The sequence below is a fragment of the Syngnathus typhle genome, linkage group LG1 (genome assembly GCF_033458585.1).
Source record: "Syngnathus typhle isolate RoL2023-S1 ecotype Sweden linkage group LG1, RoL_Styp_1.0, whole genome shotgun sequence".
Taxonomy (NCBI): domain Eukaryota; kingdom Metazoa; phylum Chordata; class Actinopteri; order Syngnathiformes; family Syngnathidae; genus Syngnathus; species Syngnathus typhle.
This window is the reverse complement of record NC_083738.1, coordinates 1,524,796-1,596,884: the sequence shown is the minus strand read 5'-3', so window position 1 is coordinate 1,596,884 and position 72,089 is coordinate 1,524,796.

Here is a 72,089-nt window from a genome sequence, read left to right as displayed (position 1 = left end):
GGCCTAGTGGTAGAACTGCTCCGTCCTGAAATGTCGCCGAACTCGCCTGCTATTCCTCCCCTGGTTAGGGAGCGTCGGAAGCGGTGTGCGAGGAGGCTGAAGGGGGGCAAGCGTGGATGCGTCCGGGCCAGGCTGGCGGCCAACCCAGCTCGCCCGGCCGTGCCTTCCATTCTTCTGGCGAATGTTCGATCGCTGGACAACAAAATGGATTACGTTCGCCTGCTGAGATCTACGAACCGGACAGTGCGTAACTGCTGTGTGCTCGTGTTCACTGAGACTTGGTTGAGTGTCAACATTCCGGACTCTGCTGTACATCTGGAGCGGCTAGCGTGCTATCGGGCGGACCGGGACATTGTAAAAGAGGGAAGATCGCGAGGAGGTGGAATATGCGTCTACATCCGTGACAAATAGTGCCGGGACTCTGTAGTGGTATGCAAGCACTGCTCGCCACTGGCGGAGTTTGTGATCATTATGTCAGGCTTCGGATGAGGAAATGCAGCAGGGCGACCAAGTGCAGCTTGGACCAGGGTTTATTGGAATTTACAGACAGACTCGGTAACCCGACATAACTTGCAACCAAACCAACAACAGAAACTGAACGAGATGTGAGACAAAGGAACCGGGTGACATTAGCAATGAACCGACAGGGGAGTGACACGGAGACAGGACTTAAATACCAGACAGGAAATGAGAGGCAGGTGAGACTGATCACACTGATCATTGGAACACAGGAGGGGAGGGGCGAGCACACAGACACACGGACAGACACTATCACAATATGGACATGATTGGGGCGAGTCGTGACAGAACCCCCCCCACAAGGGACGGCCCCTGACGCCCCAGAAAAGAGAAAAAAACCAAAACTGTCCAAGAAGGGGCGGGAGGGAACGGGGAGGCAGCCGCACTGCACACGCCTCCGAAGCCCGACTGGGTGACGGCCGCTGGATCCACGCCGCTTGGACTGGTGGCGGCCGCAGCATCCGCGCCGTCGGGACAGGGTCGGGGGTCGGCCGCTGGATCCACGCCGCCTGGATTGGTGGCGGCCGCAGCATCTGCGCCGTCGGAACTGGGTCGGGAGTCAACCGCTGGATCCACACCGCCTGGATTGGTGGCGGCCGCAGCATCCGCGCCATCGGGACTGGGTCGGGGGTCGGCCGCTGGATCCACGCCGCCTGGATTGGTGGCGGCCGCAGCATCTGCGCCGTCGGAACTGGGTCGGGAGTCAACCGCTGGATCCACGCCGCCTGGATTGGTGGCGGCCGCAGCATCCGCGCCGTCGGAACTGGGTCGGCCGCTGGATCCACGCCGCCTGGATTGGTGGCGGCCGCAGCATCCGCGCCGTCGGGACTGGGTCGGGGGTCGGCCGCTGGATCCACGCCGCCTGGATTGGTGGCGGCCGTAGCATCCGCGCCATCGGGACAGGGTCGGGGGTCTGCCACTGGATCCACGCCGCCTGGATTGGTGGCGGCCGCAGCATCCGCGCCGTCGGGACTGGGTCGGGGGTCGGCCGCTGGATCCACGCCGCCTGGACTGGTGGCGGCCGTAGCATCCGCGCCGTCGAGACAGGGTTGGGGGTCTGCCGCTGGATCCACGCCGCCTGGATTGGTGGCGGCCGCAGCATCTGCGCCGTCATAACTGGGTCGGGAGTCGGCCGCTGGTCATGCGTAGCTGAAGGCGGCTTGGCTTGGTTTCTTGGCTTGGTTTCTTGGCTAGGTTTCTTGGCTTGGCTTGGTTTCTTGGCGTGGCTTGGTTTCTTGGCGTGGCTTGGTTCCTTGGCTTGGTTTCTTGGCTTGGTTTCTTGGCTTGGTTTCTTAGCTTGGTTTCTTGGCGTGGCTTGGTTTCTTGGCGTGGCTTGGTTTTTTGGCGTGGCTTGGCTCCTTGGCGTGGCTTGGTTCCTTGGCGTGGCTTGGTTCCTTGGCGTGGCTTGGTTCCTTGGCGTGGCTTGGTTGCTTGCCGTGGCTTGGTTGCTTGCCGTGGCTTGGTTGCTTGGTTTCTTGGCTTGGTTTCTTGGCTTGGTTTCTTGGCTTGGTTTCTTGGCGTGGCTTGGTTTCTTGGCGTGGCTTGGTTTCTTGGCGTGGCTTGGTTTCTTGGCGTGGCTTGGTTTCTTGGCGTGGCTTGGTTCCTTGGCGTGGCTTGGTTCCTTGGCGTGGCTTGGTTCCTTGCCGTGGCTTGGTTGCTTGCCGTGGCTTGGTTGCTTGCCGTGGCTTGGTTGCTTGCCGTGGCTTGGTTGCTTGCCGTGGCTTGGTTGCTTGGCTTGGCTTTGGTTTCGCTTGGCTTGGCTTTGGTTTCGCTTGGCTTGGCTTTGGTTTCGCTTGGCTTGGCTTTCGCTTGGCTTGGGCTTGGGCTTTGCTTGGCTTTGGCTTTACTTGGCTTTGGCTTCGCTTGGCTTTGGCTTCTTGGCTTTGGCTTCGCTTGGCTTTGGCTTCGCTTGGCTTTGGCTTCTTGGCTTTGGCTTCTTGGATTTGACTTCTTGGATTTGACTTCTTGGCTTTGGCTTCTTGGTTTTGACTTCTTGGCTTTGGCTTCTTGGCTTCTTGGCTTTGCTTGGACAACGGAAGCTGGTGGTGGAGGGGGGTCCAAGCGCTGGTCGCTGTGTTGGTCGGTTCATTTTGTCAAGCTTCGGATGAGGAAATGGACCAGGGTTTATTGGAACTTACAGACAGACTCGGTAACCCGACATAACTTGCAACCAAACCAACAACAGAAACTGAACGAGATGTGAGACAAAGGGACCGGGTGACATTAGCAATGAACCGACAGGGGAGTGACACGGAGACAGGACTTAAATACCAGACAGGAAATTAGAGACTGATCACACTGATCATTGGAACACAGGAGGGGAGGGGCGAGCACACAGACACACAGACAGACACTATCACAATATGGACATGATTGGGGCGAGTCGTGACACATTGAGTTCCGCCCTTTTTACCTGCCAAGGGAATTTACCGCGATTCTACTAGTCGCGGTATACATCCCCCCTTCCAACATCAAAGGCGACAGGATCGCGGCTCTTAGTGAACTGTACCAGGCTGTCAGTGAACAACAGATGGCGCACCCTGACGGTTTCACCATCTTCGCTGGGGAATATTAATTATGCTAACCTGAAGTCTTTTTTTCCGAGGCTTCACCCGCATGTTAATTTTCCAACACGTGGCGACAGCTTCCTGGACGTGGTCTACTCTTCACATAAAGGAGCTTCCAAAGCCGCCCCACTCCCTCATCTTGGACTTTCTGACCATATCACTGTTATGCTTTTGCCCGCATACAAACAAATAGTGAGAGCATCCAGGCCGGTTCGCAAGCGGGTAGGGTGTGGCCTGAGGGTGCCTCTGATGCGCTTCGTGACTGCTTTGGCACTACTGAGTGGGACATGTTTAGGAGGGCTACCACTTGCGACGATCGGACAGACATTGAGGAGTATACTGACTCTGTTTCCTCCTACATCAGGAAGTGCATTGATGATGTGACTCACTCGAAATCCATCGTCACTCGGGCTAACCGGAAGCCATGGCTGACAGGGGCTGTCCTCGGGCTGCTGAGAGACAGGGACAAAGCCTTTAGAGCGGGGGATGATGCTGGCTTGAAGACTGCGAGGGCCAACCTGTCCCGGGGCATCAAGGAAGCGAAGAGGGTGTTCTCTTGCAAAATGACCGCCCACTTCAAGGACAGCAGGGACCCACGTAGCCTTTGGCAGGGCAATCAGACCATCACGGACTACAAGCCCGCGCCGCAGAGCTGTGAAGGCGACGTCCGTCTGCTCAATGATCTTAACCGCTTCTTTGCTCGCTTCGAGGCTCAGAACAGCACTTGCCCGCTGAAGGCCACTCGCCCCTTCACGCGAGCAGCCCCTGTGCCTCTCTGCCGACAGCGTGAGGAGGGCGCTTGCCGCTATCAACACTCGTAAGGCGGTGGGCCCTGACAACATCCCGGGTCGAGCGCTGAAGGACTGCGCTGGGGAGCTGACGGGTGTCTTCACGGACATCTTCAACATTTCCCTGCAGCAAGCCGTCGTCCCTTCGTGTTTCAAGGCTGCCACCATCGTACCTGTGCCGAAGAAACCTGCCCCGTCCTGCTTCAATGACTACCGCCCCGTGGCACTGACATCCATCATCATGAAGTGCTTTGAGCGGCTTGTCATGGAGCACATCAGATCCGTTCTACCCCCCACCATAGATCCTTTCCAGTTTGCCTTCCCTTTCCGTGCCAAACGGTCCTCTGAGGATGCCATCTGATCTGCCCTCCACTCGGCCCTCACCCACCTGGAGAGTAAGGACTCGTATGTGAGATTGCTGTATGTGGACTTCAGTTCTGCCTTCAACACCATTGTGCCACAACGACTCATCTGCAAACTCGCCAAGCTGGGCCTCAGTACCTACCTCTGCAACTGGCTACTAGACTTCCTCAGTCAGAGACCTCAGGTGGTACGTGTTGGCGACAAGATCTCCGCCAGCATCACGCTGAGCACGGGGGCCCCCCAAGGCTGCGTGCTCAGTCCGCTGCTCTTGGCTCTGCTGACGCATGACTGCGCTGCGGCCCACAGCACCAACCGCATGGGGAAATTTGCTGACGACACGACTCTGCTGGGTGTCATCACCAAGGGCGACGAGACTCAATACAGGTTGGAGGTTGACCTTCTGACCACGTGGTGCAAGGACAACAACCTCCTGCTGAACGTCAACAAGACCAAGGAGATTGTTTTTGACTTTCGGAAGGGTCACACCCAACACTTGCCGCTGACCATCGACGGTGCTGTGGTGGAGAGAGTGAGCAGCACCAGGTTCCTGGGGGTGCACATTAGTGAGGATCTCTCCTGGTCCACCAACACCGCATCACTGGCAAAGAAGGCCCAGCGCCGCCTGTACTTCCTGCGGAAACTCAGGCAAGCGTGTGCTCCTCCGGCCGTCATGACTACATTTTACCGTGGCACCATTGAGAGCGTCCTCTCCAGTTGTATTGCTGTTTGGGGTGGTAGCTGCACTGACTACAACATGAAGGCCCTCCAGCGCATAGTGAACGAGGCTTGTAAGATTATTGGTGCTTCACTCCCCTCCTTGAAAGACATTTACACCTCCCATCTCACCCGCAAGGCGACCACGATTGTGAGTGATGTGAGTCACCCCGCTCACTCTTTATTCGATCTTCTGCCCTCTGGGAAGAGGTACAGGAGCCTGCGCTCCCGCACCACCAGACTCACCAACAGCTTCCTGAACTCTCTCCCCCCTTCTACGTAGCGTCCTGTACTTTTGCGCTATATTCTGACTGTCTGCTGTATGCACACTTGCTCCGTTTTGCTCCTCTTATTTATTGTGTTATTTGTTTATTTATTATTTATTCATCGCTCTTATTATTCATTGTTTGTGCCTTCTTGTTTTTATTTTGTGTTGTTTGCTTGTATGTATGTCGTGTACTATGTCTTGTCACCGTGGGATAGTGGAAACGTAATTTCGATTTCTTTGTGTGTCTTGGCATGTGAAGAGATTGACAATAAAGCAGACTTTGACTTTGACTTTAGGTGTCTGGCAGGTGACAAAAAGTTCATTTTGCTTTGCAGTAGCAACACATCTACAGCATGTGGAACTAGCAGCTCCATTTTGTGAAAGAGCACCACATCTGCAGATTGTCTCGCTGCAAGCGCTGCCGCGCATACTGCTTGGATAGTGGTCTGGCAAGGATTGAGCCACTGGATCCAATTTTTTTTAATAAAATGCAATTGGTCTTAGTTTGCTGCCATGACTCTTCAGCAACACTGAGGTCATAAAACCATTCCTGCAGTCTGCTGTTTGCACAAAGGTTTTATTGTAGTCTGGCAAGATAAGGGTTGTTGTTAGGGTGGTGCTCACTCTAACTTATTTTGCAAGAACCACACTGGAGACAAGTTAGTCGTTTTAGAGCAGGCGGAGAGTTCACTCGTCGCTGTGCTTACAGCGATGGTCGAATGAAGTCTGACTCAGGCCTCATCAGGTGCATATTTATTGAGAGAAACAGAGTGGGGTTGAAAGTGGGGGTGTGGGAACACAGGATGGGGTGAAGCCGCTCCCCTGCTGATCAAAGCATAGCAGGGGGCCTTTTACGACGTTCTGTAAACAAAGCAACTTTGATTGCTTCCTCTGCAGCTAGTCAATAAGGTGAAAAGATCTTAGCACTTTGGTCTACTACTTTTGTTAAGACAGGACAAGCTAGTTAAATTATTACAGGTTACATTCCAACATAATCATACGATAAAGATATTCTGTAAACCCTAACAGTTGTAGTTTCCATCAGAGCCTGTTTCAGCACTACAAAAGCATCATCTGCTACTGGTGTCCACATTATTTTTTCTGACATTCTCATGGGGACTCCATGCACAATATTCAGCAGCGGTTGCGTCTTTTCTGCATAATGCGGGATCCATGCTCTGCAGTAATTGCAGAGCCCCAAAAATGATATAATTTGTTTTTTTGTCTCCGGTTTCGGTGCATCTGCAATGATCTGCTTTCTGGTTTTCTGTATCTGTCTTCCAGAAGCTGTCACGTGTGACCTAAATAGTTCACTTCCTGTCTGACCCATTGTAGTTCTTGCTCACTTTATTCCCTGTTTTACAGAGACAGTGTAACAAAGCTAAGGAGTCTTCCTTGCAAGCAGCTTCAATTTCAGAGGCTATCAGGAGACCATCTACATAAACTAGAAGTTGGCTTTTGTTTGACATTTGAAAATCAGCCAAACAGGCCATGATAGCTTGAATGAAAATAGTTGGAATATCAGCAAATCTCTATGGCAATCTGGTGTACGTATAACTTTGTCCTTTAAAGGTAAATGCAAACCAAAACTGTGAGTTTGGGTGGGCTGGCACTGAGAAAAATGCATTGCTAAGATCAATTACTGTGAAAAACTTCTGGTTAGGTTTCAAAGTGTTTAGAAGTGTGTGTGGGTCAGGCACATTAGGTATTCTTGTCTGTACTGCTTCATTTACTTCTCGTAAATCTTGTATCAATCGCCAATCAATTTTATTGGCCTTTTGAACTGGAAAAATAGGAGTGTTGCAAGGAGAATCCGAGCACTTCCTAATGATTCCTCCTGACAAAAGATCATTTATAACAAGGGCAATTCTATTTATCGCCTCCTGTTTTAAAGGATATTGCTTAACTCTTGGACGCCACTCTGATCTTGGTTAGATCTGCACTGGGGGAATGGACGTTAAAAGTCCTACAACAGATGGGCCCTTTGTCCAGAGTTTTTCAGGAAGCTCAGCCAATTCCCTCTCCTCCATTTCAGTCAAACAAACATTAACTAGTCAGGGTCTAGTCAGCAAGTTTAAAACCTTGTTGGCTTGTTAGGGTCATTACTGCACGTTTTGAGTTTTAGCATGCATAAAGTACTTCATTCATTTGCTTTTTGTGTTGAAACTTTTTGACTTTGTCAGGAACTTCCATTTAAACAAAATATATATACGTATATATATATTTTTTTTACTAAATTATAAAGTGCTCTGGTGAAAAAAGTTACTTTTGTGGTATTCGGGTCATTTTTGTTCCTCCTGATGTGCATAGAAGGACAGCTGCTGCAAACATCATCAAAATGACCCCAGGGGTCACGAGGTTTGCTGTGACAAGCGTAAGTGACATCAAGACGTGCTTTGATCTTTTTTTGCCATTGTCACAAAAAAGTCATAATTGCTATGAGTCATTAATTTCAAATAAAATGAGATGGAGATGGATGAGGGTGCGGAAAAGCAATCACATCACACCCATCCTCCGTTCTCTGCACTGGCTCCCCATCAAATTCCGAATTGATTATAAGATCGCCCTCCTCACTCACCATTGTATCATCGGACATGCTCCCCCATACCTCAAAGAACTCCTTGCCCCAAAACCTGCCACCCGAAGCCTCCGCTCATCCAATTCACACCTTCTCCACGTTCCTAAAACCAAGCTGCGCACCATGGGAGACCGGGCCATACAGCCCCTACACTGTGGAACTCCCTCCCCGACCACCTAAGAGCACCCCAATCCACTGACTCTTTCAAAACTGGACTTAAAACTCTTTACCTTAGCATTTCCGTAATTTCTCTCATATCTTGGTTGTCGTCCAGTTGTTTTAAACTTGTCCTTGTTTTTTTGTTTTTTATCTGCCATGTGGCACTTTGGGATTCCGCGAATGTAAAGTGCGTTATAAATATAATTTATTATTATTATTATTATTAGATGTTCTGAAATCTTAATAAATGTTTCTTTGAGGTATTCTCTATCTGTAAATGGCTTCCCATGCTTGACTATTTCCTGAGCAGCCACGAAACTTGCACATGTAGTTGAATTTCCAGTCTTAATCCACTTCTTGAAATGACTTCTGCTCACATCAGCCTTCCGCATCAGCTCCGAAACGGCCTTTTTTCGCTCCTCTCCCTTGGAATATTTTTTAGCAAAGGCCGACTGTTTGTTCTCGAAATGTCTCGCAACATTTGACTTTTTGTTGTTTGCCAATTTTTCACCACATATTAAGCAGACTGGTAAACCAGTTTCATCAGCAGTGAAAGCAAAATAATCTGCCCACGTAGCATTAAACGTTCTGTTATTTTCAGAAATTTTCCTTTTCTTGGATTTATCCATCATTTGCCTTCCAGGCAGGGGTCAAAAAATCATGCTGGTAGTGTGCTGGAAAGATGCCGGCTCCCAGACGTGAGGGACGCCAGGAATTCGAATGTCGCACATCGGCGGTAAAAATATTAAAAAGGTTTCATTTTAATGTTACAAGTTTACCAGAATCTTCAAATTCAGAATTACATTTTAAAATGAACAAACTAAAATAAAGTTTAATTGTTATAAAATACTCATTATTTTCCAAAGTCACAAGGAGCCACGACAGAAGGATGAAAGAGCCACATGTGGCTCCGGAGCCATGGGTTGCCGACCTATGGTCTAGATCAGGCATGTCCAAAGTCCGGCCCGCGGGCCAAATCCGGCCCCCGATCAGATTTCATATGGCCCGCAGCTTCCGTCTTATAATGTATTATTTATGGACCGCCTGCACTGTAAAAACTGAATATAAAAACAAAAATGAAACTTGAACCTGTAATTCCTCCTATTACCAAAGGGTGGCAGCACCACCCCTCGCCGCTCATTTCTGCCATGGCGACTGCAATGAAAACGAGGACAGTTGACATTGAGGGCATTTAATGTTGACATTTAAATTTATTTTATTTTTATTTTTTTTTAGAAAACAAAACCAACAACAGGACTGACCGACAAAGTCGTGGAACAAAAAGACAGGGTGACATTACCAAAGACAGGAACAGAAAGCAAACAGACATCATGACAGTAACACATGCAATGATCCGACGGTGAGCGAGGGGCAGACAGGACTTAAATACAAAACACGTTACATCGATTGCGGTGACACAGGAAGAGAGGGGCGACACGAACAGAAACTATGGCAACCTAGACACATAGCAAAACTGGGGACGAGACATGACAAATCTCCCCTGAAATAAAACTTGTAATCACCTTTCTTCTTGTTTGTTGTCAATCGCGCATCGCATTCAGCCATCCTGTCCCAACACACTTAGTCAAAAAAATCCATAATTGACGACACATCGTTTGATGCGATGGTGCAATCCTTGATGGTGTGTTATTGTCAAATATTGTTTGTTTTTTAATCTCCATCGCGGACCGGACGTCATGCGGAAGCAGTATGACTGTGCATGCGCGAAAGCAGTATGACTGCGCATGCGCACTATGGGTCAGCTGCGCAGAACGGATGCGCAAGACACGTCAGCTATTTACTAATTAGCGAGAGTTCGGTTTAATTAGCAGTTTCATCAGAATGGATAAGAGAGCAAGTTATACTGTAGCATTTCGAAAGAAAGTCATTGAAGTGGCAGAAGAATTAGGCAATAGGGCAGCTGCGCGCCAATTTGACGAATGAGTCAAACATAAGACTCTGGAGGAAGAAAAAAAATCAATTTGATACAGCGAAGGCTTCAGCAATATAGTCCTCTTCTCTTCTTGACTGACAATGAATGTGATAGTTTAATACAATCAGCAAATAACAAAATGCGTATTACAGGTCGGTCATATTTTATTTCACAACACTTTGCCTTGTTCCTTTCGTCTCTGCTGTTCACTTCAAACACGCTCCATACGAGCGCAATGCTCTCGTATCAGACAAGGCTTGCTCGATCACCTGCTCGTTTGCTGTCTGTCACAATGTACCCTACACAAATCCGAGACATTTGTTGCGGCTCCGAGTCACGACGAGGGGCAAGTTTTGGTTTCCAAGGGTGTTTTTATTCCTCTTCAACGTCTCTCCCGTACAGAGCCGCCTTTTTCACGTCCGCACGCCTCTTTCCCGTGCGCGCACGGAGCGCGGTGGTGCGTTTACGGGCAGTCGGAGAAATCAACGCCAACAAAAGAAATTACATCCAGCCTAGTTAAGACCATACCAAAGACTATAAAAATGGGACCCATTGCCTCCCTGCGTGTGTGACGATCATTGGGACTTAAAAAAAAAAATAAATAAATAAAAAAAATTCATAAAAATCGGGTGCGTATTATACATGGGTACAGGCTTTTTTCCAGCATCAGCATGCCATTTTTAGGGTGCGTATTATACATGGGGGCGCACTATACACGGAAAAAAACGGTAATTACCGCATATAAAACCATGCTCAACATAGATAATATGAAATAATCAATACCGAATTAAGGTTTAAGAGATTTAATGAATAAGCAAGAAAAAGAATTACAAGTCGAAAAAACAAAAAACAAGACTCACTCACACAGAACAAAAGAGGAGACTAAAGGTCTAAAATCCTATTTGGTTGAACAAGTCGAGAATCGGCTCTCCTTTGTTCCAAAATCCGAATTCTGTTTAAAAAAGAGGAAAGGTCTGGCCATGAGGAACCTAGCCAAAAAAGTAAAATTTGCGACTTCCCCTTTCTGCCCAGGGCGGCTGTCTCCTCTGCCTTCCTCGAAGCTTAAAATTTGACAAAGTCCAATTCGAAGACTCTGGAAATTCATTTTAGTAGATTTCGGTTCAATCTCAAAAAGAATGAAAAATCCATCTTCGTTCGTTTACTCCGGGCAGCGTCACGGCCATCGCCCTGACTAGGAAGCTCTGTGTCCGGACAACATATTTATAGGCTTCTGGGGTTACCTCATCGTAATATGTAGGCGCACCACTGGTTGTCTTGGCAACCCTGCTTCAAGTAGCAACCACCGGATGCAGATGTTTCCTGTTTTGCTCGTTCTTTCTTTTACTATTAGACCTTAATGTCTCCTCTCAACTTAATACATTCAGGTATGGATGGAACACCAATGTTAAATACAGGTTGGACAAAACATTGCAACATGAATCACATATATCTTGTCTAATAAAGATCAATCTCAACACATAATAGTACTTAACACAATAATGGGTTCCTCCAACTTAAACACATATATTGATATTGCTCAAGCTTACATCTTAAAATTATGGCATGGCAAACTCATATTCCAAAATTGTGCGTTGCTACGTGTTTGAACAGGTCGTGTCCTCCCAATTGCTAACTATTTAATTTATTAGATTTGTTAATTTCCATCAGGTCACCCCTATGTCAAGCTTTAACACCATCTCCTAGTGAAATTTTGAACTACTACATGTTTTGGGATAGCCAATGTGCCTGGGCCAAATTCAATACCTAATTTTACACCATCTCGTACGACCATGCCACTTGCCAGCCCCCATGTATAATACACACCCTAAAAATGGCATGTCGATGCTGGAAAAAAGCCTGTACCCATGTATAATACACACCCAAATTTTGACTCCTACTTAAGTCCGTAAACGTAAAATTATTTCAGAAACAATATCATCTTTGGGAACAACCGGATGTTATTCTGCCGGTCAGTATCACTGCGCATACGCTAGCAAACTCGATAGCGAAGAAATATGTGAGACTCTCAACGGGATCACCAATATTTGAGTGATGTTCCAGTTATTTATTATCTTTCTGTGTGTTCACAATTGTCATGGTGAGCTTTCTGGTGATTTCTTAAGTAGGCTGGATGTATTTTTTTTTGTTGGCGTTGATTTCTCCGACTGCCCAGAAAGGCACCACCGCGATCAGTTAGGTTAAAATGAAAAGAGAGGAAAGTGACGTGCGGACATGTGAAAAAGGCGGCTCTGTATGGGAGAGAAGTTGAAGAGGAATAAAAAACCCCTTGGAAACCAAAACTTGCCCCTTGTCGTGACTCGGAGCCGCAACAAATGTTTCGGATTTGTGTAGGGTACATTGTGACAGCAAACGAGCAGGTGATCGAGCAAGTAATACCTACCTGTAATACGCATTTAGGTAGAGAACTGAACTCTCGCTCTTTATATAGCTGACGTGTCTTGCGCATCCGTTCTGCGCATCTGTAATGGCGGCCTCCGTACGATATCCGGTTTGCGATGGAACAAACAATATTTGACAATAACACACCATCAAGGATTACACCATCGCATCAAACGGTGTGTCGTCAATTATGAATTTTACTGACTAAGTGTGTTGGGCAGGATGGCTGAATGCGATGCGCGATTGACAACAAACAAGAAGAAAGGTGATTTCAAGTTTTATTTCGAGGGAGATTTTCTTCAAAAATTGTTGTACCCGTGAATAATAATAATAATAATAATGCGGACCCCAGATTTTAGGACAATAAATTAATTAAATTTTGCGCATTAAACATGGAAAAAGACGGTAATTTCTAAAGAGACGGTTGAAAAAGAGAAGGATTTCAACCTAAAGAGACACTAGTAGACTAAACATGCTGACACATATGACAAGCTAACAGGGAGTAATAATTTTAAACTCATGTAAATGTAAGGTATTTCAAACAGTTTGTTCAATGTTATCTGACTCTTCAGATATGAATGAAAGGGAGAATTTGTGTTTTTAGAGTTGTTCACATCTGCCTGAATGGGTTATATTTGGTTATTTTGCCATTTGAAAAATAAAGACAATTGGGACAATGGAATTTGTTTTATAACAGTGTGTATTTGCATGAAATTTTTGTAGTTAAAAAATATCTGAAAAAACTATTGGCCCTTCACTTTATAAAATTTGTCCCTCCTTGCAAAATGTTTGGACACCCCTGGTCTAGATGAAATACATCAGAACTTTTGCCTTTTTTGATCAGTTTTTCAGTATGTCTGGCCCACTGCATGGTTGTCGTAACACTAGCAGTGTCCACTTCCACCAAGTGTTTCCTGACCCAGTTGCCTATTTCAAGGCGGAAACCAGTGAGGAGTTCATTTTTAAGCTGTTGCTGATAAGCACTCTCAGCTGCATCATTGAATGGGATGCCACTATGCACCCTGAATTATTTTTCAAATCTTAAGCAAAAATCATCAGTATCTTCCCGAGGCTTCTGTTTTATTCCTGCCAAATGAACATAATTTGCCTGTGTTTGAAATATAGTTCTCACTCTTTGCACAAGATCATTCCATTGTGCTGCATACTCCCGTCCCAATTGATTTCCCTCAACGAGATAGGGGAAAGGCCCTTGGTTATTTCTACCTGTATAATTCCCTCTAACCTTTGCCCATTTTTTTCCCAAAGAAGACATTGCAGCTTCTCCTGCCTCATGCCCATCTAATCTGTAGGAATCAGGGCTGTGGACTTGGTTCGGACTCAGGGACTCGGACTCGGTCGGACTCGGTCATTTTTGCCGGACTCGGACTCGGACTCAGTGCTGATTTTGACCGAGTCCACCGAGTCCGACAATAAAAAAAAAAAAGAGGCAAGACGCAGCCAGAGAGTGTCACGTTACAGTCAGCGCGGTAGGAGTTGTAAGAAGCAGTAAAAACTCCACCAAACTCGCCGTAATGACCCGTGATATATGTTATATCCTTACTATTTTCCAGGTTCTTAGATAGCAAGAATAGGTCGGACAACGACGTGAATGATAACTGCTTTATTCCTTACTCACAGTGCGTTCACAGGGCGTACCACAACACAGAATGCGCCCATCCCACTTCCGGGGTTTTTCAACTACGGAATTTGAGTTAGCCCAAAATACACAACATCTCTTCCCCTCTTACAATGAACGTGCTATATGCACCTATAACTTGACATCTTCAAGATCTATCAATAACTACCATTAAACAAATATCATATATGGTCCAGACAATTATGACAATAATATTCCCATGAAACCTTAACTTTGGGTGCGTTTGGACTACGTCGAATTATACCGAATTATAGCGAAAAACCGATGTCGTACGGCGTCGTACGGCGTCAGCACTATGTTGTTTTCAATAAAAACATGAAGAACTCACGTTTGCGTCAGTCAATTTTAATTTTTATAAAGGATTATTCTCATTTGATGTCTTTAAATTCGTCTGCGTTCTGCCATTGAAGCGGGGTGCATTCAAAAACCAGTCGTACAGACGGAAACGTTTTGTGATCAAATCTTTCATAACGAGAATGGTTTGAGTGAATTGATTTGAATGAATAATTGAGACAAAATTTCAGTTCTGAAGGCTCCTTTTGTCCCAAGCAAAGTGACAGATGGTGGGGAAGGGGGATAAAAATTGTAAAATCAATTCACTCAAATCATTCTCGTTATGAAAGATTTGATCACAAAACGTGTGTGGCTTTTTATTAAATGAACACGTTTGACATTGCTATCGTGTTAGCTTTTAATTATATTGCACTGTCATGTTAAAGCAAATTAATAAATGCAACAATATTAATTTGCTTTGAAAATACCTGAGTAATAAAATAAAATGGATGGATGGATGAATGATGATCACAATTAAGTAGAAAGTCTCCTTTGTAATATATACTCCTTGTAGCCTGTACTCAAAAAGATGAGTTTCTTTGCATTGATGTTTATGCAAAGAGCTCACGTAATTATATTGTTGCGTTTTGGTGAAGTGAATGAGTGTTCCGTCTGTATGACTGGTCTTTGAATGCACCCCGCTTCAATGGCAGAACGCGGATGGCATCAAATGAGAATAATCCTTTATAAAAATTAAAATTCACTGACGCAAACGTGAGTTCATGTTTTTATTGAAAACAACATAGTGCTGACGCCGTACGACATGGGTTTTTCGCTTTCCAAATAAGGGGTCGTCACTAATCATTTGTGTTTAGATAAATGTCTGAGCTATAATGGTGTAATTAATGATTAAAACTTGAAAGTATCTGTTTATTGTATTCGTTTATATGTTTAATAAAGACAAAGCCATCACAAAACTGTTGTAATTATTTAGATTTTGATCTAAATTAGCCTTGAATAAAAAGACTAAGCAGTCACATGAATTAACAGAAAAAAAGGACAGCCAGACTCGGACTCGTGGCCAAGAGGCCGGACTCGGACTCGGTGCAAAAATCCGACCGAGTCCACAGCCCTGGTAGGAATGTATGATTCCAGCCATGTCTTCTGCCCATTTCAAAGTCAAAGTCTGCTTTATTGTCAATCTCTTCACATGCCAAGACACAAAGAAATCGAAATTATGTTTCCACTATCCCACGGTGACAAGACATAGTACACGACATACATACAACACAAAATAAAAACAAGAAGGCACAAACGATGAATAATAAGAGTGATGAATAAATAATAAATAAACAAATAACACAATAAATAAGAGGAGCAAAACGGAGCAAGTGTGCATACAGCAGACAGTCAGAATATAGCGCAAAAGTACAGGACGCTACGCAGAAGGGGGGAGAGAGTTCAGGAAGCTGTTGGTGAGTCTGGTGGTGCGGGAGCGCAGGCTCCTGTACCTCTTCCCAGAGGGCAGAAGATCGAACAAAGAGTGAGCGGGGTGACTCACATCACTCACAATCGTGGTCGCCTTGCGGGTGAGATGGGAGGTGTAAATGTCTTTCAAGGAGGGGAGTGAAGCACCAATAATCTTACTAGCCATGTTCACTATGCGCTGGAGGGCCTTCCTGTTGTAGTCAGTGCAGCTACCACCCCAAACAGCAATACAACTGGAGAGGACGCTCTCAATGGTGCCACAGTAAAATGTAGTCATGACGGCCGGAGGAGCACACGCTCGCCTGAGTTTCCGCAGGAAGTATAGGCGGCGCTGGGCTTTCTTCGCCAGTGATGCGGTGTTGGTGGACCAGGAGAGATCCTCACTGATGTGCACCCCCATGAACCTGGCGCTGCTCACTCTCTCCACCACAGCACCGCCGATGGTAGAGATGCACCGATCCGATATCTGGATCGGATATCGGCCCCGATATCAACAAAATAGATGGATCGGGTATCGGAAAATGCAGCCGATCTGCGAGCCGATATTTTCCTTAATCTATTAGGACGCGGGCTACGTCATACGTCAGCAGCACGTGTGCCGCACGCCACGAGAGTTTTCTAAACAAACGCAAACATGGAGCGAACGTTCGCTTCTCTTCCCCGGGTTGCTAAGCGGACGTCAAACCCTGCGCGTTCGCTTCTCTTCGGGTTGCTAATGGGACGTCAAAGGCTGCGCGTTCGCTTCTCTCCCGAATGGGGGGGGCTAATCGGATGTCAAACGCTGCGTGTTCGCTTCTCTTCCGGGGGGGTGTTAATGGGACGTTAAACGCTTTGTGTGCCGGGCTCCATCTAGTGTGGAAACTGAGAAGCTGAGCTCAAGCTTCTTGTGCGGGCCATATTCAATTATGTTTTCAGAATTTGCTGCGGGCCAATAAAAACTGGACCGTTAGTTTGGAAACCCCTAATTTAGAGCAAAGAACTGTGTAGTCTGCCTGATGCCATTGCCTTTGGTTTTTTCTGTTCCACATGTAGAGTTATGTAGCTTGTTAAGTCAACCATAATATCGGATCGGTATCGGGTATCGACCCGACGTAGCAGTCCGAGCTCCTTTAATGTCCCCGCATCAAAGTCCAGAACTCGACAAAACTCGCTTTCGCCGATGTCGAGCAGAACCTGCCTGCCGTACTTGTAGCACGACTCAGTACGACGAGACGAACACATAAAACTGCCGGACAAACACTCATTTGACGAACAAAACACCGTACGGGCGGGACAAAGAGAGGTCGCTGCGTATGCAGAGGTATAGGTGCCTGCGCTCCCGCACCACCAGACTCAACAACAGCTTCATACTCCAGGCTGTTAGGATCCTGAACTCGCTTCCCCTTTCTGCGTAGCGTCCTGTACTTTTGCGCTACGCTTACTGTCTGCTGTATGCACACTGGCTCCGTTTTTCTCCTCTTATTTATTGTGTTATCTGTTTATTTATTATTTATTCATCACTCTTATTATTTATTGTTTGTGCCTTCTTGTTTTTATATTGTGTCGTTTACTTGTATGTCTATCGGGTAATATGTCTCGTCATCGTGGGATAGAGAAAACGTAATTTCGGTTTCTTTGTGTGTCTTGACATGTGAAGAGATTGACAATAAAGCTGACTTTGACTTTTGAAATAAGATTTTTTAACCTTCATTCTTAGACTAATAGCTATACTGTAAATAAGATCTTTCACTTTTATTCTCAGACTTCCTTTTATACTTTTTTAAATTTTGTAACGTTTGCACCAGGAAGGGAGCAGCTATCCAAATTTCATTGTACAACTAAGTTGTAAAATGACAATAAAGGGCATTCTATTCTATTCTATTCTATTCTATTCTATTCTATTCTATTCTATTCTATTCTATTCTATTCTATTCTATTCTATTCTATTCTATACATTTTCATCTAACCAAATCTGGGCCGCTTTACACCCCTGGTGTAGGAGTTATACACTGACATCAACGGAATTATGTCTTTCTTGATACTGGGAGTGCCTACTTCTCCCTGCTTTTGATTGATTGATTGATTGAACTTTATTCATCCCACAGCGGGGAAATTCACTTGTCACAGCAGCGCATATGAGTGCAAGAATAATACAAGTGCAAGAATAAAACAAGTGCCAACATTTCAAAAAAGAGTCAGAATCATAGTCAGCTTTATTGTTAATTCCTTCATGCCAAGACACACAAAGAAATCAAAATTACGGTTCCCCTATCCCACGGTGACGAGACACAGTACACGATAAACATACAAGTAAACAACGCAAAATAAAAACAAGAAGGCACAAACAGTGAACAATAAGAGTGATGAATAAATAATAAATAAACAAATAACACGGTAAATAAGAGGAGCAAAACGGAGCAAGAGCGCACAGCAGACAGTCAGAAAGGGTAAATAACAGACAAGGACAAGTGTCGCCAGTAGAGATGAAACACATTAATTTCAACAGGTGCCACGTATGTTGAAAAGTCTGACAGCAGAGGGAATGAAGGAACTGCGGAATCGTTCCTTCCTACACCGAGGGTAAAAAAGTCTGCTGCTAAAGGAGCTGCTCAGGGACCACACAATTTCATGGAGGGGGTGAGAGGTGTTGTCCATGATGGATTTAAGCTTAATCAATGTCCTCTTCTCAGCCACAACCTCAATGGAGTCCAGGGGACAGACCAGGACAGAGCTCGCTCTTCTGACCATCTTATTCAGTCTTCCCCTGTCCCGGTCAGTACTGCCCCCATCCCAGCAGACTACAGCGTAGAGGATGGCTGAGGCCACCACAGAGTCATAGAAGGTCCGGAGGAGAGCCCTGCACACACTGAAGGATCTCATTCTCCTCAGCAGGTGGAGGCGACTTTGGCCCTTTTTGTACAGGGCGTGGGTGTGATTAGTCCAGTCCAGTTTGTTGTTAAGGCGAACGCCCGGGAATATGTAGTTTTCCACTACCTCAATGTCCGAGCCCTGGATGTTCACCAGAGTGAAGATGGGTGTTGTACTCCCGAAGCTGACAATCAACTCCTTCGTCTTGCTGGTGTTCAGCTGAAGCTGGTTGAGCTCACACCAGCTGACAAAGTCCTTGATGACCGTCCTATATTCCAGATCATTCCCCTCCGAGACATATCCAACAATGGCCGTGTCGTCGGATGTGGCAGTGAGCGGTGTCGTGGGTAAAATCTGAAGTGAACAGGGTGAAAAGGAAAGGAGAGAGCACCGTACCCTGGGGGACACCTGTGCTGCAGCGCTCTACGTCGGACTCACAGCGATGTAACCGGTCGGTGAGGAAGTCCGTTGTACATGCAGCCAGGCACTGGTCCACACCCGCCTTCTCCATCTTCATCCTATGCAGTGATGGCTGGATGGTTTTAAAAGTGCTGGAGAAATCAAAGAACATGATCCTCCCAGTGCTCTTGTTGTCCTCCAGGTAAAGCTGTGTTCTGTGCAGTAAATAAATCACTGCATCATCCACCCCAACACCAGGCCGGTAAGCAAACTGCAGGGGGTCCAGCTGCGCTCCCACTAGTGAACGCAGGTGACCCAGGAAGATCCTCTCCATATTCTTTATCAGGTGGGAAGTCAAGGCAATCTGCCTGAAGTGGTTAAACTCTTTGGCGCACGGCACCTTCGGTACGTGGACCACGCAGGAGGTCTTCCACAGTCCTGGGACCTTGTTCAGGCACAGGCTCAGGTTGAACAGGTACATGACGTAATGTAATGCACGTAATCTAGCTGTGCGGAGAAACAATCGGGTGTAACCTCGTTGCCGTAGCGAATAAATGAGTACCCTGGTCGCCTCCTCCCTATCACTTGCACGAGTTTAGGGTGAAAATTCTTTGTGCAGCAGTGCATGAGTGTCTGTGTGTTTGAAGAACACAGGGACGTCTAGTTTCCCCATTATATCAAATTCCGGTCCCTTGAACGTGGTTGCGTCTAAAAAAATTCATCTCACTCCCGCTAACGTGTACCGTAACTTAATCCAGGAGTGCTGGTCATTTAGGGTTTCTAAGGAATGATCAAATTCTTTCTCAAATTGAGCTCCAACAAAGTCATAATGTGCTCATCCAGACGGCCCACCACCGGATTACAAGCCAGGATATATTGCACACCACCTCCAAGCCCTTAGCTGTTTCAATATTGGTCTACAAACTTTCCACATCCATGGAGAACAACAAGCAAGTTTGAGGCAATTTAATGTTTTTGCCTTAGAGATAAAATCATTAGTATCATGAAGATAACTAGGGTACAGCATTGATAATGTATTCAATTAGTGATTCAACAGCTGCGTCGAGCTGTAAGACATTCCGAAACTATGGGACGCCCCGGTGCCATTATGTAAGGCCACGGCCACGATCCTGGTGCTTATATATTTTGGGCAGCAAGTAAAGTACCTCGGATGTGGCGGAGACGGCCCCTTTATATAGAGCAATTGTTTTTTGGTAATGCAATGTCCCTCTCACATTTGATCCAACACTGCATGGACTGCGGTTTCTGTGGTTGGGTAAATTGGTGCTTGGAGAGGCAGGTAGTACTCCGTATTGCGGAGCTGTCGGTGTGCCTCCCGTACGTAATTCTTTCTGTCCATAATGACCACCGCTGAACCCCTTGTCCACTGGCTTGATTACCAAGTTCTCGAGGGAGACCAATTCGTCAAGGGCTTGCCTTTCGCCCTTTGTCAAAATTGGCACCTTTTTTGGCACCGCATATTGCGCCACAAGCGCCCTATCTGTCATCGATGTGATAGTTTTGAACCACATGCAGAAACCGACTCAAAAGTCCAAGATGAATGTGGCGTATTTATTGGAGGGGAATACTGCAGCGATGGAGCAGGAGGGTCCGAGCCAGGAGAACGGAGTTGGAGCTGGTGGAGCGTGTGGAGTACGGCCTGAACGGGGTGAATCTTGTCGAAGGTCCGTGGAGGGACTCCAAGAGCTAGAATGCAACAAGAGAAGGTCAGAGAGTATGACGGAACTGTGGCGGAGATTGAACGGCGGACCGGAGGATCAGGAGACGCGGCGTCGACAAGCAGGGTGATCTACATAGGCACTTAGGCAACGAGTTGCTGGCAGCTCGCTCCTTAAGAGCCTCCCCATAAAGAGCCTGATCAGCCACACCTATGGGTCTTCCACCACCCTGCTCACGGTTGCCAAAGAGAAAGCTCCCAGACCCTCACACCCCCCCCTCAACAGCCGCCACCCGGCGGCCCAGAAGACGTAGACAGGAGCGATGACCAGTAGTCCGAAATCAGTGAAGGGTCACAGATGTAGGAATGGGGCACCCAAGACCGGTCCTCGGGACCATAGCCCTCCCAATCGATGAGGTACTGCCAACCACCCCCCCGCTGACGAGAGTCGACGATCCGTCGGACCTGTTAAATTGGGTGCCCCTCAAAGTCCCGAGCGGGAGCGTGGCCGGAGGGAGGAATGTGCTGGACCGGACAGGTTTTATCTGGGAGACATGGAATGTGGGATGAATCTGGAGGTTCGGAGGTAGACGGAAACTGACTGCTGAGGGACAAATAGGATTTTGCACGAACCAATAAAGCGTGGAGCAAGTTTCTTTGATATGGACTTGAGGGGAATGCCACGGGAGGAGAGCCAGACTCTCTGACCAAGGGAATATTGCGGAGCGGGTGTACGTTTTCGGGCGGCGTATTTACGGTTCTGTTTGACAGTGCGTTGGAGGGCTTTGATGGCTTACAGCGGCGCATGTGGTGGTGAGCAGAAGTGACTGAAATCTCCTTCTCGTCAGCAGGGAATAGTGGAGGTTGATAACCAAGAGACACTTCAAACTGGGATAGGCCTGTGGCAGCGGAGACCTGCGAGTTGTGCACCTATTCCACCCATGGAAGGAACTTGTTCAACTCGGACGAGTTATCGGAGGTCAGACATCGTAGTTCGGCTTCAAGTTCTTGGTTCATGCGTTCTGTCTGCCCATTTGACTGGGGATGGTAGCTGGATGTTAGAGAGACCTTTGCACCAAGAGCTGAACTGAGCTGCTTCCAAACTTGGGAAATTAATTGAGGGCCTTGATCGGAAAGGATCTCCTGTGGGATGCCATGGATACGGAAAATGTGCTTGACTAGGAGTTTGGCAGTCTGGAACGAAGAGGGGAGTTTCTTGAGAGGGAGTAGATAACATGATTTTGAGAAACGCTCGATGATGGTGAGGATGGTGGTCATACCTTGTGACACAGGTAAGCCTGTTAGACATCCAGTGCGATATGGAACCAGGGACGTTTGGGTATGGTGAGAGGCTGTAGAAGTCCAGCGTCCAGAGTCTGTGGGTCGCCTTGTTGCGTGCGCAAATGAGACAGGCGAGAACATATTCCCTGACATCCTTGTGGACGGATGGCCACCAGAAGCATCTGGCGACTAGTGCAATGGTGTGACTGGTCCCGGAATGGACTGAGAACTTGGCAGAGTGAAATCAGTTAATGAGGCGTGAGCAGATTGGGGACGGGACATAGGTCTTACCTGGGGGACCCATACCCGGATCAGGTTCCTGAAGCTGAGCCTGAGCAACTGTTTTCTCAATATTCTAGGAAAGGGGATGACGCAATTGAAGGGAAGAATGGGAGCTGGTTGATCTTCTGACTCGTCGGGTGCGAACTGTTGTGACAAGGCATCGGGTTTTGTGTTCTGGCAAAGATGCAAACACTTTTTTTTTGTCACCTGGTGTGAGTAAAATCAGTATACAAAGTTTTCAAAAGGATTGTAATTTTTTTATAAACCTAGAAATGTGAAGTTGATCTACTTTTTGATGGACAAATTGAACAGGGAGAAAAAGAGGGACCAGCAAGATTGTCGGGCATTCAGACACTTAGCGGACTGTAGGTAAGATAGGTTCTTGTGATCGGCCCAAACCAACACGGGCTGTCTGGTGCCCTCCAGCCAATAGCGCCACTTCTCGAGCACAACCTAATGGCCAGCAGTTCCCGGTTCTTGACGTCGTAGTTCCTCTCTGCCGGAGATAGCCGTCGGGTAAAGAATGCACAGGGGTGAATGAAGCTTGCCATTGTCATGTAACATGGAGTGTGTGTGTGTGTGGGGGGGGGGAACAAATGGTGCATGGTGTGTATGGATTGCTCCCAGGAATAAATTGGCGGGGCTGACATTCCAAATTTTAACAGCAGATTGTGCAAAATCTGAGTTGGGAATTAGTGAATGAATTGGCAAAGCTGAAATTTCAACATTTTCCAATAGATGGAGCCATACCGTATCAGGACACCGAAATTGAGCGTGGTCAAGATCATGGGTCACACATGCGAGCACAAAGGTGGTTTTTATTATTCTTTTAGTTGTATTTTATTTTACTTGCTTGGCTGAAATATATTCTGTAGCAATATTATCACAGAATTAGACTAAGCTGCCCACCCTTATGAGAATAGGGGTGTGTTAAAAAGAGTAAAACAGATGAGTTCTTGTTTTCTTTTAATATTATTTTGTTTTATTTTAATTGTATTTTATTTTACTTGCTTGGCTGAAATATATTCTGTAACCACTTAAAGCGATATTATCACACAATTGGGAAAGGAGGCCCACCACGAAGTGGTGTGTTAAAAAAAGGAAAAAATCAATTCAAAGGCTTTGATTTATTTTTTTGATTTAATGTTTTAGTAAAGTCTGACTTTGAAGTATTGGTTTTATAAAAGGGGAAGTAAAGAAAAGAGGAAGTGGGGTGCTGGTCAGGGTTTCTGCAGAATTTTGGTGGAAAGAGAGTGGGACGGAAATAGCTGCTCGGAAAAACCCCAGGGTGATGAGCGTGGGAAATTGGACAGTATAGAAGCCGTAGGGGTGGGAAGCTGGACAGTATAGAAGCCGTAGGCGTGGGAAACTGGACAGTATAGAAGCAGGACAGTATAGAGGCCAGCGGGAAAGGGGAAGGGCCAGAGAAGTCTACAAAAAGGTTACCTTGGACATCTACGGGGCTCTCTCCCGGACCACGGTCATATCAAACAGAAGCCGGTAGGAGTTTCAAGACTTTTTTCCAAAGCCTTTGAGATCTTTGTGTAAGACGCAAGATTGCTGGCACGGATTAACTTGGATTTACTCAAAAGAATTGGACTGAACAACTTTGCTTGAGAAACTAGGTGAGAGGACCAACTCTTTCTGTATTTCCGTGCGGGGAGGGAGACCGTTACCGGGTAGTTGGTTCTCCCGTGGCCGAACTAGTTTCTAAATTGGATTTTTAGAAACAAAATCGAATTGATCACTCGACTTTATTTCCACCAAAAAATAACCCCCAATTGGTACCTTCCTTTTCCTCTTTTCTGATTTAATTTTTGCAATCAAAATTACTCCAGGATTGACTGATTGTATTTGCCAGGGCATCAGTGACTGGAGTTGTTCACTTTTTGGAGGATTGAGATTTGTAATTTTATTTCATGTTTCTTCAATAAAAGAGTTGTATATACTCATTTAATTCGTTGTGCGCTAATTTGTATAATATATGCAATCGATTGTTTGTGGATGGGTTGATAAGACGATTTATTAACAGGAGATTTTAAGAATTAGTGAATAATGCATTAAATTTATGTCCAAAAACTATCTTTGCCATACTTCTGCTAATTTGACTCCCGAAAAAAGGGAAGTAGGCTCGCGGCTTCATCAAAAGCGGAACGGAGCCTGATCAAAAGTATTTAATTTAATCGGGCCGCGTCAAAAGCTACTTGGAATGATTTTGAGGGATTAATTTGCCTTCAGAATTAATTACAGGGTAATAATAATTTGATTAAATCATCTCTTATTTATTGTTTCTGCCTTCTTGTTTTTTATATTGCGTTGTTTACTTGTGTGTCTATCGTGTAATATGTCTTGTCACCGTGGGATAGGGAAAACGTAATTTCGATGTCTTTGTGTGTCTCGGCATGTGAAGATGTTGACAATAAAGCAGACTTTGACTTTGACATTTAACCCGTATTAAGTAAAATATTATTTTGTTGGAAACAATCGAATTCGAGGAAGCACTTTTACGGTTAAGTGTCTATATATATAACGTTAGAATTAGTGATAATGTATTAAATTTATTCTTAAACATTATCATTGTCATACTTTTGTTAAATTGACTTTTTTCAGAAAAAAGGGAAGTAGTCTCCTTACTTCCCCAAACCAGCAAGAGCGGGGCCTCATTAAAAGTTACTTCGACGAGAGTAGCGCTACGGGCCGCTATAGACGAACGAATCCCTGAGGCCTTAACAAAGGCATCTAAAAGTATCCGTAACGAAATACCAGCATCAAACAACTGAAGGGAGCCATCAATACGGCGCGGTCATACCGGCGACTTGCCTCGAATTGAGTTACTCGGCTTGCGCGTCGGATGACTTAAGCGGGATTGACGTCGTATAGAAGTTGGGTTGATTCCAAGAGAATTAATTTAACTCGGGTGGTCATTTACGGACGAGTCCCTTCGCCCCGGCTTATTGAACCCGTTACTGGGGAGCCGGAGGCACTTTATTGAAAAGTGCACGTTTGACATTTTGGCGCCCAACGAGTTGAGGGGGGTTGTGAGTTAAGATTTAATAATAGATGTTTGCTCGCAGCTCCAAAACGAACCTGTGTGGAGTTTTTCAGTTTTTTCTTCCCAGTAACTGTCATAATTCCACTCACTGATACAAACAAATGTCAGAACGGCCTTGAGTGACATAAAACAGTCTCTTTAAGGAATACAGTTTCCTAGAAAAATAACCTTTAAAAGCACGGGAGGATTCGAACTGTTTTGTGTCATAGTAAACGGTGACCGCTACCTCTTAGCACGTTAATTTAAGGATGAGTAAAGATGATCTCCTTCTTAACTTGTACTTGTATGGAGTACTAAAAATAACATTAGTGGTGTACGCAGAGTATGCGGCACAACTTGCTAAAGCTAGAGGGGTCGGTACGTGGGCACGGATTTTGGTTACAGACAGAGAAGACGAACCAGTAGACGAGGAACCAGTGAATGTTTTAGGTTCATCCGAAAACCAAAGCCAAGAAGGAGGCAGACACCTTGAGGACCAAACGAAAAGTCTATTCTTGATCTTCGAAAAGTAGAAAGTTTTCTCTCTTCTGCATTTTCCTCTTCCTTTTTATTTATTATTTTATTTTATATTTATATATATAGTATATATATATATTTTTTCCTCCTCACAAAAGACTGAGTGGGAAAGTTGGACGCCGCAAGTGGATCACAAACTTTTTGTTTCCCGACGCTGAGTGGATTACAAAATTATTTTTTTTGTTCCTGAACAAATGGATTACAACCTTTTTGTTTCCCGACGCTGAGTGGATTACAAATTTTTTTGTTCCTGAACAAGTGGATTACAACCTTTTTGCTTCCCGACGCTAAATGGATTACACATTTTTTTGTTCCTGAACAAGTGGATCACAAACTTTTTGTTTCCCGACGCTGAGTGGATTACAAATTTTTTTGTTCCTGAACAAGTGGATCACAACCTTTTTTCTTCCCGACGCTGAGTGGATTACACATTTTTTTGTTCCTGAACAAGTGGATTACAATCTTTTTGTTTCCCGACGCTGAGCGGATTACAAATTTTTTTGTTCCTGAACAAATGGATTACAACCTTTTTGTTTCCCGACGCTGAGTGGATTACAATTTTTTTTGTTTCTGAACAAGGGGATTACAACCTTTTTGTTTCCCGACGCTGAGTGGATTACAATTTTTTTTGTTCCGGAACAAGTGGATTACAATCTTTTTGTTTCCCGACGCTGAGTGGATTACAATTTTTTTTGTTCCTGAACAAGTGGATTAAACCTTTTTGTTTCCCGACGCTGAGTGGATTACAATTTTTTTTCGTTCCTGAACAAGTGGATTACAACCTTTTTGTTTCCTGACGCTGAGTGGATTACAATTTTTTTGTTCCTGAACAAGTGGATTGCAACCTTTTTGTTTCCTGACGCTGAGTGGATTACAAAATGTTTTGTTCCTGAACGAAGTGGATTACAACATTTTCGTCTCCCGAAGCATTGTGGATTACAATTGTTGTTGCTGTATTCATTTGGTGGATTATAAATTATTATTATTTGAATTAATTTTTATTTTTAATTTTTATTTGTATTATTTGTTATTTTATTTTATTATTACTATAATTTTTATTTTTTTATTTTCTTTTCTTCTTCCCTTTCTTTTCTTTTTCTTTCTCACTCTCCTTTTTTTTCTTTTTCTTTTCGTTTTCCCCTATTATCTCGTTACTTTTTCCGTTGAGTACAACAGTTGAACCTGAACGAGGGTAGTGAGGATTTTTACAGTACAGGAGAAAGACGACCGGTCAATACGATCCTCTTACGGCTTGTCTGGTTCATGATTTTTGATTGTTGGCAACCGTCTGTGACTTACAGGTTCCCCAGAATTCGGGCTGATGATTAGCCGTCACTTTCTGTTCGCTACAATAACGTTTGAATTCATGACTTGATGGCGGCGCGTGCACATGCAGCGGCCTCTCTGTCCCGAACGGTGTTCTGTTTTGTCGTTTAACGTGGGTTTGTCCGACAGTTTTGTGTGTTCGTCTCATCGCACCGAGTTGTGCTACAAGTACAGCGGGCTGGTTCTGCTCGACATCGGCGAAAGCGAGTTTTGTGGCGATCTGGACTTTGAAGCGGGGACATTAAAGGCGCTTGGTCTGCTCCGTCCTGAAGCGTCGGAAGCGGTGTGCGAGGAGGCTGAAGAGGGGCGATAGCGGGGGCGTCCGGGACAGGCTGGCGGCCAACCCAGCTCGCCCAGCCTTGCCTTCCTTTCTTCTGGCGAACGTTCGATCGCTGGTCATCAACATGCCTGCTGAGATCTACGAACCGGACAGTGCGTAACTGCTGTGCATCTGGAGCGGCTGGCGTGCTATCGGGCAGACCGGGCCATTGTACGAGGGGGAACATCGCGAGGAGGTGGAATGCGCGTCTACATCCGTGACGAATGGTGCTGGGACTCTGTGGTGGGATGCAAGCACTGCTCGCCTCTGGCGAAGTTTGTGATCTCCAGGCTTTTGGGGTCCTGAACACTCTCCCCCGTTGTTTACTTGTATGTTACTCGTGTACTGTGTCTCGTCACCGTGGGATGGAGGAAACGTAATTTCGATTTCTTTGTGTGTCTTGGCATGAAGGAATTGACAATAAAGCTGACTCTGATAAAGCTGACTCTGAATTGCAATTTGCTGTTGAATGTACCCTTGTTAGAGTATCCTGTCAGTAGAGTGACTGGGTGGGATAATCAGAAAAGATAAAAAGTGCATCCCGCCGTTGAGAGCATCAATAGGTGAGGCAGGAGATCTCACATTGGTGTTCTGAGTAGAGGCGACGCAAAAGGCGCCGCTGAGTAACGAGGAGCTGTATTGTCCCTATTCCGATTGCGCACGGATAGGCTTCGAGAGGAGACAGCTCAACCCTACAACTGAAGACACTGCTATTGACGGAAGGGATGGCTAGCAGCGTCAGAGGAACGGACCCCGAATCTGGTCATCCTACCGAAGGAACCAGGCACGAGGGGTCTAATCCAGACCCTCTAGGACGACATAAAGAACCAGTATGTGTGATACTGTATGGAGGAGGCTTGGAAAGGTAGCCTCAGAAATGGACTGACTACATAGTGGGATCAAACCCGTCGATCGAGGAGGAAAGCCTCTCGACGCAAGTAAAGGAAGCCATCGAGAGAGATGGAAGATTTTTTGCCGAGCAACCAGGAGAAGATGGATTACCAATCATAGTGTCAGCCCATCCTGAGAGGGGCTACACTAGAAGAGAAGCACCTGACTGGTGTGAATGGGGGCAAAGATGGTGGAGGAATGTAATATGGTAAAATTGATAAGCACAAGTACAGATTTGGACTCAATAGTGAAAATGCTGTCCAATGAAGCTGGCATCAAAGGCGAGCTGGCAACTCCATTACCTGAAGAAGTGAAGGCAGTGCCTCGCGATTACGAGTGCATGCAACATTTGGCGAAGATGAGAACCATTTTAGAGAAAAAGATCAATCGACCAGTATTTTCCAGTGAGGAAGAAGAGGAAGTGCCTAACGAGGAGGAAGGATTGGGCACGCAGAGACACAGGGGAGGTTTGGGGGGGCAGGGACACTCGGCGCGGAGGTTCTCGTGCACCGAAGTTTAATCTCCTCTTCCGAAAAGACCCCCTGCCGTCTCTGCCAGAAGAATCAACAAAGAAAGTAATTGTTGGAAATGGAGTGCTGATGTGTCAATTTGTCGGAGATATTTGGTCACTGACAGGAGATGCCCTCATTGTTTTCACCAATGACAAGTTCCGTGCATGGAACCAAACCTTTGATTCACGGCTGAGATTAATGGCCGGTGAAAAATACATTGAAGACCTGCACGATGCGAGACGACAGAAGGAGCATGACCCGGAGGATCTTACTTTCATTTTTACAAGTGGAGGAAGATCAAACTACTACATGATAATACACGCTGTCGTGCAGAAGTGGCGGGCGAACCTGAACCAGCAGGACTACCTGAAGATGATGACAAGAATCCTGGAGAAAGCGGTGGATGCTGCCGTCGAGAGGGGAGCCAGAAGAATAGTTACAGAAGTAAATGGTATTAGATACGGAAGAATGTCATGGAAGATTGCCGAGACTGCAATTGCTGGGGCATATAAGCTGCAAATATCCACCCCAATCACAGCAGTGGAAGGGCTGGAGTTTGTTCTGGCAATATCAGCCTCTCAAAGAAGAGAAAGAGAACTGGTAGCCCTGGAAGCCACTTATGGCCAAGCATTACAGGTGGCACGGAAAGAACAGAAGATGGAGCAGCAAACACAGCACACAGTGGCAGTCCTGCCCCATCCATCGGGCAAAGCAGTTCGAACGGAAGGAGAAGGGGGAACTGGCTCGGATTCCATTCCAGGACCGCAAAGGAACACCGTAAGGTCAAGGACACCATCGCCAGCCACAGGAGATGAGGAGGAGGTAGTGGCAATCGGAATCAACACGGAGAGAACCGAACCAAGGGGGCCAGATCCAACACCAATGTGGAGCCCAGCTCCACCAAAACAGAAACCGACACACGAGAAAAGGATTGAAAAAGGGAAGAGAGTGGTTATAAGATCTGCCCGAGAAGTTACAGGTGTCTCTTACCGAGCACGCCTGATGTCTACTCCCAAGAACCGAGCCTCCACGGTTCAAAGACCACGTCAACAAACAAGACCAAGAAACGCCGAGGTTGGTGCCATTGAACACGCCCCTACACCTCAAGCAACGACGTGGTCTCCGAAGAGGAAAATCAGGCTTCTGTGATGTCGGCCGTGGTCCCTCCTGATCCGAATGACCCCCCACCGAGAATTGTGAGAGGAGCAACCCAGAAAGGAATCAAGAAACAAAGGCCAGTGCTAAACATCTATCAGGCTTCTGAAAGGCTGGCAAGGGACATTCAATTAGGATGGGTAGAAACCAAGGATGGAAGGAAGACCTACATCCCAGAAGTCAGGCAGAAAGAATACCCATTCCCGCCGGCCTGGTGGGAAAAAATAGAAAGGAACATAAACGTCCCGGTGAAATTAACTTACAGGGAGGCAATGAACGTGTTAACCACACCAGCCTACCATACTCTAGTAAGTTACACCGACTTGACAAAAGATTTTAGAGAAGGCTTTGTGACTGTAATGTATGACGTACTATTGCGAAGGATGAAGCAGGGCGTGTATGATGCCGCTCAAGAAGAACTGAGAGCGTGTGATGACCTGGACGTACACGCTGCTAATCCCACTATGTCCACGCAAACCAACATAATTGCAAACTCCACCTCCACCCAACAGGCTCAGCCGAACACCACGCAGATGGGAGCGACTTACCTGGATAACACAGGGATGCCCGCAAACGACATGGAAAGAGAAACAAGAGCCTTTAAGACCCTAAAAGCCATGGTGCGCGTTAAGTACCAGAAGGAAAGTGTCAAGGAATATTTGTCGGCAACTTGGCCAGTTATCAAAGACGGGCCGGGTGGAGAATTGTCAAAAAAGATGTGGCTGCAATACATTACAGCCGAGCCCATCGGCCAAGATGAGACAGCACAGAAAGCCTATCAAAGATGGGTGAATGACGAAGAAGATGACGAAGATGTGCATATAACCAGAGCTAAGGAAGCACTAAAACAGGATCTCACCTTGTTGAATGTGTGGCATAAGTTGAAGCAAGTGGTAAGCCCAAACAGATATGTGCGAGTTTTGAGAGCAGTTACCGAGGATAAGGACACTGCTTTTGTGAAACTGGGTGCGGAGGCAACTCTGGCACAAATCAAAGAATCCATAAAGAAATGGGACAGAGTAACAAAACACTACATGGAGAGACAAAAGCCAAATCCATCGGCCAGTGCTTGCTCTCGCACAGAAGAAACGCAGGCAGGGCGGAAGCCACCACCAAAGCCAATTGATGAGAAGGGGCAAAGGTTTAATGATGACCAGAGGCAAAACACTCAAGGCAGGCCAAAATCGATGGGTAGTAAAGCAAATCCAACAGGATACGTGGCAAAAGAAGTATATGACAAGATGTCACCAGAAGAGAAGAAGGCCCTAGCGGAGGCTCGCAAGGCTGCGGCCCCTGCAGGGCCCTGGAAATGAGTGAGGAAGAGGCGCGGGTCACCCTGACGGGTGTCTACAGGAACGGAGACAACCTCTACGCTGAAATCAAAGGAGATCCATATTTGGTGGATACCGGAGCCGAGGTGTCAATGACCCGCAAAGCCTTAAAAAGAAAAGGACACCTAACTGTGATGGTGGCAGATGGATCAGTGACTAGTATGCCCATTGGAATATGGAAAGGAATAGTTTGGGTCAAAGGGCCCCATAATCTATTGACTTTGAGAGACGCAGAAGATCTAAAGAAACCGATCCACCAGCGTCTGTCAGTAAAAGCAAGATTGGAAATGATAAGAGCAAAAGCAGTCCGTGTGGGCCCAACAAAAATTATAAAATTATGCCACTGGAGGAGTGGTACAAGCCTGTGGATGTGGAGACCGTCAAGAGCCAACTGTTCCAGGACAGCGACCTGTCCCCGGACGGAAGGCGGAAACTGACCAATATATTGGAGAAAGCAGCCGTGGCGCATTTCAAGAACGACTGTGGAGACCTTGGATCAAAGTACATCCACACAATTGAGGGGGGAGTACATCCACCGGTGAGACAATATCCCCTGAACCCGGAAGCAGTGGCTGAAATGGAAACAATTGTAAAGGAACTTTTACAGCTTGGCATCATTCGGGAAGAGCCGAATCCGGTGACCAACAGCCCAATTCAAGCAGTGAAGAAACCAGAGGCGACCGGGGGAGCCTGGAGGCCGGTGATCAATTTTAAAGCTCTTAACCGCCGGACGGTGGCTAATCGAGCGAGCCTCATAAACCCCCAGGCATCCCTCAAGACGCTGAGAGTGAAAAGATACAAGTCATGCATTGACTTGGCAAATGGATTTTTTTCATTACGGCTAGCCAAAACATCACAAGGGAAAACAGCATTTACACACAGGGGGAAGTCGTACGTGTGGCAAAGATTGCCGCAAGGATACAAGAATTCCCCGAATGTGTTTCAATCAGCTGTCTTACAGGTTTTGGATGGCTTGGATGTCACGGTGTATATTGATGATGTGTTTGTTTCAAATGACACAGAAGAGGAACATCTAGACTTGCTGCAGAAGGTTGTGGAACGAGTCTCCGCTGCAGGTCTGAAGCTGAATCTCAAGAAATGCCAACGAGCCCGGTTCCAAGTGGATTACTTGGGGTTCCAAGTGACCGAGAACCTAGGAATCTCCGAAGGATTTCGACAAAAAATCGAACGGATTTCACCTCCGAATTCGGAGACAGAGTTGCAGCGAATACTTGGACTGTGCAACTATGTGCGGGATCATGTTCCCCACTATCAGAAACATGCAAGGCCACTGTACGCGCGCTTGAAGAAACTTCCGGAGAGCCAAAAAACGGCAAAGTGGCAGTGGTCAGACAATGACAATCAGAATTTGAATAACTTGAAACAAGCCGTCCGAGAAGCCGTGCGGCTTGAGCCACGAAGTTTGAAAGTAAAACTTGTCGCAAAGGTGTATTGTGAGGAAAATGATGCAATGGTGACGGTCAGCAATGAAGGTGCTGGCTTGGTGGCTTTGTGGACCTATACCCTCTCCAGTGTCGAGAAAAAATTCCCCCAGGAAGAAAAAGAACTTGCAGTGTTGGCCAAGTACTGGAGCAATTTGAAGGACCTGGCACAAGGGCAAGGTATCAAAGTCCAAACCGGAAGTAACGTGCATCGTTTTCTTAGGAAATCCACAATCGAGAGCACCAAAGCGACCAATATCAGGTGGGGAAGATGGGAGGACATCCTACTGGATCCCGACTTGGAAATTGGTCCGACGACAACCTCCACCAGAAAGCCGATATTGAGCAAGGAGACAGAAAAAGACAAGCCCTATGAATGGACTCTTTACACCGACGGGTCAAAAAAAGAAGGAGAACAGAATGCCCACTGGGGTTTCATTCTGAAGCAGAATGGAGTGGAGCGTTGCCGCCGCAAAGGAGGAACACCCAGCAGCGCGCAGGCAGGAGAAGCTACGGGAGTGCTGGAAGGACTGTTAGAAGCAGAGAAAAATCACGCTGGACGCGTAAGACTCATAACTGACAGTTATTATTGTGCGCAAGCTCTCAAATTCGACCAAGCCATTTGGGAAGAAAATGGCTATGAGGGAACAAGAGGGAAATTAGTGGCCCACTATGAATTGTCGGATTGTTAACGCGCGTCTGTGGTTAACCTCATCCCGCCCGTTCTCCTGCTCTGGCTTGGGGTTCTGTTTTTGGGATGTCTAGGGCAATCGCTTGGGAAGAAGGTTCTGTCACGTTCCTGCGTCACCTGACTTCCAGCCAAGCCCCCATCGAGGAATTGCCAGCACCTGCTACTGCTCGTTAGGTCCTCTACTTAACCTCTGTATACTCTGTCAGTGGTTGTCAGTTCGTCTACTTACCCTGCCTGTGACACCACTGCGTTTTTGTCCCCTGAACGATCTCTGATGCCAACTGCTTCTGTTAACTGACCGACCACGCTTTGATTGCCGCCTGCCCCGACTCCTTTGATTGATAAATAAATCCTTGATCTATAAAGGATCGTGCTGCAATTGGTCGCCCTGTCTCTGTTCCGTGACACAATTATTATATTTTTCTAGTTTAGTTTGACAGCGGAAAGAAATAATTATCTGTACTTGGTCAATGCGAAACTGGACCTTCAGAAACAGCAATTTATGACATTTATTCAAACAAATACCGTTTTTTCCATGTATAATGCGCCCCCATGTATAATACACACCCTAGAAATGGCATGTCAATGCTGGAAAAAAGCCTGTACCCATGTATAATACGCACCCGAATTTATTTTTTATTTTTATTTTTTTTTCCCCGTGTGATTTTGATCCATCCCCTGGGGGAGAGGGGAGCAGTGAGCAGTGAGCAGCAGCGGCGCCGCGCTCGGGAATCATTTGGTGATCTAACCCCCTAATTCCAACCCTTAATGCTGAGTGCCAAGCAGGGAGGAAATGGGTCCCATTTTTATAGTCTTTGGTATGGTCTTAACTAGGCTGGATGTATTTTTTTTGTTGGCGTTGATTTCTCCGACTGCCCGTAAAGGCACCACCGCGATCAGGTTAAAATGAAGAGAGGAAAGTGACGTGCGGACATGTGAAAAAGGCGGCTCTGTATGGGAGAGAAGTTGAAGAGGAATAAAAACACCCATGGAAACGAAAACTTGCCCCTCGTCGTGACTCGGAGCCGCAACAAATGTTTCGGATTTGTGTAGGGTACATTGTGACAGCAAACAAGCAGGTGATCGAGCAAGCGTCTGATACGAGAGCATTGCGTTCGTATCGAGCGTGTTTGAAGTGAACAGCAGAGACGAAAGGAACAAGGCAAAGTGTTGTGAAATAAAATATTACCTGTAATACGCGTTTTATTATTTGCTGATTGTATTAAACTATCACATTCATTGTCAGTCAAGAAGAGAAGAGGACTATTCGCATCGGATCCATAGTGCGCATGCACAGTGATACTGCCTCCGTATGACGTCCAGTCCGCGATGGAGATTAAAAAACAAACAATATTTGACAATAACACAGGTTTCTGTTCCTGTCTTTGGTAATGTCACCCTTTCCTTTTGTTCCACGTCTTTGTCGGTCAGTCCTGTTGTTGGTTTTGTTAGAGTTATGTTAGTTTACCAAGTCTGTGTTTTGAGTTCCTCCAATGAACCCTGGTTCAAGCTGCACTTGGTCGCCCTGCTCCTTTCCACACTCCATCCGTGACAAGATTTTCTTCAAAAATTGTTGTACCATGATTTTCTTCTTCTTCTTCAAAAAAAAAAAATTGTACCCATGTATAATGCGCCCCCATGTATAATACGCACCCTAAAAATGGCATGTTGATGCTGGAAAAAAGCCTGTACCCATGTATAATACGCACCCAAATTTTGACTCCAACTTAAGTCCGTAAACGTAAAATTATTTCAGAAAAAAGATCATCTTTGGGAACAACCGGATGTTATTCTGCCGGTCAGTATCACTCCGCATGCGCTAGCAAACTCGATAGCGAAGAAATGTTTCGGATTTCTGTAGGGTACATTGTGACAGCAAATGAGCAGGTGATCGAGCAAGCGTCTGATACGAGAGCATTGTGTTCGTATGGAGCGTGTTTGAAGTGAACAGCAGAGAAGAAAGGAACAAGACAAAGTCTTGTGAAATAAAATATCACCAGAGACAAAGGCAGTCTGACTGAGAATACCCGAGGATCCCACTGCACTAAGTTAACCTGGAGACTGCAATTAAATTGACACAGACACAATGACAAGTAGAAACTGCTGTAATCATCTACGACAGAAGATCGCCATAGTGGAAACAACAATCTTTCATCTTTCAAAGGACTCCTCACTGCCAACGAGTCAAAATGATAAGACAGCAACTGCTAACGTGAGTACAGAGACTATCAGAGACAATGCTAACCTAATGCTAACCCAGGGAATAGACCTAGGAAATATCGAGGAGAATTCTAACCCAATGCTAGCCCAGGGAAAAGTCATAGTAAACACAGCCAACCAGACCGAAGCAGAAGTCTACCCCCGGCAGATTAGTGTTTCCCGAAACCACGACTGCTCCGCTAATGCCTGAAATTAGCTCAGCAACAGATAGCAGACGTTCCACAAACAACAGCTGACGACTCATCTCAACCGACCAACAAAGCTCCTAGTCCAGCTGGACAAACTAATGCCACACCGCCTACAACCTCTGGCCTACAGACTGGCTCAACACTTGACCCAGTGACCTCTGCCCTAGTAGAAGAAACTGACATGTCAGCAGCAGCCACAGACTGATGGCAAGACGCTACTCTCCTCTAAACTACATCATACAGGAGATTATCACAAGGACAACCCCCACCACACAGACACAACGGCGCACAGCCCAGCACGACGTGTCCCCGCTCCTGACCATAATAAACAAATAGCAGATAAACAAATAGCAGACGCTAAACTGACAGCAGAAGCTCCACAATTAGAAGATGATGACCAATCTCAACTGACAACTGATTGGACCGCCCCACCGCCTGCAACCAACGTCCAACTTCTACTGAATGGACCAACATCAGACGCAGAGACCACTGTTCCAGCAGAAGAAGCCGAAACCCTACAAACAGCAACCATAGAATCATCTCAACCACTAGACCGGACCCAGACCGACCCTCTATCGCCTAGAGTCGCCGGTACGGAGACCAACCAAGCTCAGCAGCTCCCACACGCTTTGGACCCCCCCACCTCTTCAACTCCAGAAACCCATCACCCCCCTCCTCTCATCCACCCCCCACACCTCACCCTACACACCCCCAGAAACCCACTACCCCCCCTTCTCTCATCCACCCCCCACTTCCCACCCTCCTCCATATCCCTATCTCCCTCCCCCCCTCCACTGTCCTTCTCATCACACATGAACGAGATGATTGAACGGGCAAACATCAATATAGCCAGCCCCCATCGATGCTCCACCCAGGCTCCCCAAACCGACCTGAACGAACCGAGCCCCCATCGACGCTCCACCCAGGCTCAACCCCTCCCCATAAGCAAACCGAACAGCTCTCTACACAAACCCCCTTTCCCTCACCTAACTCCGCCCATACGACCCCCTTTGTCCCATTACTCCCCGCAAGCCAGAGTTCGAAAGAAAATTCCTCACCCAAAAACGGCAAGAACAAGGTCACACAGCAACATACTCCAGAAGCTATCACAACGCTGATTACTCCCAGAATAAACAACCCTATCATCCCAGTTCGTTCCGTCCCTTGATCAAACCTGATACCCATCGGTCAGAAACAGCTCCAGAAATCAAAACACTCCACCAAAACCAAAACAATTCGAGCGGCCCTGCTCAATATCAGATCATTAGTCAATAAATCACTTCTCATCAATGACCTCATTACGAGTAATGAATTAGATATCATGTTTCTTACAGAGACCTGGCTTGATCTAGATAACAGAGAATATATCCTTAATCAATCAACTCCACCTAATTTCAACTGCATTGACGCCCTCAGAATTGGAAAGAGAGGGGGAAGCGTTGCCCTAATCTATTCTGATTTGTTTCAATGTAAACAGACGTCATTTGGAGATTGACTTTCGTTTGAGTATCTTGCAGTTGTAATGAAGTCTTCTCCCCCTGTCTTACTTATGGTTGTATACAGACCCCCAGGTTATGCTAATAACTTCTTCGTCGGATTCTCTGAACTCCTCGCTATAATCTCCTTGGAACATGACTGTATATCAATAGTAGGTGACTTTAATATTCACATAGACAAACTCAATGATAATAACACCAAAGAACTAAACGACCTCCTTGACACCTTCGACCTATCCCAGCATATCTCTGGACCTACACACAACAGAGGCCATACACTAGATTTATTCATAACCAGAGGTCTTGAGTCATCTTTCCTCTCAGCAGTCGATATTGCCTTATCTGATCACTTCTGCATCTTTATCAAAATGAAGGTCACCCCTATAGCTCTCAGTCAACCACAAACCATTAAAAAGCGTCACTTTAATGAGGCCACTAGTACACTATTTATGGAGGCCTTCTCGCAGGCCCCTACCCTTCCATCAGAATCTGGCAATGACCTCCTAGATAACTTCAACTCTAAAACCCTAAAAGCTATCGACGCAGTAGCCCCTCTCAAAACTAAATCAATCTCTAGTAAGAAGAAAGCACCATGGACATACTCTCTCTCTGTAAAAGATAAAAGAGAGAGTCTAGAAAAGCAGAATGCCAATGGCGAAAAACTAAACTTCACATTCATCATGATATTTACAAAGACAGCCTTAAATCCTATAACCAAGAACTAAAAAAATCCAGACAACTTTTCTTTGCTGACATAATCAACAAAAACACAAATGACGCTCGTACTCTCTTTACCACCATTAACAAGCTAAAAAACGCCCCCCCCCTCAAATTGCCCCTGATTTCCTATCCACTGTCAAATGCAATGAATTTGCAACCTTCTTCAAGGATAAAATCAAAAACATCAGATTAGCCATTTTTAGGTCTATCCAGGATGCGTGTAAAACCCTCCTAAACAGCTTGGAAAAACAGACAAAAAAATAATCTACGCCCTTCTTCAATTAAGAAAAAGAAGCTCTATCTTTTCTTAGCCCGTTCCTTCCACTGGGACTAGAATCCCAGCTGTTTCATAGCCTGGACAAACCAAAGCCGTATCTCATAACTCGGACAAACCAAAGCCGTATCTCATAGCTCGGACAGACCAAAGCCGTATCTCATAACTCGGACAAACCAAAGCCGTATCTCATACCTTGGACAAACCAAAGCCGTATCTCATAGCTTGGACAAACCAAAGCCGTATCACATAGCTTGGACAAACAAAAGTCAAAGTCAGCTTTATTGTCAATCTCTTCACATGTCAAGACACACAAAGAAACTGAAATTACGTTTTCTCTATCCCACGGTGACGAGACATATTACACGATAGACATACAAGTAAACGAGAACAATATACAAAAGCCGTATCAGCGCTTTTTTCTTTAACTTACTTGTCCCCTGGTTCGTTGCACTGCCGGATCCCGTCAATCCACCTCTTCAGACGAAGGCAGACCTAAGATGCTGGCCCAGCGAAGAAAATCTCTTCCCAGGACTTTCTTTTCCAGGTCCTCCTAAAGGACGCTGGCTTGTCGACAATGCAGCACGTTCTGCTCCGTCAGCCAAATCGCGGGTATGAGGGATCCGGGTCACGGCACCAAAATGTTAGGGTGGTGCTCACTCTAACTTATTTTGCAAGAACCACACGGGAGACACGTAAGTCCTTTTAAACACCTGCAGGTGGAGAGTCCATTCGTCGCTGTGCTTACAGCAATGGTCGAAGGAGGTCTGACTCGGGCCTCATCAAGTGCATATTTATTGAGAGAAAGAGTGGGGTTGAAAGTGGGGGTGTGGGAAGACAGGATGGGGTGAAGCCCCTGGCCTGCTGATTAAAGCATAGCAGGGGGTCTTTTACGACGTTGTGTAAACAAAGCAACTTTGATTGCTTCCTCTGCTAGTCAATCAGTTGAAAAGATCTTAGCACTTTGTTCGACTACTTTTGTTAAGACAGGACAAGCTAGGTAAATAGTTACAGGTTACATTCCAACATAATCATACGATGAAGATATTCTGTAAACCCTTACAGAGATACTGATCAAGGGGCATTCTTCTTCACTCAACCACAGTGGGCTCTTTCCACAAAGGAAAAGATTCATTTTACTCAAGTAGTCTCTCAAACATGTAGAACACAGAGTTCCATCGACTGATTGTATCAATTTGTGTTCTGGGAGCTTTAGCTGTTGCTGAATGTCTTTAAGTCTCTCTGTTGCCTTCGTGCTGTGGTGAAAGAAAGTTACAATAACGCTGCATCTCTGCTGGATGTTAAGAAGATCAGGAAGAGCTTTGACGGAGTCTTTTACCACTAAATTTAGTGTGTACATAACATGGATAATGTCCCCAATCTGCTTTGCGCATAGCAGCCACCATGTTGGCACCATTATCTGTGATTACAGCCTGAACCTTTGCAGTTGAAGGAATGGGTTCGAAATACAAAAAGTATTGTGTATACTGATGATTTCCTAAATCACGGACACTGCCAAAGTCATCTAAAAACGTTCAGTACTTGATTATATCTTATGTTTTGACTAATGCTAGACGCCAGTTTTCGATTACTACTGAACGTTCTGGACAGAGGGAAATATCTTGCCTAACAAACAAAACATATTGTTGGAAGCATGATTAAACTAAGAATATGAAGAATAAAACGTAAGCATGTACATAGAGTATCAAAAGAACAAACAAACAAAAACATGGTAAGTGGTGACTACAAACTTTGCATAGTCAGGGAACATTAATAAATTGATGATGTCACAGCCAAAAGCTCACATAATTCCGTACAAAATGACAAAATTGAAAGAATGGTGAATGGGCGGTGTGCGACAATGGGCGAAGTGGATGTATGTGCAAGAATGGTTTACAGGAAGGACACTTGGAGATAAAACCGGTAGAGATGCCAGAGGGAGATAAGCCAAGAACCCGGCCAAAGATGATCGTCAAGGCTGACAGACGGAAAGGAAAACAACAGCCCCCACACACATCGAATCGCCCATAATCAGCACCCAACCCCACGGAACCAGCTATCACCGAACCAGCACCCACTCCCATGGAATCAAACTCTCCTGCGAACTTGCCCCACCCCAAAGACTCATTACCCATCAAACTCGGCCCACACCGGCATGTGCTACTGAATATAAGCTGAGCAAAGAACCTTGAACGTTGCCTTTTCTGAATGGAGACTTTCTGCCCTCGGGCATGGTCGCACGAAAGGCCCAGCGCTGTATTGTACTTTCCTGAAAGCAGAGCTTTCTTAACAAGAATTGTGATTGAATTCAACCAACCTGTGTAAGTCTAATTTCTGCTTCAGTCTTAGCATTTTCCTAAATCTGAAGAAATCAAACGAGCACGCAGTGAGTAAATACCAGCTCAGTGGGCTAGTGGTAGAGTGTCTGCCCTGAGACTAGAAGGTTGTGGGTTCAAACCCCGGCCGGGTCATACCAAAGACTATGAAAATGGGACCCAATGCCTCCCTTCTTGGCACTCAGCATTAAGGGTTGGAATTGGGGAGTTAGATCACCAAATAATTCCGAGCGCGGCACCGCTGCTGCTCATTGCTCCCCTCTCCCCCAGGGGATGGATCAAAATCACATGGGGATGGGTTAGATGCAGAGGACAAATTTCACCACACCCAGATGTGTGAGTGACGATCATTGGGACTTTAACTTTTTTAACTTTAAATTGGGTAACAGGTGATAGGCAATGGCTTTTGCCGTGAGGTGCAGAAAGCGCGCTCCCTAAATTGTGGACAAAATCCAACACAGTTATGCCCCATTCAAAGTCAAAGTCTGCTTTATTGTCAATCCCTTCATATGTCAAGACACACAAAGAAACCGAAATTCCGTTTCCTCTATCCCACGGTGACGAGACATAGTACACGATAGACATACAAGTAGACGACACAAAAAGAAAACAGTAAGGCACAAACAATAAATAATAAATAAATAATATGAGTGATGAATAAATAATAAACAAATAAAACAATAAATAAGAGGAGCAAAACTGAGCCAGTGTGCATACAGTAGACAGTAAGCATATCGCAAAGTACAGGACGCTACGCAGAAAGGGGGAGAGAGTTCAGGATCCTAACAGCCTGGAGTATGAAGCTGTTGGTGAGTCTGGTGGTGCGGGAGCGCAGGCTCCTGTACCTCTTCCCAGAGGGCAGAAGATCAAACAAAGAGTGAGTGGGGTGACTCACATCACTCACAATCGTGGTCGCCTTACGGGTGCCATGGGAGGTGTCTTTCAAGGAGGGGAGTGAAGCACCAATAATCTTACCAGCCGTGTTCACTATGCGCTGCAGGGCCTTCTTGTTGTAGTCAGTGCAGCTACCACCCCAAACAGCAATACAGCTGGAGAGGACGCTCTCAATGGTGCCGCGGTAAAATGTAGTCATGACGGCTGGAGGAGCGCTCGCTCGCCTGAGTTTCCGCAGGAAGTACAGGCGGCGCTGGGCCTTCTTCGCCAGTGACGCGGTGTTGGTGGACCAGGAGAGATCCTCACTGATGTGCACCCCCAGGAACCTGGCGCTGCTCACTTTCTCCACCACAGCACCGTCGACGATCAGCGGCAGGTGTTGGGTGTGACCCTTCCGGAAGTCCACAACAATCTCCTTGGTCTTGTCGACGTTCAGCAGGAGGTTGTTGTCCCTGCACCACGTGGTCAGAAGGTCAACCTCCAACCTGTAATGAGTCTCGTCTCCCTTGGTGATGAGACCCACCAGAGTCGTGTCGTCAGCAAACCTGCGCACAATTGCACAATGCGGTTGTCGCTGTAGGTTGCAGTGCAGTCATGCGTCAGCAAGTTGAAGAGCAGCGGACTGAGCACGCAGCCTTGGGGGGCCCCTGTGTTCAGTGTGATGCTGGCGGAGAATTTGTCGCCAACACGTACCACCTGTGGCCTCTGACAAAGGAAGTCCAGTAGCCAGTTGCAGAGGTAGGTATTGAGGCCCAGCTTGTCGAGTTTGCTGATGAGACGTTGTGGCACAATGGTGTTGAAGGCAGAACTGAAGTCCACAAATAGCAATCTCACATACGAGTCCCTTCTCTCCAGGTGGGTGAGGGCCAAGTGGAGGGCAGAGCAGATGGCATCCTCAGAGGACCGTTTGGCACGGTACGCAAACTGGAGGGGTCTATGGTGGGGGGGAGAACGGATCGGATGTCCTCCATGACAAGCCGCTCAAAGCACTTCATGATGATGGGCGTAAGTGCCACGGGTCGGTAGTCATTGAGGCAGGACGGAGCAGGTTTCTTCGGCACAGGTACGATGGTGGCAGCTTTGAAACACGACTGGACGATGGCCTGCTGCAGGGAAGTGTTAAAGATGTCTGTGAAGACATCCGTCAGCTCACCAGCGCAGTCCTTCAGCGCACGACCCGGGATGTTGTCAGGGCCCGCCGCCTTACGGATGTTGATAGCGGCAAGCGCCCTCCTCACGCTGTCGGCGGAGAGGCACAGGGGCAGCTCGTGTGAAGGGGGAGTGGCCTTCAGCGGGCAAGTGCTGTTCTGAGCGTCGAAGCGAGCAAAGAAGCGGTTGAGGTCATTGAGCAGACGGACGTCGCCCTCACAGCTCTGCGGCGCGGGCTTGTAATCCATGATGGTCTGAATGCCCTGCCAAAGGCTCCGTGCGTCCCTGCTGTCCTTGAAGTGGGCGGTAATTTTGCACGAGAACGCCCTCTTTGCATCTTTGATGCCCCGGGACAGGTCAGCCCTCGCAGTCCTCAAGCCAGCCTCATTTCCCGCTCTAAAGGCTTTGTCCCTGGCCCTCAGCAGCCTGAAGACAGCCCCCGTCAGCCATGGCTTCCGGTTAGCCCGAGTGACGATGGATTTTGAGTGAGTCACATCATCAATGCACTTCCTGATGCAGAAGGAAACAGAGTCAGTATACTCCTCAATGTCTGTCCGATCGTCGCAAGTGGCAGCCCTCCTAAACATGTCCCAGTCAGTAGAGCCAAAGCAGTCACGCAGTGCATCAGAGGCACCCTCAGGCCACACCCGTACCTGCTTGCGAACTGGCCTGGACGCTCTCACCATTTGTCTGTATGCGGGCAAAAGCATAACAGTGATATGGTCAGAAAGTCCTAGATGGGGGAGGGGGGCGGCTTTGAAAGCTCCTTTATGCGAAGAGTAGACCAGGTCCAGGAAGCTGTCGCCACGCGTAGGAAAATTAACATGCTGGTGAAGCCTCGGAAAAACAGACTTCAGGTTAGCATGATTAAAATCCCCAGCGAAGATGGTGAAACCGTCAGGGTGCGCTGTCTCTTGTTCACTGACAGCCTGGTACAGTTCACTAAGAGCCGCGATCCTGTCGCCTTCGATGTTGGAAGGCGGGATGTAAACCGCGACGAGCAGAATCGCGGTAAATTCCCTTGGCAGGTAAAAAGGACGGCACTTAATGATCACGAACTCCGCCAGTGGCGAGCAGTGCTTGCATACCACTACAGAGTCCGGGCCCCATTCGTCACGGATAGCCGCTCCAGACGTACAGCAGAGTCCGGAATGTTGACGGTCAACCAAGTCTCCGTGAACACGAGCACACAGCAGTCCCGCACTGTCCGGTTTGCAGATCGCAGCAAGCGAATGTAATCCATTTTGTTGTCCAGCGATCGAACATTCGCCAGAAGAATGGAGGGCACGGCCGGGCGAGCAGGGTTGGCCGCCAGCCTGGCCCGGACGCCCCCGCGTTTGCCCCTCCTCAGCCTCCTCGCACACCGCTTTCGACGCTTCCCAACCGGGGGAGGAATAGCAGACGAGCCCGGCGACGCTTCAGGACGTAGCAGCCCGAGCTCCTTTAATGTTCCCGCATCAAAGTCCAGAACTCGACAAAACTCGCTTTGGCCGATGTCAAGCAGAACCTGCCTGCCGTACTTGTAGTACGACTCAGTACGACGAGACGAACAAAAAAAACTGCCGGACAAACACTCATTAGACGGACAAAACACCGTCCAGTACTTCCGCGACGGGGAGATTAAAATCAAGACTCTTGCCATCAAGGACACCCACGGGGGGCATGACAGTGAGGCGGTCAAGAATGTCATCAAGGATTTTGACCTGCATGTCCTCTCCATCGTCGTCGATAACGCAGCGACCATGAGCAAAGCCGTGCGGCTCATCAATGAGGCCGACAAAGATGCTGATGATGAAAACTAAATGGATGAGGACGAGGGGGGCGTCAATCTGGACGACGAGGTCCAGCTTGAGAAATTCGCTGGGATTCAGGATGCCGATTTTCGAATCATTCATCACATGCGCTGTGCTATTCACACGCTGCAACTGGCAATTCGTGACGGATTGAAGGCGGAGCATGTCATGAAACTACTGGATAAAGTCCGACGGGTGGTGAAGAGACTGCGGACCCCCAATCTGCTTGCTGTCCTCGAGGAGGTCTTCTCCCTGTCGTTGATGTGCCCACCCGTTGGGGAAGCACCTACCTCATGACAAAACGGCTCCTTCATCTACGAGAGCATGTCCAGGACTTGGCGGCTGCTTCTCCGGAACTTCTCCTTACCGAGTCAGAATGGAAAAAGCTTGAGACCTTGGCCACGATCCTCAAGATGCCATACGATATCACGGTCAAGCTCCAGTCGGTCTCAATCACACTCAATCAAGGAATGGTCGGCCTTGAAGGCAGCGTTGCGCAAGCAGCCCCCTCTGGCTTCACCAATCGCCAATTCAATGGAGCAACGAGAGGACAAGCTCTTCGACAATGATTTTCTTCTGGCAGCCGTCTTCGTTGATGCGCGTTACCGCATTCTCCTCAGCGAAGAGCAGATGGAGCGCGCCAAGAATGGCCTCCGTGCCGTTGTGAGGCGAATCCGGTCTCGTACCCACCAGCACCTGGAAGAGCCGTCGATGGAGGCCGAGGTTGATTGCTCCACATCGACGGAGGAGGAACACTTTGAAAAAGAACTTGACAGCATTGAGCGCCGCCAGCGTTTGTCGTCCGCCACCTCGCCAACCGACATAGATGAAGACATTGGGGCAATGTTGGCACTTGGTCGAATGAAAGAGAGCCCATTTGTTACAGCTGATCGTTATCCGTCCGGCCTCAAGGCAGCGACTCGGACACTAACAGCAATGCCAATCAGCCAAGTCAGCGTAGAGCGCTTGTTTTCCGGGCTCAGGTTCATCATGTCTGATCAGCGCGGCACAATGAAGGCTGACTTGGTTGAGGCGATTTTGTTCCTAACAACAAACTCAAGTCGTTGAATTGAAACTTGAAAGTATGTGTTTATTGTATTTTGTTTATAGGTTTAATAAACCAAAAAGCCATCACGAAACTGTTGTAATTATTCACATTCTGATCTAAATTAGCCTTGAATAAAGACTAAGCAGTCACATGAATTACCGTTTTTTTCCGTGTATAGTGCGCAAAATTTAACTAATTTATTGTCCTAAAATCTGGGGTGCGCATTATACATGGGTACATAAAAATTTTAATTTTTTTTTTTTTTAATATATTTTTTTTTTTTATTAAGTCCCAATGATCGTCACACACGCAGGGAGGCAATGGGTCCCATTTTTATAGTCTTTGGTATGGTCTTAACTAGGCTGGATGTAATTTTTTATGTTGGCGTTGATTTCTCCGACTGCCCGTAAACACACCACGGCGCTCCGTGCGCCCACGGGAAAAAGGCGGCTCTGTATGGGAGAGACGTTGAAGAGGAATAAAAACACCCTTGGAAACCAAAACTTGCCCCTCGTCGTGACTCGGCGCCGCAACAAATGTTTCGGATTTGTGTAGGGTACATTGTGACAGACAGCAAACGTGCAGGTGATCGAGCAAGCGTCTGACACGAGAGCATTGCGGTCGCATGGAGCGTGTTTGAAGTGAACAGCAGAGAAGAAAGGAACAAGGCAAAGTGTTGTGAAATAAAATATTACCTGTAATACGGATTTAGGTAGAGAACTGAACTCTCGCTCTTTATATAGCTGACGTGTCTTGCGCATCTGTAATGGCGGCCTCCGTATAATATCCGGTTTGCGTGTGTGCGCGTGTGCGTGTGTGCGTATTATACATGGGTACAGGCTTTTTTCCAGCATCAGCATGCCATTTTTAGGGTGCGTATTATACATGGGGGCGCACTATACACGGAAAAAAACGGTAACAGAAAAAATGGACAGCTGGACTCGGACTCGGACTCATGGTCAAGAGGCCGGACTCGGACTCGGAGCAAAAATCCGACCGAGTCCACAGCCTTGCTCCGGCTCCCCAGTAACGGGTTCAATAAGCCGGGGCGAAGGGACACGTCCGTAGCTGACCACACGCGTTAAATGAATTCTCTTGGAATCAACCCAACTTCTATACGACGTCAATCCCACTTAAGTCATCCGACGCGCAAGCCGAGTAACTCAATTCGAGGCAAGTCGACGGTATGGCCGCGCCGTATTGATGGCTCCCTTCAATTGTTTGATGCTGGTATTTAGTTACGGATACTTTTTAGTTGCCTTTGTTAAGGCCTCAGGGATTTGTTAGCCTATAGCGCCCCGTAGCGCTACTCTCGTCGAAGTAACTTTTAATAAGGCCCCGCTCTGGTGGTTTGGGGAAGTAAAGAGATTACTTCCCTTTTTTTCGGAAGAAAATCAAATTAACCAAAGTATGACAATGATTGCGTTGAAAAAAAAGAACTTTAATGCATTAATCACTAAATCCAACGTTATATATATAAACACTTAACCGTAAAAGGGCTTCCTCGCATTCGATTGTTTCCAGCAAAATAATATTTTACTTAATACGAGTTCAAATGATTTAATCGTATTATTATTATCTTGTAATTAATTCTGAAGGCAAATTAACCCCTCAAAATCATTCAAAGTGGCTTTTGACGCGGCCCGATTAAATTAAATACTTTTGATCAGGCCCCGTTCCGCTTTTGATGGAGGAGCGAGCCTACTTCCCTTTTTTCCGGAGCAAGTCAATTTAGCAGAAGAAGACAATGACAGTGTTTAAGAATAAGTTTAATACATTATTCACTAATTTTAACGTTATATATATATATATATATATAAACACTTAACTGTAAAAGTGCTTCCTCAAATTCGATTGTTTCCAACAGAATAATATTTTACTTAATACGGGTTAAGATGATTTAATCGAATTATTATTATCCTGTAATTAATTCTGAAGGCAAACTAATCCCTCAAAATCATTCAAAGTAGCTTTGACGTGGCCCGATTAAATTAAATACTTTTGATCAGGCCACGTTCCGCTTTTGATAAAGCCGCGAGCCTACTTCCCTTTTTCCGGGAGCAAGTCAAATTAGCAGAAGTATAGCGTTTGCACATACATTTAATGCATTATTCACTAATGCTTAAAATCTCCCGTTAATACATCGGCTTATCAACCCATCCACAAACAATCGATTGCATGTATTATACAAATTAGCTCACAACGAATTAAATGAGTATATACAACTATTTTATTGAAGAAGCATGAAATAAAATTACAAATCTCAATCCTCCAAAAACTGAACAATTCCACTCACTGATGCCCTTGCAAATACAATCATTCAATCCTGGAGTAATTTTGATTGCAAAAATTAAATCAGAAAAGAGGAAAAGGAACTTACCGATTGGGGGTTATTTTTCTGGTGGAAATAAAGTCGAGTGATCAATTCAATTTTATTTCTAAAAATCCAATTTAGAAACTAGTTCGGCCACGGGAGGACCACTGCGGTCTCGCTCCCTGCACGGAAATACAGACAGTCGGTCCTCTCACCTAGTTTCTCAAGCAAAGTTGTCCAGTCCAATTCTTTTGAGTAAATCCAAGTTAATCCGTGCCAGCAATCTTGCGTCTTGCACAAAGATCTCGAAGGCTTTGGAAAAAAGACTTGAAACTCCTACCGGCTTCTGTTCGATATGACCGCGGTCCGGGAGAGAGCCCTGTAGATGTCCAAGGTGACCTTTTTATAGACTTCTCTGGCCCTTCCCTTTTCCGCTGGCCTCTATACTGTCCAGTTTCCCACGCCTACGGCTTCTATACTGTCCAATTTCCCACGCTCATCACCCTGGGGTTTTTCCGAGCAGCTATTTCCGTCTCACTTTCTTTCCACCAAAATTCTGTGGAAACCCCCCCTGACGAGCACCCCACTTCCTCTTTTCTTTACTTCTCCTTTTATAAAACCAATACTTCAAAGTCAGACTTTGCTCAACCATTAAATCAAAATAAATCAAAGCCTTTGAATTGATTTCTTCCTTTTTTAACACACCACTTCGTGGTGGGCCTCTTTTCCCAATTGTGTGATAATATTGCTTTAAGCGGTTACAGAATATATTTCCGCCAAGCAAGTAAAATAAAATACAATTAAAATAAAATAAAATTAAATTAAAAGAAAACAAGAACTCATCTGTTTTACCCTTTTTAACACACCCCTATTCTCATAAGGGTAGGCAGCTTAGTCTAATTCTGTGATAATATTGCTTTAAGCGGTTACAGAAAATATTTCAGCCAAGCTAGTAAAATAAAATACAATTAAAAGAATATTAAAAACCACCTTTGTGCTCTCATGTGTGACCCATGATCCGACCACACTCAATTTTGGTTTCCTGCTACGGTTTGGCCCCATCTAATGGAAAATTTGGGAATTTCAGCTTTGCCAATTCATTCACTAATTCCCAACTCAGATTTTGCACCATCTGCCGTTAAAATTTGGAATGTCAGCCCCACCAATTTATTCCTGGGTGCAATCCATACTCACTTTTTTGCACCATTTGTTCCCCCCCACACTCCATGTTATATGACACGGCCCCCTTGGATTGAGAAACAGGTAATAAATTTCCCCGTCCACAACCCACCCCGGGGTCTAATGAGTAATTTCATCGTCTGAGATATTCACAACCTCAACGGTTGTAGATGTAGGACAACAGGACTGACCGACAAAGTCGTGGAACAAAAAGACAGGGTGACATTACCAAAGACAGGAGCAGAAATCATGACAGTAACACATGCAATGATCCGACGGTGAGCGAGGGGCAGACAGGACTTAAATACAAAACACGTTACATCGATTGAGGTGACACAGGAAGAGAGGGGCGACGCGAACAGAAACTATGGCAACCTAGACACATAGCAAAACTGGGGACGAGACATGACAAATCTCCCCCGAAATAAAACTTGAAATCACCTTTCTTCTTGTTTGTTGTCAATCGCGCATCCCATTCAGCCATCCTGCCCAACACACTTAGTCAGTAAAATTCATAATTGACGACACATCGTTTGATGCGATGGTGCAATCCTTGATGGTGTGTTATTGTCAAATATTGTTTGTTTTTTAATCTCCATCGCGGACCGGACGTCATACGGAGGCCGCCATTACAGATGCGCAGAACGGATGCGCAAGACACGTCAGCTATATAAAGAGCGAGAGTTGTTTTCTTCCTATTAGTTTCAATTCACAGTTTAATTTGCAGTTTCAATCAGCAAATAACAAAATGCGCATTATAGGTAATATTTTATTTCACAACACTTTGCCTTGTTCCTTTCGTCTCTGCTGTTCACTTCAAACACGCTCCATACGACCGCAATGCTCTCGTATCAGACAAGGCTTGCTCGATCACCTGCTCGTTTGCTGTCTGTCACAATGTACCCTACACAAATCCGAAACATTTGTTGCGTCTCCGAGTCACGACGAGGGGCAAGTTTTGGTTTCCAAGGGTGTTTTTATTCCTCTTCAACGACTCTCCCATACAGAGCCGCCTTTTTCACGTCCGCACGCCTTTTTCACATGCGCGCACGGTGGTGCGTTTATGGGCAGTCGGAGAAATCAACGCCAACAAAAAAAATTACATCCAGCCTAGTTAAGACCATACCAAAGACTATAAAAATGGGACCCATTGCCTCCCTGCGTGTGTGACGATCATTGGGACTTAAAAAAAATAAAAATAAATTTAAAAAAATTCATAAAAATTGGGTGCGTATTATACATGGGTACAGGCTTTTTTCCAGCATCAGCATGCCATTTTTAGGGTGCTTATTATACATGGGGGCGCATTATACACGGAAAAAACGGTATTAAACTTTTTTTTGGGTCATTTTGCCTGCAATGACTGCGTTTCCCCAGTAGATGGGGAAGCGCTCGCCTGCGCATTTACTACCAGAAGCCATGTCAGAAAGCTCGGTGCACACTCACAAGTGCGTGTACATACTCAGTAGTACGGACATGGCGCACTCGCGCTCTATATGTATCAGTCTCGAATTTAGAGCGTGGGCTGTGACGACAGCATTCTTGTAATTCGCGCGCTGAGCTTTCAGATGCAGTTTTGCGCTAAAGCCACCCACAAACCTTCCCCTGGAATCCATCCATCCATTTTCTGAACCGCTTAGTCCCCACCGGGGTCGCGGGAGTGCTGGAGCCTATCCCAGCCGTCATCGGGCAGTAACACGGGACATTCTGAACCGGTTGCCAGCCGATCGCAGGGCACACGGAGACAAACAACCATTCGCACTCGCACTCGCACTCACACCTAGGGACAATTTGGAGTCTTCAATCGGCCTACCAAGCATGTTTTTGGGATGTGGGAGGAAACCGGAGTGCCCGGAGAAAACCCACGCGGGCCCGGGGAGAACATGCAAACTCCACACAGGGAGGGCCGGAGGTGGAATCGAACCCGCACCCTCCTAACTGCGAGGCGGACGTGCTACCCAGTGCGAGCCGCCTCCCTGGAATCCTTCCATTAAAATGAGTCGCCCAAGGAAAAGCAAGGTGGACACAGTGCCGAGCGTTTAAAAGAGAGTGGCCAATTTGGCTCGATGTACGCAACGTGACGTTCAGCCACATGAACGTCAACATCAACCCGTCACAGATTGAGGTAAACGGACCAACACCTTGGATCTCGCCTAAGAATTGCCACAACAATCTTTACTCCAGACTATGACGCACTAGCAAACTTTAACAAAAAAGACAGCGGTGTCTACAAGCCTACTGGAACCTACAAAAGGATTATAAGGAAGGAACACAAGAACTTTAAGAGACTGCTCATATGTGTCAGAGAGATTCTGCTCTGACAACTGAGCTGAACTTTTATCTGTTAAGATTGTGCATGGCACAACAGAAAGTTAATGTTCCATGGCTTTTTTTTCTATGAAGAACCCAGAGAGAGTTATTTAGTTATTATTTATTTCCTGTTTTTTCTGTGAAGAACTCAGAGAGGGTTATTTAGTTATTATTTATTTCATTAATAGTGTTATTATTTGTTACCTGACTTTTTTTCTGTAAAGAACCTGGAAAGGGTTATTAAATAACCGTTATTTGGTTATGTGTGGCTTTCTGGAAAACAATAATTTTTTTAAGCTCCCGTACGATCGTCACAGTTTTTCTGTTACAAACTGACACCGGCCCCCCCATCAGAGAAGGGAAAAGTTATGTGGCCCTCACAGGAAAAAGTTTGGGGACCCCTGTCCTAGAGGGTCTGGATTAGACCCCTCGTGCCTGGTTCCTTCTGTAGGATGACCAGTTTCGGGGTCCGTTCCTCTTACACCGCTAGCCATCTCTTCAGTGAATAGCAGGGTTTTCAGTTGTAGGGTTGAGCTGTCTCCTTTCGAAACCTTTCCGTGCACAATCGGAAGAGGGACGATACAGCTCTTAGTTACTCAGCGGCGCCCTTTGCGTCGCCTCTACTCAGAACACCAAAATGAGGACTCCTGCCTCGCTAATTGAGCTCTCAACGGCGGGATGCACTTTTTGTCTTTTCTGATTATCCCACCCAGTTACTCTACTGACAGGATATTCTAACAAGGGTACATTCAACAGCAAATTGCAATTCAAACGTTATTGTACCGAACAAAAAATGATGGCTAATCATCAACCCCAAGCCCCTCAGCCTTCCAATCCTTGGGAACCTCTAAGTCACAGAGGGTCGCCAACACTCAAGGATCATGAACCAGACGAGCCGTAAAAAGATCGTATTGCTCGGTCGTCGTTCTCCTGGAGTGTAAAAATTCTCACTACCCTCGTTCAGCTTCAACTGTTGTCCTCAACGGAAAAAAAACCCAGAAGATAAAAGGGAAAAAAGGAAAGAAAAATAAAAAGAGAGAAAAGATAGAAAAAGAAAAGAAAAAAAAAATACCGTTTTTTTCCGTGTATAGTGCGCAAAATTTAACTAATTTATTGTCCTAAAATCTGGGGTGCGCATTATACATGGGTACAAAAAATTTTTTTCTTTTTTTTTTCTTTTTTTTTTTTTTAAGTCCCAATGATCGTCACACACGTAGGGAGGCAATGGGTCCCATTTTTATAGTCTTTGGTATGGTCTTAACTAGGCTGGATGTAATTTTTTTTGTTGGCGTTGATTTCTCCGACTGCCCGTAAACGCACCGCCGCGCTCCGTGCGCGCACGGGACAGCAAACGAGCAGGTGATCAAGCAAGCGTCTGATACGAGAGCATTGCGGTCGCATGGAGCGTGTTTGAAGTGAACAGCAGAGAAGAAAGGCAAAGTGTTGTGAAATAAAATGCACAGAACGGATGCGCAAGACACGTCAGCTATATAAAGAGCGAGAGTTGTTTTCTTCCTATTAGTTTCAATTCACAGTTTAATTAGCAGTTTCAATCAGCAAATAACAAAATTCGTATTACAGGTAATATTTTATTTCACAACACTTTGCCTTGTTCCTTTGGTCTCTGCTGTTCATCCTAAAACACAAAGGCGCTCTTTAAGCAATGCGACAGTGAGCGCCCGGCGCGCTGCGGTTGCGCGACCGCACCAAATTAAGCTCCCTGCGCAGTGCGCACTGAGGTCCACTTAAATTTTAGAAAGTACATCAGGACTTTAAAAATATCTTCTAAATTTCAGCGACGGCTCTGTCACAATAATCAACCAGCGCGGTGCAGTTGGGCGGTCGGCGGCGCGCTACGGTTGAGCGTTCTCTCGCACGCTCTCTCTCTCGCTCGCTCTCGCACACACGCAAACGGGATATCATACGGAGGCCGCCATTACAGATGCGCAGAACGGATGCGCAAGACACGTCAGCTATATAAAGAGCGAGAGTTCAGTTCTCTACCTAAATCCGTATTACAGGTAATATTTTATTTCACAACACTTTGCCTTGTTCCTTTCTTCTCTGCTGTTCACTTCAAACACGCTCCATGCGACCGCAATGCTCTCGTATCAGACGCTTGCTCGATCACCTGCTCGTTTGCTGTCCCGTGCGCGCACGGAGCGCGGTGGTGCGTTTACGGGCAGTCGGAGAAATCAACGCCAACAAAAAAAATTTCATCCAGCCTAGTTAAGACCATACCAAAGACTATAAAAATGGGACCCATTGCCTCCCTGCGTGTGACGATCATTGGGACTTAAAAAAAAAAAAAAAAGAATTAAATTTTTTTTTTTTAAAAATTCTTAAAAATTGGGTGCGTATTATACATGGGTACAAGCTTTTTTCCAGCATCAGCATGCCATTTTTAGGGGTGCGTACTATACATGGGGGCGCACTATACACGGAAAAAAACGGTAATAATAATAAAAAAAATAAAAATTAAAAATAATTAAAATAATAATAATTTGTAATCCACTTGTGGCGTCCAGGAACAAAAAAAAAATTGTAATCCACAATGCGTCTGGAAACAAAAAGGTTTTGTAATTCACAGATGCGTCTGGAAACTAAAAAAAAAAATTGTAATCCACTCCGCGTCGGGAAACAAAAGAGTTGTAATCCACTACCCGTCAGGAAACAAACATTTGTAATCCACTCAGCGTCGGGAAACAAAAAAAATTGTAATCCACTCCGCGTCGGGAAACAAACATTTTTTGATTCTCTTGCGGCGTCCAGGAAACAAAAAGGTTTTGTAATCCACAAAATGAATTCAGCAACAAAAATTGTAATCCACAATGCGTCTGGAAACAAAAGAAAATTGTAGTCCACTCCCCGTCGGGAAACAAAAATTTATAATCCACTCAGCGTAGGGAAACAAAAAAAATTGTAATCCACTCCCCGTCGGGAAACAAAAATTTGTAATCCTTTTGCGGCGTCCAGGAAACAAAAAGGTTTTGTAATCCACAAAATGAATTCAGCAACAAAAATTGTAATCCACAATGTGTCGGGAAACAAAAAAAATTGTAATCCACTTGCGGCGTCCAGGAAACAAAAAGGTTTGTAATCCACAAAACGTCTGGAAACAAAAATTGTAATCCACTTGCCTCGGGAAACAAAAAGGTTGTAATCCACTCCCCGTCGGGAAACAAAAAAATTGTAATCCACTCCCCGTTGGGAAACAAAAATTTGTAATCCACTCAGCGTTGGGAAACAAAAAAAAGTTGTAATCCACTCCGCGTCGGCAAACAAAAAAGTTGTGATTCACTTGCGGCGTCCAACTTTCCCTCTCAGTCTTTTGTGAGGAGGAAAAAGATACATATATATAAAAAAAAAAAAAAAAGAGGAAGAGGAAAATGCAGAAGAGAGAAAACGTTCTGCTTTTCAAAGATAAAGAATAAACTCTTGGTCTGATCTCCAAATTGGTCTCCAACTCTCCTTCTTGGCTTTGGTTTTCGGATGAAATCTAAAACATTGCTGGTTCTTCGTCTACTGGTTCGTCTTCTCTGTCTGTACGCAAAATCCGTGCCCACGTACCGGCCCCTCTAGCTTTAGCAAGTTGTGCCGCATACTCTGCGTACACCATTAACGTTACTTTTAGTACTCCATACAAGTACAAGATGAGAAGGGGATGATCCTTATTCATCCTTCAAGTAACGTGCTAAGGGGTAGCGGTCACCGTTTACTATGACACAAAACAGTTCTAATCCTCCCGTGCTTTTAAAGGTTATTTTCTAGGAAACTCTATTCCTTACAGAGACTGTTTTTATGTCACTCAAAGCCGTTCTGACATTTGTTTGTATCAGTGTGCGGAATTATGACAGTCCCTGGGGAGAAAAAACTGAAAAAACTCCACACAGGTTCGTTTTGGAGCTGCGAGCAAACATCTATTAATAAATCTTAACTCACAACCCCCCTCGACTCGTTGGGCGCCAAAATATCAAACGTGCACTTTTTATTAAAGTGGCAGCGGCTCCCTGGTAACGGGTTCAATAAGCCGAGGGGTGAAGGGACTAGTCCGTAGCTGACCACCCGAGTTAAATTAATTCTATAAGAATCAATCTAATTTCTATACGACGCCAATCCCGCCAAAGTCATCTGACGCGCGAGCCGAGTAACTCCTTTCAAGGCAAGTCGTCGAAATGACCGCGCCATAATGATGGCCCCCTTCAGTTGTTTGATGCTGGTATTACGTTACGGATAATTTTTAGATGCCTTTGTTAAGGCCTCAGGGTTTCATTGGTCTAGCGCACCCTAGCACTAGTTTTGCCGAAGTAACTTTTGATATTGCCCCGCTCTACTGGGTTGAGGAAGTAGCGAGCCTACGTCCCTTTTTTCTGAAGTAAATCAAATTAGCAGAAGTATGGCAATGATAGTGTTTGAGAATGAATTTAATGCATTAATCACCAATTCTAACATCATATATATAAACACTTAACCGTGGGAGTGCTTCCACAAACTCGATTGTTTCCAACAAAATAATATTTTACTTAATACGAATCAAAATGATTTAATCGAATTATAATTATCCTGCAATTCATTTTGAAGGCAAATTAATCCCTCAAAATCATCCAAAGTAGGTTTTGACGCGGCCCGATAAAATTAAATACTTTTGATATGGCCCCACTCTACTGGGTTGAGGAAGAAGCGAGCCTACTTCCCTTTTTTCGGAAGAAAATCAAATTAGCACAAGTATGGCAATGATAGTGTTTGAGAATGAATTTAATGCATTAATCACTAGGGGTGTAACGATACATCAATACACATCGATTAATCGATATAATGCTTTACGATTTATTGGCATCGATGCTAAAGGTAAACATCAATTTATATCGCCGTGTTTGACCTCGGACATTAGACGCGACTTTATTTTGAAATCCAGTTCATTGTTGCTTGCTTCCTCTTTCCGGGAGCAGTGCGCCCGGTGTTGTTGTGTTGTGAGCAGAGCACGCACGTGAAAGGGGAGGCGACAACTAGTACGCGGCTCCTGGGCTGGTGCTATGGCTAGTGTCCAAAAAGACGAGGAAATTTGCTCCCCTTTAGGCTTCAAGTCATTCGTTTGGAAGCACTTTGGATTCCAAAGAAAAGATGGCTCAACGGACAAGACACGTGCAGTTTGTAAATCCTGCCATGCGGTGATCAAATATTCAGGGAGCACAAATCTCGCCGCACATTTAAAGAAAAAACACGACATCAAAGTTCAGCGTTAAAGTAAGCAATTTGTATACTACAATACTCTTGTAATTTCCTAAATAAAGAGTTTGCATATGAATTGTTATAAATCAGGATATTGTTCTATATTTTTTATTAAAAAAAAAAAAAATCGATCGTAGAGCACTATATCGCGATATATCGTGAATGAATCGCAGCAGGCTTTAAGATATCAGCAAATATTGTATCGTAGTTCTTTATATCGATATTATATCGTATCGTGACAAAACCCGCGATTTACACCCCTATTAATCACCAATTCTAAAATCTCCCGTTAATAAATTGATTTATCAAACCAACCACAACCAATTGATTGCATATATCATACAAACAACGAATTAAATGAGTAAATAAAACACCTTTATTGAAGAAGCATGAAATGAAATTACAAATCTCAAACCTCCAAGAATTGAACAATCCCACTCACTGATACACTTGCAAATATAATCATTAAGTATTTTTGATTATAAAAGTTAAATCAGAAAAGAGGAAAAGGTAGGTTCGATTTTATTTCTAAAAATCCAATTTGGAAACTAGTTTGGCCTCGAGAGGACTACCTGGTAACGGTCTCCCTCCCCTCGCGGAAATACAGAAAGAGTCGATCCCCTCACCTAGCTTCTCAAGCAAAGTTGTCCAGTCCAATTCTTTTTGAGTAAATCCAAGTTAATCCATGCCAGCAATCTTGCGTCTCACACAAAGATCTCGAAGGCTTTAGAAAAAGTCTTGAAACTCATACGGGCTTCTTCATGTATGACCGCGTTCTATACTGTCCAGTTTCCCTCGCTCATTATCCTGCGGTTTTCAAGCAGCTGTTTCCGCCCCACTCTCTTTCCACCAAAATTCTGCCGAAACCCTGGCAAGCACCTTACTTCCTCTTTTCTTCACTTCTCCTTTTATAAAACCAATATTTCAAAGTTACACTTTACTCAACCATCAAATCAGAAATCAAAACCCTTGAATTACTCTTTTAAACATTTTTTAACACACCACTTCGTGGAGGGCCCCTTTTTCTAATTGTGTGATAATACTGCTTTAAGCTGTTACAGAATATATTTCAGCCAAGCAAAGAAAATAAAATTAAATTAAAAGAAAATAAGAACACATTTGTTTCACCCTTTCAAACTATTTTTAACACACCCCGATTCTTATATGGGTGGGCAGCTTAGTCTAACTCAGTGATAATATTGCTTTAAGCGGTTACAGAATATATTTTAGCCAAGCAAGTAAAATAAAATAGAATAAAATAAAAACCACATTTGTGCTTCCATGCGTGACCCATAATCCAACCCCGCTCCTCTTTGGTCTCCTGCAACGGTTTGGCTCCATCTATTGGAAAACCTTGGAATTTCAGCTTTGCCAATTCATTCAATAATTCCCAACTCAATTCTTGCACCATCTGCTGTTAACATTTGGAATGTCAGCCTCGCCAATTTATTCCTGGGAGCAATCCATACTCACTTTTTGCACCATTTGTTCCCCCCCACACTCCATGTTACATGACAGCCCCAAGTCGCCGTCGTGCGCGGTTCAGGCTATTTCAGAGACCAGTAGGGTCGTCTGGACTGGTGCGCTGCCCCCCGTGGGGGGTTGGATTTTTGGGACGTCCCCTGTGGGGGGGTGTCAGGTTTAAATCGCTGAATGAATAACTATTAAGAGAAGAGCAACAGCAAACAAACCACAAGTGAGACAGAATATTAAGTCTTTTCTCGCGAGGAGTTCAGTACAGATCCTTCACAACAATCTCACTACACTAAATATCTGTATGCACTCCCGCTCTTTTTATTTGGATTTGCCCTACCCACAGTGTGAGACATAAGCCACTAAAGGGGAGGAGGAAAGCATGTGGGCTTTGTCTCGTAAGGAAAAATCACTAGGTGTTTACATACTAATAAGAACATCTGGGAAGAGGAGTTTGAGTGGACTGGACACAGAAGAAAATACCTTTGACCTCTAGTTAAAACATAGCAAGTGAAGTTTTACAACATTGTGTAGGATGCAACAAGCTAAGTTATTTATTACTGGTTATATAATTGCAACCTAATCCTACGATAAAGATAGTTAGGAAAAACCCTGACTTTAATGGTCACTTGGAGGTTCATCTGGGGTGCAAGACAGAAATGAGGCATGTTGTCTAACAAAGTGGTCTTTGTTAGAAAAGAACTGTCTTTCTGTGGTACATCATAAAAACAGTAAGGCCAAACAGCAAGCATATATTGCAGTAATATTCCGGTAAAGCATTGATTAGAGAACGCATGATAAGTCAAAGTCAGCTTTATTGTCAATCTCTTCACATGTCAAGACACACAAAGAAACCGAAATTACGTTTTCTCTATCCCACGGTGACGAGACATATTACACGATAGACATACAAGTAAATGACCCAATATAAAAACAAGAAGGCACAAACAATAAATAATAAGACTGATGAATAAATAATAAATAAACAGATAACACAATAAATAAGAGGAGCAAAACGGAGCCAGTGTGCATACAGCAGACAGTAAGCATAGCGCAAAAGTACAGGACGCTACGCAGAAAGGGGAAGCGAGTTTAGGATTCTAACAGCCTGGAGTATGAAGCTGTTGTTGAGTCTTGTGGTGCGGGAGCGCAGGCTCCTGTACCTCTTCCCAGAGGGCAGAAGGTCAAACAAAGAGTGAGCGGGGTGACTCACATCACTCACAATCGTGGTCGACTTGCGGGCGAGATGGGAGGTGTAAATGTCTTTCAAGGAGGGGAGTGAAGCACCAATAATCTTACCAGCCGTGTTCACTATGCGCTGCAGGGCCTTCAAGTTGTAGTCAGTGCAGCCGCCACCCCAAACAGCAATACAGCTGGAGAGGACGCTCTCAATGGTGCCGCGGTAAAATGTAGTCATGACGGCCGGAGGAGCGCTCGCTCGCCTGAGTTTCCGCAGGAAGTACAGGCGGCGCTGGGCTTTCTTTGCCAGTGATGCGGTGTTGGTGGACCAGGAGAGATCCTCACTGATGTGCACCCCCAGGAACTTAGCGCTGCTCACTCTCTCCACCACAGCACCGTCGATGGTCAGCGGCAGGTGTTGGGTGTGACCCTTCCGGAAGTCCACAACAATCTCCTTGGTCTTGTCGACGTTCAGCAGGAGGTTGTTGTCCCTGCACCACGTGGTCAGAAGGTCAACCTCCAGCCTGTACTGAGTCTCGTCTCCCTTGGTGATGAGACCCACCAGAGTCGTGTCGTCAGCAAACTTCACTATGCGGTTGTCGCTGTGGGTTGCAATGCAGTCGTGTATCAGGAGGGTGAAGAGTAGAGGACTGAGCACGCAGCCTTGGGGGGCCCCTGTGCTCAGCGTGATGCTGGCGGAGGTCTTGTCGCCAACACGTACCACCTGTGGCCTCTGACAGAGCAAGTCCAGTAGCCAGTTGCAGAGGTAGGTACTGAGGCCCAGCTTGTCAAGTTTGCTGATGAGACGTTGTGGCACAATGGTGTTGAAGGCAGAAATGAAGTCCACAAACAGCAATCTCACATACGAGTCCCTTCTCTCCAGGTGGGTGAGGGCCGAGTGGAGGGCAGAGCAGATGGCATCGTCAGAGGACCGCTTGGCTCGGTACGCAAACTGGAAGGGGTCAATGGTGGGGGGGAGAACGGAACGGATGTGCTCCATGACAAGTTGCTCAAAGCACTTCATGATGATGGGCGTAAGTGCCACGGGGCGGTAGTCATTGAAGCAGGACGGAGCAGGTTTCTTCGGCACAGGTATGATGGTGGCAGCTTTGAAACACGACGGGACGATGGCCGGCTGCAGGGAAGTGTTAAAGATGTCTGTGAAGACATCCGTCAACTCACCAGCACAGTCCTTCAGCGCTCGACCCGGGATGTTGTCAGGGCCCGCCGCCTTACAGATGTTGATAGCGGCAAGCGCCCTCCTCACGCTGTCGGCGGAGAGGCACAGGGGCAGCTCGTGTGAAGGAGGAGTGGCCTTCAGCGGGCAAGTGCTGTTCTGAGCGTCGAAGCGAGCAAAGAAGCGGTTAAGGTCATTGAGCAGACGGACGTCCCCTTCACAGCTCTGCGGTGCGGGCTTGTAGTCCGTGATGGTCTGAATGCCCTGCCAAAGGCTCCGTGCGTCCTTGCTGTCCTTGAAGTGGGCGGTAATTTTGCAAGAGAACGCCCTCTTTGCTTCTTTGATTTCCCTGGACAGGTCGGCCCTCGCAGTCCTCAAGCCAGCCTCATCCCCCGCTCTAAAGGCTTTGTCCTTGGCCCTCAGCAGCCTGAAGACAGCCCCCGTCAGCCATGGCTTTCAGTTAGCCCGAGTGACGATGGATTTTGAGAGAGTCACATCATCAATGCACTTCCTGATGTAGAAGGAAACAGAGTCAGTATACTCCTCAATGTCTGTCCGATCGTCGCAAGTAGCAGCCCTCCTAAACATGTCCCAGTCAGTAGAGCCAAAGCAGTCACGAAGTGCATCAAAGGCACCCTCAGGCCACACCCGTACCCGCTTTCGAACTGGTCTGGATGCTCTCACCATTTGTCTGTATGGTAACATATGTATATACATTTTTCTAACAATTCCCTCCTGTTTATCATAAGTTCCCAGAGACCATCTTATCACCTAAAAGCGGCCATTCCAAAAAGATTTTCAGCCGTAGGATCACAATTCATGAGAACAAATTTACACCCGGGAGGAGATCGAGCCTTAATAATCAATATCAGAGTCGGGAAACAAATCGGACAGGTTTACCACAGGAGCTTCAAAGCTAGAGCGACAACCCTCGTCAGTCGCAAAGTCGTCCCCTTGGAGCAACGGAAAAGTCTCAGCTGCTGGAGAGATAGCAGTTGTAATTACCGTTTTTTTTCCGTGTATAGTGCGCCCCCATGTATAATACGCACCCTAAAAATGGCATGCTGATGCTGGAAAAAAGCCTGTACCCATGTATAATACGCACCCGATTTTTATGAATTTTTTTTATTTTTTTTTATTTATTTTTTTAAGTCCCAATGATCGTCACACACGCAGCGAGGCAATGGGTCCCATTTTTATAGTCTTTGGTATGGTCTTAACTAGGCTGGATGTAATTTTTTTTGTTGGCGTTGATTTCTCCGACTGCCCGTAAACGCACCACCGAGACGTTGAAGAGGAACAAAAACACCCTTGGAAACCAAAACTTGCCTCTCGTCGTGACTCGGAGCCGCAACAAATGTTTCGGATTTGTGTAGGGTACATTGTGACAGACAGCAAACGAGCAGGTGATCGAGCAAGCGTCTGATACGAGAGCATTGCGGTCGCATGGAGCGTGTTTGAAGTGAACAGCAGAGAAGAAAGGAACAAGGCAAAGTGTTGTGAAATAAAATATTACCTGTAATACGGATTTAGGTAGAGAACTGAACTCTCGCTCTTTATATAGCTGACGTGTCTTGCGCATCCGTTCTGCGTACCCATGTATAATGCGCACCCCAGATTTTAGGACAATAAATTAGTTAAATTTTGCGCACTATACACGGAAAAAAACGGTAATCTGTTAATTGGAGACCGGAGACATGGAATACAACAACATCCACACAAGGTCAAAACAGCAGAAAAAACGGCAAGGGAGACTAGGACCGAGGAAACCAGGGTACGGTACTGTCCGAACACGTTTAACCAGTCGTTCCAAACCTCCGTGTTCACTTCACTGTGTTCCTTAATTTTCCCATTCAAGGTCCTCAGGCCCTCAAGGGCCTGTGTTAGGGTTTGCAGAATATCTTCATCGTATGATTATGTTGGAATGTAACCTGTAATAATTTAATTAGTTTGTCATGTCTAGACAAAATTAGTTTACCACTGATTGACTAAACCCAGAGGAAGCAATCAAAGGTGCTTTGGTTACAGAAAGTCGTAAAAGGCCCCCTGCTATGCCTTGATCAGCAGGGGGGGCGTCTCCAGCCCAACCTGTGTATTCCCAAACCCCCACTTGAAACCCCACTTTGGTTCTCCCAATAAATAAGTGCCTGACGAGGCCTGAGTGAGATTTCATTCGACTATCGCTGAGAGCACAGCGACGAGTGAACTCTCCGCCTGCAGGTGTCTAAAACGACTAACTTGTCTCCAGTGTGGTCCTTGCAAAATAAGTTAGAGTGAACACCACCCTAACATTTTTGGTGCCGAAACCCGGGACCCTCATACCCGCCATCTGGCTGACGGAGGAGGACGTGCTGCATTGTCGACAAGCCAGCGTCCATTGGAGGACCTGGTAACGAAAGACCTGGGAAGGAAGTTCTTCGCTGGGCCAGCATCATAGGTCTGCCTTCGTCTGTCAGAAGTGGATTGACGGGAACCCGGCAGCGCAGCGGACCAAGGGAGACAAGTCGACAACACCATCAAGCCAGGAGACTGGGTCTACATCAAAGTCATCAAAAGAAAGAACTGGGCCAGCCCACGGTGGGAGGGACCATTTCAAGCCTTGCTGACTACCCCCACTGCAGTAAAGATCGCTGAACGGCCCAGCTGGATTCACCTCAGCCACTGCAAGCTACAAGGAGTGCTGGACCCCTAATTCAAAACGTGGATTGCGTAGATGCTGTTTGACTCGGCATTGCTTTACGGAAACTTGATGATTTGACCATCGAAAATGCCTTGCAAGTGATGGATTCAATGATGTACCGTTTCTGTGTTTTTCTTTTTCTTTTTTTATTGATAACAGTCTGGTCACCTAAGGCAGAGGGACCGTGTAACTCTTTTCCTGCACTTAATCTGGCCGCAGGTTTTTTGAGTTGCACATACTTTGGACTGGAGTATTGAGGGAAAAACCTCACTGGAAGTTATTGTTTTCATTTCATTGATTTCATTTTCTTACTTATGTTTGATTGTTCGGGTTTGACATAATCATATGATAAAACAGGAGGGATATGTTAGGGTTTGCAGAATATCTTCATCGTATGATTATGTTGGAATGTAACCTGTAATAATTTAATTAGTTTGTCATGTCTAGACAAAATTAGTTTACCACTGATTGACTAAACTCAGAGGAAGCAATCAAAGGTGCTTTGGTTACAGAAAGTCGTAAAAGGCCCCCTGCTATGCCTTGATCAGCAGGGGGGCGTCTCCAGCCCAACCTGTGTATTCCCAAACCCCCACTTGAAACCCCACTTTGGTTCTCCCAATAAATAAGTGCCTGACGAGGCCTGAGTGAGATTTCATTCGACTATCGCTGAGAGCACAGCGACGAGTGAACTCTCCGCCTGCAGGTGTCTAAAACGACTAACTTGTCTCCAGTGTGGTCCTTGCAAAATAAGTTAGAGTGAACACCACCCTAACAGCCTGGGACAGGCTTCCATCAGCGGCAGTATTGTTTGGAATAAATATGCAGCATTGCTCACCAAACATGGCACAGACACGACCCTCTTTTGAGAGTCGCATGTCAAGGGCCTTTCGGTTCTTGAAAGCCATGAGGGAAGTCGCGGCCAGTTGGGAGTGGACCACCTTGAAACCCGCCTCGGTCCAATTTCCAAGCCTCTGCACGTTGTAATGGATGTAGTTGATCCTGTCGACATTTTTGTTAAGAGTACACCACCAACACAGGGTGGATTCAAAACCAGCTGCTATCTGATTCACCAGCTTACACTTATCCGGTACTCCTCTGGGAACACCAATTGCATCAACTTCGGTCAGATCATCATCGGCTCTCAAATTCAAAGATATTTTGTTTTTTTACCAGCTTTTTTTCTTTTTTCAGATCTTGGGATGTTGATACATATACAATTTAGCTTGACTACATTCTCTGAAAGCAATGGCTTCTTTTTTTTTCTTTCTTCAATGGATATTACTATATAGAATGCTCTGTCACACATTTCACAATACAATAGACGTGATAGATTTCACACAATCTTTGATCAATGGTGACGGTACAACATAAAGCAATGGTCACAAACCCATACATATGACATATTCAATTTTTGTTTGTCTTTACAGCTTGTTTTGCCATTAGCAATCAATTGTTTCATTTAGCTCTTATAGTTACCTGAAACAAAATACCGTTTTTTTCCGTGTATAATGCGCAAAATTGAACTAATTTCTTGTCCTAAAATCTGGGGTGCGCATTATACATGGGTACAATTTTTTTTTTTTTTTAAGAAAATCATGGTACAACAAGGCATCTCGGTGGCGCGCTGGGTAGCACGTCCGCCTCACAGTCAGGAGGGTGCGGGTTCGATTCCACCTCCGGCCCTCCCTGTGTGGAGTTTGCATGTTCTCCCCGGGCCCGCGTGGGTTTTCTCCGGGCACTCCGGTTTCATCCCACATTCCAAAAACATGCTTGGTAGGCCGATTGAAGACTCCAAATCGTCCCTAGGTGTGAGTGCGAGTGCGAATGGTTGTTTGTCTCCGTGTGCCCTGCGATCGGCTGGCAACCGGTTCAGGGTGCCCCCCGCCTACTGCCCGATGATGGCTGGGATTGGCTCCAGCACTCCCACGACCCCCGTGGGGACTAAGCGGCTCAGAAAATGGATGGATGGTACAACAAAACCAACAACAGGACTGACCGACAAAGACGTTGAACAAAAAGACAGGGTGACATTACCAAAGACAGGAACAGAAACCAAACAGACATCATGACAGTAACACATGCAATGATCCGACGGTGAGCGAGGGGCAGACAGGACTTAAATACAAAACACGTTACATTGATTGAGGTGACACAGGAAGGGAGGGGCGACGCGAACAGAAACTATGGCAACCTAGACACATAGCAAAACTGCGGACGAGACATGACAAATCTCCCTCGAAATAAAACTTGAAATCACCTTTCTTCTTGTTTGTTGTCAATCGCGCATCGCATTCAGCCATCCTGCCCAACACACTTAGTCAGTAAAATTCATAATTGACGACACATCGTTTGATGCGATGGTGCAATCCTTGATGGTGTGTTATTGTCAAATATTGTTTGTTTTTTAATCTCCATCGCGGACCGGACGTCATACGGAGGCAGTATCACTGCGCATGCGCACTATGGATCCGATGCGCAGAACGGATGCGCAAGACACGTCAGCTATATAAAGAGCGAGAGTTCAGTTTTCTTCCTATTAGTTTCAATTCTCTGTTTAATTAGCAGTTTCAATCAGCAAATAACAAAATGCGTATTATAGGTAATATTTTATTTCACAACACGTTGCCTTGTTCCTTTCGTCTCTGCTGTTCACTTCAAACACGCTCCATACAAACGCAATGCTCTCGTATTAGACGCTTGCTCGATCACTTGCTCGTTTGCTGTGACAATGTACCCTGCACAAATTTGAAACATTTGTTGCGGCTCCGAGTCACGACGAGGGGCAAGTTTTGGTTTCCAAGGGTGTTTTTATTCCTCTTCAACGTCTCTCCCATACAGAGCCGCCTTTTTCACGTCCGCACTGATCGCGGTGGTGCCTTTATGGGCAGTCGGAGAAATCAACGTCAACAAAAAAAAATTACATCCAGCCTAGTTAAGACCATACCAAAGACTATAAAAATGGGACCCATTGCCTCCCTGCGTGTGTGACGATCATTGGGACTTAAAGAAAAAAATAAAATAAAATTGGGTGCGTATTATACATGGGTACAGGCTTTTTTCCAGCATCAACATGCCATTTTTAGGGTGCGTATTATACATGGGGGCGCATTATACACGGAAAAAAACGGTATCCACATTCATTTTAGATATGTTTATCCCATTCTTTAACATCTACAGCATTTGTTGACAAAGTACACATATAAACATCATACTTTCATGGCAGTCCAGATCTGACACAGCAGATCATCCTGCTGTAGTGTATTATTATTATGATATCATGCAATGTTCATCTCACTAGTAAGCCTAAGTATGACCAGGGGCATGTTCGGGTCAGGTTCTGTGGGATTGTTTGAGGCTTGGTCCAGGAAGGTAGACTCGTTGGCGCCAGACACATCTGGCTTCCATTAAAAACTGCTAAGATACACATGATGTAGAGATGAGGAGGCAACTGCAGGGTCATAGGTCAGCCAACAGCCCCATCTGCGCGCTCCCGCGTGGAGGGAAGCGCAAGGGTATAAGGTTTAGGACGAGAGTAGACAAAGGGACTCGACATCCTGGCTAGGGCGCGAGACACTTCTCTCTGACATCGGTTGAATAAAATCTTTCCCCAATCAGCCATGTGTGACTGAAGTTTTCCTTCCCCAAGCCAGCCACTTTTTCACCATCTTGTTTGGAAGACCAGCTGACCATCGAAGAGAATTCACCACAATTTTGGCGTCACGAACAGTTCTCTTGTCCTTCGGGGAGCCCTCGCCCGCCCGGGTGCGAGCATCGAGCGTCCGGCCGGCAGGCTGAGTTTGAGGTGAGAAGCTTTCACTCACAGTATCGCAATGTGCTCGTGCCTGGTGTGGGGGGGGATGGAGTGGCTCCTAAGCGGGACAGTTAACGGGCCTGGTGTGCCAGTGGCTGGCAAAAAGGGGAGGGGGGATTGGTCTCCCCTAGCTGGATGTCGACGAGATGTGGATTTTGAAAGGGGGGTGTAGCCCCAATAGAAAAATGAAAATGTTCAATAAAAATAGAAATATGAAAAAAGGCAAATAAAAATGGGAAAATAGCATAAAACTTAATGGGGAATGTGCACAACAGTGTGAGTGACATGTCTGGTGTGAATGATGAATGAGGAAGAACATGCTCCGAGAGAGGGCACGTGAAACAGGACAGGATGTCTTAGGCATTACTGATCGGCTGTCACGAGAGAATAATAATAGAAAGTCCCATAAAACGTGGACTTTGTTTTGGCTACAGATCCGATGGAGGATGGAAATTTTAGCTGTGTGATTGAGGCGGAAACACAGGTACGATTGAACACTGTGTGCGACAAGAGACGGGCACCACCAAGCCACCGGAGGCACAATTCCCGGGGTCGTGCTGGGACGTTGAGATCACACTCAATGTAGTTGAGATCACACTCAATGTGGTTGAGATGTTCGGTGGGGGCATTTGTCTCTATATATAGGTCGCACGAAAAAGGGAGGCTTGATGCAGACCGCAATTGGCAAAGCGGAGGAGTGCGCAGCCTTGGCATCCGTAACTGTGTGAACGAATGTGGGAAATTTACCGGCTGGGTCTGGGACCAGGGTGCCGAGAAGAATGATGCGCGCAGACCACGTTATTTGAGCACTGATCAGATTAGGAGTTTGTGCGGGTTGCAAGGTTCCCCCGGCTGACAGCTGGTGCGTTAGCCGCTTAGAGAGATATTCTTCGGGCAACTTACCGGGGCGAACTGGTGCGCTGCGGTTGTACCCAAGTCGTCACGGTCCGATTCCGATTGGCGAGGCGCACTGTAATAGCACACACTCCTGTCAAAGTCTGATAAAATTTACGGCTTGAAGCAGACCGCAATTGGCAGAGCGGAGGAGTGCGCAGCCGATAGGAATTGGAAAACGTGGAAAAAGAGGCCTCGGGGGGTTTAATTTTGGTATACCATGTAAGAAAAGTAATTTGTGTGCACACTGAAGTTAAAAATCTGCAGTATAAGGGGAAATGCAAAGCGCTCTTAGGGGAAACAAAGACAAGAAGTGCAAAGGGCTTGTTTGTAAGTGCACCTGCGCACGGTAAGAAGACACAGAATGACCAAACCGCATGGAAGCGGTTAGTGGGAAGCTACAGGAGAGATGGATTCGAATCCCTTTGTCTGTGTTCTATGTTTGTGCGTAATGTCTGTGGAGTTTCTGTCAGTTGTCGTCGCTCGTCTGAGCTGTGTGCGTGCTTGGTGTATGGGGTGCGCGTGCGTGCGGATGCGTGTGAGTGTGTGAGCTCTGCGTGCGCGCGGTGTGTATTGAGCGGGCGTGCGTGCGCGCGGATGGGTGTGTGCACGCGCGGTTGTGTGCGCGCTCGGTGTGTGTGTGTTCATGTGCACACGCATGGGAGAAGGACGACGGCATGCATCAGAGAATGTTCAAGAAAGGAGGGGGCCCTGCGTGCTCCGAGGCGCGGAATGGTGCTGTATCGGCAAAGGTGGGGGCCGGCGAGACGCGCGGGCCTGGCCAGCCCGTGGAGTCAACATTGGTACGCTGACCCCCCCTTGTCCGGGGGCGCTGTGCCGAGGAGCCCGCAAAGGCGGGGCTGGGTCCCCCCCCCCCCGGTAGAGATCAAATGTTGATGAGCAAAGGGTGCATGATTGACAACGAACGTGCATGATGAAAACTGAAACTTCACTGGCACTAATGTTGAACAGTTTGCAAATAGGCAAGAGAGAGACATGCTTGCAATACTCACTAAAATACTAATGTTTGTGTACCTGTGTGTCTTAAGGAAAGAGTTGGGCCGTGGCAGCAGTGATTTATGGCAGGACGCTACACATTCGGCCCAAGACCGATAGGTGGGGGGAGAAAGTGAAGAAAGGGGGGTTCGCTCATAAATTAAGAGGGAGCCTGTTGAGGGCGGCCAGCGCCCCTAGTCCATCTGACAACTAATGAGAAAGTGAGTGATTACGTTAACTTGAACGAGATTGCTATTTCTCCTGTTTGCATAACAAATACGAGACGGTGGACGCGCACGTCTCCTCCCAGAGGACAAAGAGACACGGACAGAACTCCCAGGTCGTCTGAGGAAAAGCTTCATGGAGCGCCGCACCGAAATTCTTAAGGCCAGTGTGATTTTGTCCACAAACTCTTGTGTGGTACTCTCACTCGAGAACAAGGGATTACAAAGCGGGCTTGACAACAGACTGATCGACATAAACTGATGTACGGTTGTTTTCAAACAGGTGACATCTCGAATTTTAATCTTAGCACAGGGGATTGGGGGGTCATAACTATATGGAACCAAACACATATTGGACCAACATTCTTGTATAACGAGCGTGTATAACATCGGAAGTTGGCAAAATCTGATTGCATTGTCTTATGTGTTTTGTGACCTCTGGTGCTTGATTATTTTCTGATCAAAAAAAAAAAAAAAACATGGGGGACAGGAGCCTTACCAGTCCAACAGTGACCCCCATAGAGGTTGTGTCGAAAAATAACCCGCTTATCAAAGGGGTTAAAGAAATTTCGAACAAATGGAATAAGAGATGGCCTGACATTGAGAGGCCTTGGGACTTTTAACCGAGAAGTAATTGAGATTATATGTGTACTCGTATCGACATACAAAGCAGGAGTCAAAAAAGGAAAAAAAAAGGGAAAAGAGAAAGGAGAAAAGGGAATATGAATTGGGATTGTTGAAAATATTTGACGAACAGGGACAAAAATTGGATCAGGAGCTTAAGCAGAAAAAAGAGGAAATCACAGCTGATGTACTGAAGAATGTGGAAGAAGCTAGGAAGCTAATGGACAAAGTTAATACACCTTTCTCACATGTCGCCCCGGTTAAGAGTCCCCCGGCGTACAATGTGAGTGAGAAACGTAATGGCTATCCCCATTCCCGATAGTTAACCAAGAAGGTAGCTATCAGTCGGAGACCGAAGACAAAGGCATTGTCGAAACCAGAAGAGCTAGAACCACCATTGTTATGCGTCCTAGCCTGACCCATAAGAAGAATAAAACTCGACATGCGACAGACAAGGAGACAAGGGCACACCAAGAGGGAGCTACAGGATGATAGCCAGAGCGACACAGAAGGGGCAGCGGGGGGCTACAACCCCGTAATCAAAAGCATTTCGAGAAGAACAGAGAAAAAAGGACGCACCCCAGGGAAAGAGACAAGAGCAAGGAAAGATGTAAGCGGTACGGAGGGCGGAAGTGGCGAGGACAGCTGGGGAGACGAATGCCCTGTGCCTACTTCACGCTCCACCCTAGTTGCCATGGAGGACTGGAGAAGGACCGCTTTAAGGAGCATCGAAGCCAGAAAAGAACAATGCTTGGAGGAGTTAGAATGGAGCTTGGAACCAAGAGCGCAAGAGGATCTAGAGGAACAGTTGCAAAAGTTAGAGGTGGCCAAGCTTGAGTTGGAAAAAGTGCCGTCCAAAATGCCAGGGACACCGTTTGGCCGGGAGCAAGGATCAACCCGAGCAACCACAATTCTGCCAGTGATGGTAGTGGGACAAACCCCACCCCAACAAATTTTATTGCAACCCCCGCTGACCGCTGGCCAACCACCGCAGGTGGCCATGGCAGTGCCCGTCAGTCTAGCACCCCAATGGGGGCGCAACCAAACGCTATTCTGGGGCACCAGAGTGCATGGAGCCAGGGGAAAGGCAGGAAAGTCGAAACCCACAGGGGGCCCGGGAAGGAGGTCTGACGCTTGCTATAACTGTGGCCAAGTAGGACACTGGGCCCGCAACTGCAGCATGCCCACCAGAGGAGGCTTAGGAGGGGAGTTCAGCCGCCATCCCCCAAGACCCCAGGGCCCGATGAACCCTTTCGGGGGCCCGGAACCTGGATTCTAGAGGTGCCCGGTGGGCCCAAGGGGGGATGTCAGCTGGTAGTGTCAGGTCCGGAACGAGAGCCAACAATAACAGTGAAAGTAAACAATCAACCGTTGACGGCAATGGTTGACAGCGGACCGACTTTCACTTGCGTCCGGCCTGAAGACGCTATTCATCCCCCCTTGTCCGGTCATTTTGTACGGGCAATAGGGTTCGAGATTATAAAACAGCTGATCCCTTCCACAAGACCAGTACAGCTCTGCTGGAAAGATCTAATGACAAACATACCAGTTTTGGTATCGGACCGTACCCCCACTGCCCTCCTAGGCAGAGATACCCCGCGGAGATTGAACTGCACCATAAAGTGTTCTCCTGATGGTTGTGTGGTCGAGGTCCTACACGAGACGTGCCATAAGGTGCTGATGTAGTCAAAACCCAGAGACAGATAGAAAGAGGGAGTGAGAGAAGAAAGGGGGACTAACTCGTCAATAATGAGGAGATATTGGGAGTAATTCGTTTGTACTTTCTTTAAATCGTTTCCTGGAGTAGATGGGTTAGCAACACGAGAGATTTAGAGGTTCAACAGAAAGAGAGTTAAAAGAAAATAACATTTTTGATTTGAACAACTGCAGGCTAACAGGAGCATGAGAGAGGAGAGCTGAGAAGCGGGATCCACTTTGATCGGGGAGATTGGAAATTCACAGCACCATATTCTAAGTCGCATTTTTGAGCAAGCATGACACAGGTAATAACGCGTGAGAGATCAAGACGTAGATTAGGGCTGGATGTGGAACGCAGACCTCTGAGTTAATTTTGACACAATGTCCCATTAAATTGGGACTATAGACAAAACCTAGCTCGACAATAGGATGAGTTGCAGGACTTACAATATAAAGACGACATTGCTGTTACTAGGAGAATTTGACTTTTGGTAAACAAACGTTACTAGTGAATGGATGGCAGAAGCTACATTTGGAGGTAGTCTTACAAGTTTGATGTCCCAGTCTGTCACTCTCAGTGCCAGGATCCCTGAAAACTCGATCCCGAGACTCCGCCTGCAGCCGTGGGCGACTACAAAACGGTGCCTGGATTTGAGGCACCTTTGACCTTTGGCAAGGACAAAGAAAGACTGTTGTTGTGCTTGGAGGGGGCAAGTACAGTCCGGAAGAATGACAACATCCTCGGGGACGAGAA